At 51.3% G+C, this 51,041-nt stretch overlaps 2 protein-coding genes across 2 annotated transcripts; one reads left to right on the top strand and one right to left on the bottom strand.

Moving 5' to 3' along the window:
- Positions 1–9,456: 9,456 nt before the first annotated feature.
- On the top strand, positions 9,457–37,957 carry SPEN (spen family transcriptional repressor). The gene is made up of 15 exons (XM_053452622.1): positions 9,457–9,700; positions 14,382–14,702; positions 17,404–17,877; positions 23,741–23,901; positions 24,405–24,605; positions 24,915–25,066; positions 25,414–25,539; positions 25,931–26,044; positions 26,696–26,809; positions 27,632–27,732; positions 27,960–35,664; positions 36,011–36,385; positions 36,717–36,911; positions 36,991–37,149; positions 37,335–37,957. The coding sequence occupies exons 1-15, from the start codon at positions 9,618–9,620 to the stop codon at positions 37,464–37,466; spliced, it is 10,413 nt and encodes a 3,470-aa protein (XP_053308597.1). The 5' UTR covers positions 9,457–9,617; the 3' UTR covers positions 37,467–37,957.
- A 1,313-nt stretch (positions 37,958–39,270) lies between these two features.
- Positions 39,271–45,462, bottom strand: ZBTB17 (zinc finger and BTB domain containing 17). The gene is made up of 15 exons (XM_053451765.1): positions 45,369–45,462; positions 44,189–44,395; positions 43,710–43,895; positions 43,463–43,591; positions 43,039–43,131; positions 42,217–42,677; positions 41,982–42,124; positions 41,605–41,905; positions 41,418–41,505; positions 41,176–41,292; positions 40,870–40,990; positions 40,535–40,665; positions 40,225–40,452; positions 40,021–40,104; positions 39,271–39,746 (listed from the first exon to the last, which is right to left on the bottom strand). Exons 1-15 carry the CDS (start codon positions 45,373–45,375, stop codon positions 39,505–39,507), a joined length of 2,538 nt encoding a protein of 845 aa, XP_053307740.1. The 5' UTR covers positions 45,376–45,462; the 3' UTR covers positions 39,271–39,504.
- Positions 45,463–51,041: the final 5,579 nt, after the last annotated feature.

Below are 51,041 nucleotides of genomic sequence, written 5' to 3'. Positions count from 1 at the left end.
CATGTAGAGGGACACGCACCATCGCCAAGTGTTTTACTAACGTTGTCGTAAAACCTGTGGCCCCTCACGCATCCTCACGTCAGGGGAAGCTGCAGATCATGGCAGAGCCCGAGGAACACTAGAGATTCAGCATCAATGAGCTGCCGTGGAGAGTGTATGTATCTCTGTAGTGTTTTGGGTTATGGTATACCCGGCCCTCCAGGGTCTCTCTGCCACAGGATGGGGTAACGGAAGTGGTTATACCCCGAGGCTTTAGGCGAAGCGGATTCCTTTTCCCAAACAGATGCTGAGTTTGCACATAAGCTTTTGTAAGCTCTTCTCTATATGAAGCTCCTGTAAACAGTCTCTAAACTCAGCATCCTTTACAGTGACTCTAAAAGGCTGGGGGGCCATCTCAGCTCCGCAACAAAAGCCCCCCATACATCAGGATGACGTGTTCTGGTGAACGGTCCAGCCAGCAGCCGCATTCACGCTCAATGTTTGTATTCACTATTATTTAACACTGTTGCCATTGTGCAGATAGAGGCATGGCCACTGGGTGGCGCTAATAGCCTAAAGGATGACCTGCGTGCCGGCTGCAGTGATAAAGGGTGGGCCGGCCCGGCCCTTCATTACGTAGCGGCTGCGGCTCTGGATATTCTGGTTTGTCTGGGCACGGCTACTATCATTTAGATCTGCGGCCATTGCATGTTCCTCGTGACTCAGCCATCTTTCTGATCTGTAGGAGAACGGAGTTTATTTGTATATAAAAGGCTGGTGAATAAATGAAAAATAATTGGCAAAAGCCAGGGGGGGGGTCTGGAGCTGTTAATCCCGGACTAGAGATTAACTACCTCCAGGTAAATGACACAGGATTAGAGCTGAAACAACGAATCGATAAAATCGATAATAATCGATAACGGAAATCATCGATAACGATTTCCGTTATCGATTAATCGAGTGATCAATTCGTTGTTGGAGCACTCGGCTCCTTTTACTTACCTCCGCGAGCGTTCCCCGCTTCTGCTACACGTTCTGCAGTCTCCGCCTTCTTTTAGCTACGTGACGGATGTGACGCGTTCCGGAGGTAAGTATTCTTCATGTCTATGTGCACGGATCGCACAGAGCCACTCGCACAGAGCGAATCGCTCTGTGCGAATGGAGCCACTCGCACAGAGCGGTTCGCTCTGTGCGAGTGGCTCCACTCGCACAGAGCGGTTCGCTCTGTGCGAGTGGCTCCATTCGCACAGAGCGGTTCGCTCTGTGCGAGTGGCTCCATTCGCACAGAGCGGTTCGCTCTGTGCGAGTGGCTCCATTCGCACAGAGCGGTTCGCTCTGTGCGAGTGGCTCCATTCGCACAGAGCGGTTCGCTCTGTGCGAGTGGCTCCATTCGCACAGAGCGGTTCGCTCTGTGCGAGTGGCTCCATTCGCACAGAGCGGTTCGCTCTGTGCGAGTGGCTCCATTCGCACAGAGCGGTTCGTGAGTGTGGGTGCAGGGCAGAGTGGGGGTGGGGGTGCAGGGCAGAGTGGGGGTGGGGGTGCAGGGCAGAGTGGGGGTGGGGGGTGCAGGGCAGAGTGGGGGTGGGGGGTGCAGGGCAGGAGACTGGGTGCAGGGCAGAGTGGGGGTGGGGATGCAGGGTGTGAGTGTGGGTGCAGAGCAGAGTGGGAGACTGGGTGCAGGGCAGAGTGGGGGTGGGGATGCAGGGCAGGGTGTGAGTGTGGGTGCAGGGCAGAGTGGGTGCAGGGCAGAGTGTGAGTGTGGGGGCAGGGCAGAATGTGGGGGCAGGGCTGGGTGCAGGGCAGAGTTAGAGACTGGGTGCAGGGGCACAGTGCAAAGTGCTGGGTGCAAAGTGCCAGTGCTGGGTGCAAAGTGCCAGGGCTGGGTGCAAAGTGCTGGGTGCAAAGTGCCAGGGCTGGGTGCAAAGTGCAAAGTGCTGGTGCAAAGTGCTGAATGCTGGGTGCAAAGTGCTGGATGCAAAGTGCCAGGGCTGGGGCAAAGTGCTGGGTGCAAAGTGCTGGGTGCAAAGTGCCAGGGCTGGGTGCAAAGTGCCAGGGCTGGGTGCAAAGTGCTGGGTGCAAAGTGCTGGGTGCAAAGTGCTGGGTGCAAAGTGCTGGGGCAAAGTTTCTTGAACAGTAATAGTCCACCTCTTTTCAGAATGTTTGGGGTTATTTTGTTTCATAAATATTGTGTTTGGGTTCTTGTACTTTGAAAATATTGTTTTTTATTACATCATAACAAAATAAGAATGTTAATGTAAATTTTAAGTTGTTTTTTAACATCCAGTTCATTAAATTCTTTTAAATAAACGAAAAATTTGCATATTGTTTTTTTTTATCCGATTAATCGATTAATCGAAAAAATAATCGGCCGATTAATCGATTATTAAAATAATCGTTAGTTGCAGCCCTACACAGGATAAACCATTACTAGAGCTCAATGAGAAATAGTCACTGGATGCGAACCGATACCCCGTAAAATCAAAGAAACTAAAGAAACGTGACAGTTACACGCGTGTGCGAAACACTCTCGTCTGTTATGACATCCACAATGAGACAGAAAGATCCGTGTTCCTCCCAAAGTCTGCTTTGTGTATTTCATTAGCTGGGGGGCCGCACCATATCCGGCTACAACAATCCCCATGAAGCCATTGAGAGCCGGGGGCTGATATGATGAGACTCTCAGGCCCCAGGGACTCTAACTCCGGACAGCTTCCACCTGCGGCAACCCTTTGTGTGCCAGGGCCGAGTACCCACTCCAGGCGCTGACTCTGGCCTATCGAACGCCTCGACGAAGGCCAGCCTAAGGAGAGGACACGCGGCTTTTCCCCGCACGACGGAGCTGGTTAGACGTTCGCTTCGGGAGGTAATAACAGATGTTTGTGCCTTTCTGCAGTTTGGTTACAGAGGAGTCTTTGCCCCTGTGCCGGGGTAATTACTCTCCGTGGGAACGCGCCTGTCATCAGCGCATAAATTACAATTTGCTGGAAGAGCCGGCAGTGAAAAAGCCAGCGTGAGATGGAAGAGGCAGATCTTCCCACACCGGGCTGTGTAATGGGAGCCGCTAATTCCCCATAATAACCCCTTACAGTGTCACACATGCCCCCCCCCCCGGGGTGAAGGGGCTAAACTCTATAGTGTATCATTTGATTAGCAACACAAATCCCTCACGAATAATTAGGCAGGCAGCATATGGCTCAGACCCTCCTGTCTGCGGCTAATGGGGGCTCAACTTACACCCTCGCCGGGATCCGGCAGATGCGGGAATTAAAGCTGGCTTCAGCACAACGGCTTTGGGAAAATCTGCACATTGCTGCCGGTTTTGTAAAGAAAATGTCCACTATCCTGTTTCCCACCGCCGGCCCAACGGTCCGAGAGTCCAGCCTGGCACCGCCGGGCCAACGGTCCGAGAGTCCAGCCTGGCACCGCCGAGCCAACGGTCCGAGAGTCCAGCCTGGCACCGCCGAGCCAACGGTCCGAGAGTCCAGCCTGGCACCGCCGAGCCAACGGTCCGAGAGTCCAGCCTGGCACCGCCGGGCCAACGGTCCGAGAGTCCAGCCTGGCACCGCCGGGCCAACGGTCCGAGAGTCCAGCCTGGCACCGCCGGGCCAACGGTCCGAGAGTCCAGCCTGGCACCGCCGGGCCAACGGTCCGAGAGTCCAGCCTGGCACCGCCAGGCCAACGGTCCGAGAGTCCAGCCTGGCACCGCCGGGCCAACGGTCCGAGAGTCCGGCCTCCTACAGGCAGAGTTACAGAAAAAGTGAGCATGCAGAAATCATGAAAGGTGACACCATGTATTTGCAGGGAGCCCGGAGCAGTGAAATGGATACACGGCACTCACATGGGGTCACGGCTAAGGTGCAGAAACACTGTGCAGATAGACTACATGGTGAGAATACCCACGATCACTAACCGTCAGGGCTACCTGCTCCACATATGAAGTTACAATGCTTAGTAATTAAACAGATAAACTAGTAACAAATAACACGTGACGACGATGACATAACGTGCAACGCAGCCAAAGAACCGGTGGGCGGATGCCACAGAACTCCAGGGCGGTTAAACCGATCGACCTAAATACACATATCTGAAAAAAAAAAATCGCTTTACATGAATGTGACATTTAACTCATTTGTGTCCATGAGACATTAACGATTTAAAGACAATGTGAGGTGCCAGCTGCACGCAGGGTAACCTCGCAGGTCTCGAAAATGTTACCAAATGCCATTTCCAACCCAAAGGAAAACAAATACAACCTTTCCCAATAACCGAGCCGGTTACCGCCTTACACAACCTTATATCAGTTACAGACGCTGAATGGACACAAAGTCCACAAAGGAACAAAAACTGGTTTAACGAGCCTACCCCTGGGCAGGTCACACTGCCCTCTTACAGCACAAGCACATACAATGGCTCCACGGGCCCCAGGACACGCTTCATTACATAGAAGAAACGCAATGTAACCATTTCAAATGTCCGGGTCACGGGAATCCATTGTATGCAGATGAGCAGATTTACAAACTTCTCCAACGACTCTATAATTATCTTCACAATAAAACATTCAGTGCGAGATTCCGGGATGAATCACGCGAGGCGCTCCAAAACCCTTCAATCATCTTCTCCAATCTGAAATCTGGGGCATTACAGCATAGGCTACAGTAAGACTTGTTGATATTTATCATTAGACTCCAATAATCACAATACATCTAACCCCCCAGGCACATTTAGAGGGCACCGGTAGTGGGTACTGGCTGTGCGGAATACACCGGCCTGACATTTCCATCCGTTTGGAGAACGCCCCTCCGTAATTGCATCGCTTCCAATGAGCGACGTGCACGTTTCACGCCCTTTATCACTAGTGGACTTTGATTTTTTTTATTCCTTTGTTGAAACATCTTCTTTTCTTCTGTGCTGTTGTAAAAGAATCCCAGTAAAGGTCAGAGGTCACAGTGCAGGAGGCAGCTAGGAATGTCCTCAGACATGGGGTACGTTAAAATCACGGGGGGGGGGGGAATAAAAGATATCCAGGGGAGACCAACCTGAATAACAAAAACGGTAGAATCTTTTTTGTTGCTTGCTTTACTTGGCACTCTCCAGAAGGAAATCTGTGACACGCAGCAAACAGACTGTTAATTATCGCTGCTTACTGTGTTACATATAGTCTGGTTGGCAAGGGGGTATAAACCACAGTGCTACGGCCATGATGTGGTTGGCAAGTCGCCACGTAGTGCGCACGCGCCTTTAATCCATCACTTAAAATGGCGGACACGAAGCTTCCAGAAGATCGCAAAATGGCGGAGCTAACGACGGCAATTAACCGAGCTCCCGGGACCTTAAACTCAACGCAGCGTATAGCAGCACTTACACCACGAGAGTCACATTAATAAATCACCGAATCAACGACACGGCAAACCCGGACTGCGCTCCCGCGTCACCTCCCGGCCCCGATGTATTCTGCTATGTGCGCGTCCCCGTGTCCCTGCACACGCTGCTCAGCCCCGGAGAGCTAGGTTCCGGGCATGCGCATCCTGTACACAGGTGGCCAGCCGGGCGCACCACAATGCCCTTCTAAACGCTGCCCCCCCTCCGGCTACAGACACACAGCTGCACGCTTACAAAGCCCAGACCCCAAAGCCTTCTGTGCAGTTGGAGGATATTGGTATTAACGGGTGTTAGCTGGTCACTCCATGGCACCGTGCAAGCCAAAGTCACCGGAGCCTTCCGGGAATCACCAACCTGGAACGTTCCCTGCGCGTTACAGGCAGCGCAAGGCAACGTTCCCTGCACGTAACCGGTCACGGTTGAGGATCATTGCACGTTCCAGCCCTGGCCCCAGTCGCTATATGTGGGGACACGCAGCACGTTCCGGCCCTGGCCCCAGTCGCTATATCTGGGGACACGCAGCACGCTCCGGCCCTGGCCCCAGTCGCTATATGTGGGGACACGCAGCACGTTCCGGCCCTGGCCCCAAACCACGCTCACAATATTATTACTTGCTAAAGGCTCAGCTGCAGCACATTCTGTAACCATGGTTACACAGATCTTCCGGAGCCTGAAGGAACAGCGTGTGACACGATAGTGAATAACACTGCATGTCCCATGTCTGTAGCGACTGAATATGAGTGACCGTCCCCTGCAGATCTCCGGCCGCCCCCCTCCATGATAAATCTAATTCATGCATGAACCCCGCACGGGCAGCTCCTCAGTGTTAATGCAGGATAATAAAGGGACGTTCCACCTGCTCAATGAGATCCGCGGTTACACACCTCACACGGCATCCACCAGCGGATAACCAAAACCGAAGGCTTGGGCCTGGGCGTGACAGATCAATAATGGGCTCTGCGGAATAAATCAATAAATAATAATAAATAATACAGCTGCTGTACTCCGGCCGGCAGTACGCGCTTCCCGACACGGCCCACGCTCCCCGCTCCCCGCTTGGCACTGTATCAGGTCGAGGGCCATGTCGCTTGTCCTAAATCCCACAGTCTCCTCCCTGACACTCAAGATCCTCCATTTGGAGCATAAAGAGAACAAAGCCGGGGCTACAGCGAGCGCCGAATATTTACAGAGATTCGTCGGGGTGCAGCCGTGCTGTGAATAGTAACAAGAAACATCATCAATCACACAGGCGCCCCTTCCTGCCGGCTCCGGCAACATTCAGAGCGCGCGGACGCCCAGCAGACGGCTCGCAATAATTTCATGTTCGGTACCACGCAGGAAATTTGTTTACCAAACGGTGAAACAAAAAACCTGAATATGTATGTGAGCCGCTTCCACCCGAGGGCATTTTGTCACTAGAAACGTCAATGCAAATCTATTCAAAGCAGCACTTGGTACCAGAGAGGCAATAAAGGAGATCTCCCCGGTGAGGGGGATTTAAAGCCCCCGGAATGGATTTTCCAGTGTGTGCCACCTGCGTCTCTGCATCAGACACGGGGGGGGGATAACATGGCGGCCTCTGGACATGGATTGGTCTGTTACATGCGTGACATTTCCTTAAAGAACATCCAGCATAGCAGAAATAATCCACACAAAGCATGGCAAACTCCAGACGTGATCGATCAGACTCCTTCTAGAGCCGGCACAGGTCCTGTCCCTCCTAGTAGCCAACTCTCACTGATCCACCATCAGAGCTCGATCTTCCGGCACGGTCTGCAGAAGTCGTTACACACCGGGGGCCGAGTCGGAAGATCGAGCTCTGATGGTGGATCAGTCAGAGTTGGCTACTAAGAGGGACAGGACTAGGGAGGCCTTTTACTCTACAGGCCGTTCATGTGACATGAAGACGGGTGAAAGCGGAGTGACGAGACCGTAAGGTTGCCAGCTGTATCATGTCCCGGGACTGGAGCAGCATAAACAATGTCATTGAACATGAGCCTGCGGAGATCTCTGCCGGCCTGCAGAACAGCTGCTGGCGGCTAAATTTAGAGAGCAGCAGAGTCACGCACAATGGAGGCAAATACTAAAGTGAGCGCTGATAATTAAGAGGATTAATTTAAGGGCTGGGGAATAGGTGAACACTTCAGCTGGAATCACTAATGATACAGAAAGAAAAGGTTCATTGTGTCTGCGGTTCTTCTCCCTGAGCCAAGCTGCTCATATTTAGGCATTAGACTGTCTGTACGCTGAGAGCGCCATCACGCCCGTATGATGTCACATCCCCTACTATTACCAAATAACTAGAACGAATGGCACATGTCACAGCATTATATTCAAATACATTGTTGTTGCCCATTTTGTTTGTTTGTTTGCCCATTTTGCGCAATGTGTCATTTCAGTTCATGGTTAGGGTGCCCCCGTCAGCAGCATTCAGCGTAATATAGAAGCAATTGTGAATGTTTACCACGTCAGGCACTTACCTTACAGCCGAGTTCAGCGAGCGGGTGACTACGGACTTGTTGTTTCCAAACACATACCACATTTAATCACATTAACAAAGTCTTAAGGATTTGTCCGTGGTTACCTGTACAAAGCCAACGGCTGCCTTGTGTCACGGGATCAGCTTGCGTTCCCCGATGTGTGACGTCCGGTGCCTGGCGCATTAAATCTGCCTGGCTACTAGGCCGTAATCTTCAATGGCACAATTACCGTTACCAATGGCTCGTTGGTTTTTTCCTGCTACAGTACTTTGCCATAGGTTTATCTGGTTCATTATCCGACCTTCCACTGGTCCAACCCCTGAGGAGCAAAGAACAACTTAGATTGAGCTTTATTTTTCTCCAATTCCACAGGCTTTACTCAATTATATAACCCATTAATAACACAGGTACTGTCACCAGCAATATTTCCCTGGGGGGGAAAAAAGCGGGAAATAACACCAAGGAATGACATGAGGGGGTTAGATAACGCCAAGCAATGATGCACAGGGGCAGATAACTAACCAATGATGCACAGGGGCAGATAACACCAAGCAATGATGCATGGGGGCAGATTCCCGTTACTTATAAGGAACTTTAAGCTGCGTGACGGCTTATAGGAATCATTAAAGTGGTTTTCAGTCCTCACAGTTCCACAAGCCTTACTTTTAATGTGTGTGAGATGGCTTTACGTGCAAAGTATTTGCTGCAACGCAAATATAGAGACTGAAATACAGCATGTTCTGCTCTACAGAACACTGAAGATTAAATCCTGCCTACCACCTACTCCAGTGCAGACGGTCTGACTGAAGCCATGCCCCTACAGCTACTGGTCAGTCTGAACTCCCTGCACCTCCTCAGGGAAGACTGTCCAGACAATCCCAATTACCCGACGGGCCTTCCCCTGTGACTCATGGGCAGCCCGGGTTGGGGCAGCTTCACCGGTCGGGTTATTTTGCTCATTGAGCGGGGCCTTCTCACCTTTTGCCTCTCTCCAAACTGTTATGTGATGCATTACTGGTCATGTCCTGTAAACTCATTGTACAGCACCACAGCATATGATGGCGCTATATAAATCAATAAGCAGTAATAATGGGAGAAGAGCCTGTTTCCAAGGGCAGGCCTCTGTACAGGGACTTTCTCACACAGGCCTGAGGAAACACAGACACAATGGGCAGATTTCCCACAATATCTGTATAACAGCCAGAAGCCCGCCTCAGGCAGGGGAGCTGCTGCGAGGGAACCATTTCTCCTCATCTCCGAGTACCCAGAAACCTCCAGGCCAGCCCCGCCTTCACCTTATATAATGACTTGCTCTAGGAGACACCCCTCCCCCCACTGTTTTCCCAGCTCAAGCTGAGGGAAGAGTACGCATGCGTTTCGCTACCCATCCCATCAACCCTGAGCTCACGTCCTCCCTTCCCGTGTAATGCGCATGCCTGCAGCCTCCCCCTCTCGCCTCAGTGCCCGTGCGCAAGCCCAGTGCCCGCCACCTCCCTCCCGCGCACACAGCAGCGCGCGGAGCGGCCCCGCCCTCCCCTACCCCCTCAGTTCATTCGGCGCCTGCGCAGAACGGCCCCGCCCTCCTCGGCTCCCCATTCACCTCAGTGCGGGCCGCGCATGCGCAGAGCCGGTGTCGGCGCCAAGGGTTGGCAGTGCGTGTGTGACCGGGACACGGCGGAGGACTCGGCCCTACAGCCCCGGAGAGCTTCCCGCCAATGCGGAGCCGCCGCCGTCCGTAGCTCTTCCCTCCGTCTGCATGAGCCGGAACGGCGAGCCAGCATGGTCCGGGAAACCAGGCACCTGTGGGTGGGGAACCTGCCCGAAAACGTGCGCGACGACAAGATTATCGAGCATTTTAAACGGTGAGAGCAACGCCGGATACGCCTATGACAGCCAGACCATCTCATTCCGTGTAAACGTGCGGGAGGTACCCCCGGCGCCGAGCACACGGCCCGCCCGGGAGCAGCGACCTGTGCTATATGTGTGTAGTTGTGAATGTGTGCTGAATGCGTTGTGTGTATACTGTGTGCACACCGTGTCATTGCGGGTGACATGTCCCCTCAGGTGTGTGGGTAGTGTTTGTGTTTACGTGTAGTTTGTGTGACGTTGGCTGTGCTCGGTGCCGTACGATAGTACCGAGCTCTCCCGGATCAGCAGCGACAGTCAGGGCGGCGCTCTGTGTGAGTGGGTCGCAGGTACGCGGCTCCAGGTGTGGAATTTCCGCGCAGTGTTGGCTTCCTGGCTGTGGATTCCCGAGCCGGCGTGGAGCCCGCAGCATCCTGTCGCTTCCTTGGATAACTACGCCATCCTCGGCAAGTGTTGGAGATATTTTGATGCCGGGCTGGAGCATTATGAGGAGCAAACAGCGTGGGGCATACGGGGCGGTTGAGATGGGCGCACTGCGTGAAAGGGATATGGGGCAGCTGAGGCGGGCGCGCTGGGGGTATATGGGGGGGATATATGGGGCCATTGAGGTGGGCATGCTGCGTGGTGGGTATATGGGGCGGTGGAGATGGGCGCAGAGGGTATACAGGGCGGGCACGCTGCGCTGTGCGGAGGGTATATGGGGCGGCTGAGGCAGGTGTGCTGGGGGTATATGGGGGGGACATGGGGCGCTCTGCGCTGGGGGGTATACGGGGCGGTTGAGGCAGGTGCTCTGCAGTGGGGGTATACGGGGCGGTGGAGGCGGGCGCTCTGTGGTGGGGGGGTATATGGGGCGGTTGACGCCGCTACGCTGGGGGTATACGGGGCGGTTAAGGTGGGCGCTCTGAGCTTGGGGGGGGAGTATACGGCCACAAGCCGCGGCTATTAAAGCCGTTACTGGGGTATTTGTGTAGATGGTTGTAGATGCCCCTTGCTTCTGTAACGCGGGTGCTTTGAGCCCCTGCTCCCTGATGGAGTCGGCTCCCGGCAGCTGCAGAAAGCGGCCCCTCCGGCTGCCGTATTGTTTGTGACTTTCTTTTCTCTGCGGCCAGCGAATTATTTCATCCCCTCCCCCCCTCTGGGTATCCGCGTGGAGGCAGCGGGGATGTGACCCGGGTACCGGCCATTCATAGTCCCTGCTGGCTAGGGTTTTGGTGGGAAGCTGATGCACAGGTCGGGATTAACTCTTTATGGCCTGATGTAACGTGGGGTTTAGGCTTTTATGTGTACGGAAGAGACTGTCCTCCTGGCTCAGGGGTATTTCTTTCTCTGCCTCTCCTTGTAAGGGTAATACCCCGCACTGTTTACAAGCCCCCCCCCCCCCGAAGCCAGGGATGTGCTGGCTGCAGGCGATTATTCTTTGATATGGTAGCCAGCACCGAGCAGACCCGCGGCCGTCTGGGCATCGGTCTGCGTTCTTTGCCCCATCTCTGCCTCTAGCGGGGGTTATTTTTGGAGCTGTAGGTTAACGTGACATTCTGTACTCTGCATGATCCAGCGAACCGTGTCTCGTGTTGCTAGGTTTTCCGAGCAACGTAAAAAAGGGGTTTAAATATGGTGCTGGGGTTGCTACGGTGATGTTGCTAAGAGATCTATGGGGGTGGGATTTACAGGTAGCCCTCACGATAACGCTTCTCACCCGTTGGCGTACCTGCCGGCGGCTTTCGCCCCAGCGCCTGCATGCGGGATTCTGTATTGTGCAGGAGGGGGCTAAAGACTTGATTTGGGGTGTAAATAGGCCGTGTAAGTGTTAACAGGCCGTGTAAGTGTTAACGTGGCTCTGCGACGGGCTCTTACAATAGCTGACGGCTCGCCACTGACTGTAGAGATGCGTAAAGCCGCAGGTCGTTGCTGGGGTGGAATAACACCTTTCTTTGTGGGGCTTTTCCACGTAGCTGATATTCGGTAAATACTGTGCAGGTTCCCACCCATCCCCCAGCCTGAGAAAATACAAAAGGCTTAGTAAGGCTAATTAAATAGCGAGCTGCCGTTGTGAACGCGAGCTCCATGCTGACTGATCGCTCACAAAATGTCCGCTCCGCGCTTTCTTTTCCTTGTCAATCGTCTCCATGGCGGCATAAACAGTGTTTGGCCCTTTGTTTGCCTGCGTGAAGGGCTTTTATCGTCCGATATCAGCATTAATCCATCCTTTTGTGGTGTGAAAGCCCGGCTCTCGTACGCTCTCCATCTGAATCGCTCTCCGGTTACCCGTAGTTTGTTTACTGTGGCTTTGCATGCTAAATACAGATTGAGGGGCCCTGGGGAAATGCCGCTGTGCCGATGAGCGAATGTTGTGGAATGCGGGGGGCTTTGTTCTCTGGTTGTGGGGGGCTGTGGTGGATGGATTGGAGGGGATAAACGGTGAAACGTCACATCTCCCCCCCCCCGCTTACTACATCTGGACGATTGCGTTACGCTCGCGGCAGTGTCTGAAATGCCCCGTAATGTGGTGCTAGTAGCGGGATGGTCTGCGCTGGACGGCGCTGTCTTGTAGAGGGGCAATATTCTCGCTGTCAGAAATGGCACTGATTTTATGTGCGAAACGCATATTACAGGCGCATCCCGTTGTTACGCGGGGGGTCTTGTGCCGCGACGCCCGAAGTTTCAGTGATTTGGGTTTGATCCTTCCCGGACGCGTTTTCGTTTTGCAGAGAATGTTTTTTTTGCCCCTGTGTCTTTGTTCTCGTGTGTAAGGGACTCGGTGGTCTCGCTTTGACCTCGTCGTTTCATAGAAGGAAAGTTCCCGCTGGTTCTGTGCCGTCGGCCCGGCGGAAGGGATTCCCGTAGAGCCGTGTGAATGTGCCGTTACAGCAGTGCGCGGTTATAGGTAGTCACGGCCGGCATTAATCCGCCGGGTTTATTATATTTCCCGCTTGTTAAAATAATCCGTTTCTAATTAAAATACATCCCGCGTCCTCGTAGAACCGGCCTCTGCTGGAAGCCGCGGGAAGTTTAGACCGTTTGGTGACCCCGGTTTTTAGTTGTGGTTAATGATCGCAGGAAACAAAACGCTTTCGTTCTGCGATGTTCGGCTTCCGTGTTGTCGGGGCGCGCTTCGCTGGGTGACGTTCCGCTTCCGTGTTGCCGGCTCGTCGGGCCGCTCTTCGCTCGGTGACGCTCGGCTTCCGTGTTGTCGGGCCGTGCTTCGCTCGGTGACGTTCGGCTTCCGTGTTGCCGGCTCTTCGCTTGGTGACGTTCGGCTTCCGTGTTGCCGGCTCGTCGGGCCGCTCTTTGCTCGGTGACGCTCGGCTTCCGTGTTGCCGGCTCGTCGGGCCGCTCTTCGCTCGGTGACGCTCGGCTTCCGTGTTGTCGGGCCGTGCTTCGCTCGGTGACGTTCGGCTTCCGTGTTGCCGGCTCTTCGCTCGGTGACGCTCGGCTTCCGTGTTGCCGGCTCGTCGGGCCGCTCTTCGCTCGGTGACGTTCGGCTTCCGTGTTGCCGGCTCGTCGGGCCGCTCTTCGCTCGGTGACGCTCGGCTTCCGTGTTGCCGGCTCGTCGGGCCGCGCTTCGCTCGGTGACGCTCGGCTTCCGTGTTGCCGGCTCGTCGGGCCGCTCTTCGCTCGGTGACGTTCGGCTTCCGTGTTGTCGGGCCACTCTTCGCTCTGTGACGCTCGGCTTCCGTGTTGCGCGTATTTCCAGTATGGCTTCAGTGGTAGCCGGTTTGTGAGGCGTAGCTGTAGGTTATGTTTGGACGGCCGTTGCCGGTGACCCTTTAAATGCTGGAAGATACTATACCGTTTAGTGTTCTGAGACCCTTTCTCGTGCCAGGACTAATGGTCTCTTCCAGGCCCCGGCATTTAAACGGCTTGACCTTCGCCTCTGCTTCTGAAGTCACATTCTTGTGATGCTTTCTCAGCCCGAGCACCGCAGGGGTTACATGTAAATCCAGTATGTAGCCGGGACGGGGCGTTTCGTCACGTGTTCAGCTCTGCGGCGGTCATCCTGAGTGCGCTACAAATGGTACGATTGGCGAAGCGATCCGTGTATTTATAGCGCGTCTGTAATGTATACGCTGTTACAAACTTCGACAAGATGCAGCCTGCTACAGAAGGAAGCTTACAATCCATTTGTGTTTTAACTCCTGTAAGCGGCACGCTCCGCGCAGACGGCCGCATCCGGCGAGGTGATGGGAGTCTTCCTTCCAGGCCCTCGTACCTCCGCTGGTTCCCCGCTTCCAGTCCGGTCTGGCTGCTGGAGAAAGACTCCATAACGTCACATTCTATTTTTTCCCCCTCTTTTAGTGGAACGAGTAGAGTGCGGCCGGAAATAACTTCCAGATGTGTGTGAAGCGGCTCGGCGTGTATCTGTGAGAGCGGCGCTCGCTGACACCCCGGGGATATGCGCCCTCGGCGGCCGGGTCACCAAATTATACTAAAGTATGGGGGGGTCTTTGTAAAACAGTACAAATGTTTCATAAACTACTTGAATGGGTACTTTTTGTAACACTTGTGCTGCTGATAAACATGATGAGTCAGTATTTCTGGTTTATGTGACCTAACTGCTGTTTTAACCCTGTGCGTCCCGCCTGTGTGCGTTTCTCGTCACGTGCCGGACGGATGAGCTGTATGGTCAGTCCAAGCTGATTCTAATGACTTCTGTCTGCCTTCTTTTTGTCCCTGCAGATATGGACGTGTTGAAAGTGTCAAAATCTTGCCGAAAAGGGGATCTGATGGCGGCGTGGCAGCATTCGTGGATTTTGTGGATATCAAAAGTGCACAGAAGGCTCACAATGCAGTTAATAAAATGGGTGACCGAGACCTACGGACGGATTATAATGAACCCGGCACCATCCCGGGTGCAGCTCGCGTTTTGGATGATACAGTTTCCATAACATCTCGTAGTAGAGAGGTTTCTGGGTTCAGAGGAGGTGGCGGAGGGCCGACTTACGGCCCCCCGCAGTCACTTCATGCACGGGAAGGACGTTATGAACGGAGAGTGGATGGGTAAGTTCCAAGGTTTCTCTAGGCAGGTATTTTGTATTTTATATGGTGACAAAAAAACAAAACTGGTGTAGGGCCCCCCGATGGATTTCAGATTTTGGGAAACGAATATGCTTCCTCTTGGGTTTGGAGACAGAAGTGATGCTTCTCCTAATCGGTGGGATCTTGTGGATCCGTAATGGATTGCTCCTGCAGCTGGCTGGATGTGTGTTTGGTGATTAGATTCTTTCGTTGGTTGGCGTGGATTCTGGGATAATTCTTATCGGGTTACCGTTCTGTGGATACTACGTCTCCACCTATGGATTTATTCTTGGAGTTACAATAAGGTGAAGTCCGGCCCTGGAGTGCTAACGTGTACAGGGCTCGCGTTCGGTGGCTGGTAGATTTTAACACGTTTGGAAGTGGGTTGGTGGTGAACGCCGTACGAGAGCCGTGTGGATTCTACGTTCGTTTCCTCGGAAGACCGAAGACTCTGTGCTGGAACTACAGCGATTCTGCTCCCGTGGGGATTACTCTGTGTTAGGGAAGCGCTCCGCCACTAGACGGTTTGGAGTTGTAAGGAATTACGGAACGGGGATTATCGTGTAAAATATAGACTTAGTGACTCAGAACATCGGTGCATTGGATTAAAAAAAGCAACGTGATATCGGATGAATCCTGCGCGGAACCTCCTATTCCCCCCCCACCTTTTTTTTGGTTTTATCTTTGGCCTATGGATATGAAAAGAGTCTGGGCGTGTAGAGCGTTACCATGCGAATGAACGGCTTATTTAGACCTTAATATGGATGTCTGGGATCGTTCTCCACCACAAGACCAATTTACCAGCTGAATGCTGAAGGACGCATTTCTTCCCGAAACCCGCAGCGGACGAGTGGAGAAGTTTTAGGACTGTTTTTTAACCATACGATGGAGCGCTCCTCTGTGGATTGTCTTTTTTTTTTTTTCTCACATTTTAATTTTTTTTTGGTCTTTCCACTAAGATTTTTTTTTTCCTTGTTGGTTCATCAAAAGTGTCACTTGAAACCCTTGCCCTTTTGCCTCATTGAGAAGGTGGATTACCCATAAAAAGGGACCAAATTGGGGAAGTTATGTTCTCAAATCACTCCCTAGATTTAAGTGGGATTGTAGGTGGTGTTTCCTCGCGTGGAAAAGGTTGGTATGTGCTGCCCTGTGTATATTAGCCACTTTCCTAACCACGTCACCCTTTATTTCCACTAACCCCGATAGACGTTAGTACTAATAGATAATGTTATAAAGTCATTAGTTTTCTCAGCTTACCGGTCTGCCTCCTCTTCTGCTTCTTCTCTGCAGCCCTTATATTAAATGTCAGCCGTTGCGCCGGTGTGTTTGCCGTAGCTTAGAGCATTTAAAGGCTTCTCACACTTCCTTCCACTAAACTGACGGGTAAACCCTCCCCGTATCCACTGACGGGGGATTCCTCGGGCTGCCCCCTGAGCCGAGATTAATGTGTTTTAAGCCCAGGACAGACTGGGGGTTAGGGTTAAACCATAAAAGTTCTGGGCCCGGGGCTAACGAAGAGAATGGATGCCATGCCGTAACCAACAAGGTGTAAAAGTAGCCAGGACAATAACCGAAGATCAGTCTTTTACCCCGATTTCCTTCATCATCCAATAAAGAAGCACCCAGAAGACAGACTAAAGTGACTCAAATCACCACAATCCGCCCAATTAACACACAAAGCGAATTAGGTAGTTAACACTAAAATATCCGTCCGCTCTTGCCTCGCTAAGCAACGAGTCCATCGTGTCGCGGGTTTTATTTAACCGTTGGTGGCTCCTCCAAGAAAGTCGCTTCCCAAAGTTCTATGTCAAAGCGTAACTTAATATTTCCTAGATTAACCCCTTATTGATTCATTACCAGACTGTTCCACATCCACAGAGCTGTGCACAGATAGGTTACTCTTTAAGAATTTATACGAGAGAAGTACGTTTTAACATGCGCCCCCCCCAAAAAAAATAAGGACTTCCATAATTCTGAAAGTCAGAGAAAATTCCACATTTTAATACGGCAGATGAGACGCGTACCAACAATACAACATATAAAACCGGTTTCTTCTGCAGTATATATCCCAACCCCCACATCGCAGAGATACTTTTTTGGGGGGCCGATTAGTATTACAAATTGATATTTAAAAATACCCAATAACCAGTCTAAATCTATTTAAAATAATTCTCACCAGCCTTATTGATGTTTCCTACACACAAATATATGTATCTATTACATGCATAGATGGACGCATCGTATACTTTGTACCTTCCGGGGACGTTGTCTATGGATGAAGACTCGTCTCCCCAGTCCAGACCAGTAACACTCGGGCTTTGAAGTGGAGTTTTCATGGCCACTGGAAAAAAACCTTTATTTTTTTAGCCTCTTCACTTCTTTCTCTTTTACATTTTCTGCTCTGTAAACTAAAGGAGTTTATTAAACTGCCCCATAGCCAAAAACTAACACCCCCCCCGATGCCTTACGTTCCGTAGGACCACTGGCCATGAAAGCCCTGCAGCCTGCAGATCGTTGCCTAGACTCCCCGAGGACGCTGGCTTTTTATCCTTTATACGCCTGATAGGTCGTTTTCTGTAAATGCATAGCGTTAAATCTCACTGTCGATGTGTTTGCATGAAATGGTTTTGTTGCATTTCTCTGCTGCGTTTAGCCTAAAATCCCTTTTCCCCCTTCGATGCAGGGCTTCTGAAACACGGGAGCGTTCTTATGAACATAGTGCCTATGGACACCATGAAAGGGGAGCGGGAGGATTTGATCGCACGAGACATTATGATCAGGATTACTATAGAGACCCTCGGGAACGGACACTGCAGCACGGGATATATTATAATTCTCGTCGGAGTCCCACGCGCTTCGATGCCCATGATCCTCGCTATGAGTCTCGGGTGCGGGAACCGTTTACATTACCCAGCGTCGTGCACAGGGACATCTACAGGAATGACATTTCCCGGGAGGTACGAGGAAGACGCCCCGATCGGAATTACCAGCACAGCAGGAGCCGGTCGCCTCATTCGTCCCAGTCCAGGAACCAGTCCCCCCAGCGGCTGGCTAGCCAGGCGTCCAGGCCGGCGAGATCGCCTAGCGGCAGCGGATCCCGAAGCAGATCCTCCAGCAGCGACTCTCTCAGCAGCAGCAGCAGTACCAGCAGCGACAGGTAGGTTCCTGGCAGAGGCGACCCGTTTTATTCTACTCGGAACGGCGGACTTTGTCTCCAGAGAGTAAAAATAATAATAAGCGGTGAAATGCTCTTTCACGCGGTCCGTGCTGCTGTTTGGTCTGGAACGTGTTATTGGAGTCTGAGGATTATTAATCCGGTTCTGTATCCGGGCTGCTTGTGTTCTGAATCGTACGATGCTCCCCGGAGCTCGCAATTACTGTGACGGGAACGCCTCTGCCTCGTGTGTCCAGAAATGCATTAAAGCTGCGGATCGGGGTTTCTGCACCTCGGTGCGGTTCGCTGCGTCCGCCCAAAATTTGGGAAAGTACAGGATTTCGTCGAATTTAGTGTCCGTGTAACATTTCACTTTGTGTTTTCCTTACGGGGGTTTAGCACCAGTCGGGGGTCCGTGGCAAACAAAGGTTTTGGCAGTGAGCTGGTTCATATCGTGTCTCTTCATGCAGTAATTTGAGGCTAATGGCCCCCAGGGCCGGGTTTTGGCCAGCCGCGGAATAGACCCGTTGCTCTGTGGAATGCAGGTCGGAGTAGATTGTGGCTTCTTTTTTGGTGTTCGTTTGTTTTGGTTATTGGATGGTTTTGATGCCGATTCGTCCCGCTCCGTATTTATGTTTATGCCGCTTATTCGTTAGAATAAATTGTTTTTTTTTCCCCCCTTTCCCGTTGGTGAGCAGCACTGATATTCTGCATGTTGGGGATTATCTGGGGCCCCCCTGCTTTAGTCTGTTGGCTCCGAATTGTCGACTGAATTGAACTGGAATTCCCGGCTGAACGGGTCCTTGGTTTGGGGGGGGATTAATTTCTGGTAATTCAGGCCGAGGCACCGGAGTCCGCGGGATGTAAAGTTTGTTTTTATTTTGTTTTCGTTTGATTTTAAATCCCAATCCACAGCCGCAGGCGAGGAGTCCATTTGTCCTGTACGAGGAGCAATGAGTCTGCTCTACACACGTACCTGTACCCAGCAGAATGCACGGATCAAACACGTTACGGGATTACTCCCGCCGCACGCCACGCCATAGTCACGCTTCTCAGACCTTACTCTTGTTTGGGGTCCACTAGTCTGTTGGGGGGCTTCCCGGAGCCGGCGCGCCGTCTTCATCGTTTAAATCGTTGCATTTCTAGGCCTGCTGTTCCTAATTGGTATTAATGGCGAGAGCCGGCGTATTAAATAACCGCAGCGCCGAGTGCTTGGCGTAAATATCCCGTGACTCCCCCACCTATAACATAATAAACGTTTGTGTTGGGGCCCGTTGCGTGGGGTGGTTCTCGGGGGGCGGCCCCTGCTCTGTATTATAAAACACACACACACAGGGTTTCATTGACGGAGCTGGTCGTGTGTTCTGTGGGTCCGGCCCGTTCCGGGGAGCAGTAGCTGCCCTCGGTGTTAGGCTGCTGGACGCTGATCTTAGTGAATACGTGTTAAGTCGCTGGCCGGAGACACTCTCTTTATCCGCGGTTTGTGTGAGGCCCGGTATTTTTAGCCGTCTGGTTTATTTAATGAGCGCATCCATGTTTATTTGGTACTTTGTGCGTGGGAACGAGGTGCGTTTGCCGCCAGTGTGCCCCGGTCTGATCTGTGCGGATGGGGGAGGGGTGCCCAGTCTGCATGTTGCAGAGGCCCGGGCTCCTTGTTTGTATGTCTGCAACCAGTCTGGACTGGAATTATCCAGTTTCACTTGGCCACATGCCACATCCCAGGGCTGTGTGCAGGCAGCGTGCGGTGGGGGAGGGGGCGCTCGCTCGCTTAGTACTGCTGTGTGGCTTCCAATGAACCCGGATATGTAGCTCGGGAACGTGGGGACCCTGCTGAGGATAGTGGGATTCAGACCCCCTCGTTACCCAGGCTCCGCTTTCTTTAAACTTGGTACTTTTTACCCTGATCTCTTCACCTTTCAATGTGCAAACCTCTGCCGTCCACGCGCCGTCTAATACCACACACACACACACACACACGGTCTAATACCCCCAAGGAAAACACACACACACACACCGTCTAATACCCCCAAGGAAAGCACTTCCATGGCAGATTGGGCTTTGTCTGCGTGTGCTTATTACACGGTATAGCAATTTATCTGGTTGGTTTGCGCCGTGGCCGGGATCTGTGTTTTCTGTTGTAAAGGGTGTAAACCTTGGCGCGAGACCCCTCGGCGTTCACTGGTGCGCCCCTCGGCGTTCACTGGTGCGCCCCTCGGCGTTCACTGGTGCGCCCCTCGGCGTTCACTGGTGCGCCCCTCGGCGTTCACTGGTGCGCCCCTCGGCGTTCACTGGTGCGCCCCTCGGCGTTCACTGGTGCGCCCCTCGGCGTTCACTGGTGCGCCCCTCGGCGTTCACTGGTGCGCCCCTCGGCGTTCACTGGTGCGCCCCTCGGCGTTCACTGGTGCGCCCCTCGGCGTTCACTGGTGCGCCCCTCGTGCAGGGGCTCTGGGTGAGGAAAGTGGTGTGCTGGCATGGTTTTGTGAAGCGTGCGCTTGTATGTGAGTATGATGTATAACGAGCCGTGTAGGGTGCACAGCGTGTGCGGGAAGGGCCCCTAATGGTCTTGTGTGATCGCTTGCACTGGAACGTCAGCCCCCCCCCAGTCTGAATGCGGGAGCTGCACGCGGGGTCCTGCATCACGCCGGAGTATTTAGTAGTGATTGATACCCCGGCCTGTTCCTGAGGAATAAAGCTCGTTCTTGGTAAAATCCAGTCCCTCTGCCATAGGCCTGATCCCTCCTATGTGTGTTTCTGATGTGCGCATTCACGTGTAACGTATTTCTGGTGAGTCAGTGCGTTACACCGGGCCGACAGTTGCTTGTGGTTGTCGGGGCCGTTTTCAGGAGTAGTCTGGGATTTTCAGGTGCTGAGTCGATGTTCATATTCCGGTGCCGGTCCATGTTCCGCGGCTTTGTTTACCCGGAGACGGTGGTTCTGTAAATAGCTGCTGCTGAATCATAAAGCTAGATGCATCTTTTACATAAAGATCCGTGTACCGTGTGCAGAGACTTCCGGGGCTCGCTGCTGCCGCCCATCATAATGTCTCGTGTCGGGAGATAAAAACAGAAGCGGTGCCGTAAAGCGTTCAGTGTCGGGAGATAAAAACAGAAGCGGTGCCGTAACGCGTTCAGTGTCGGGAGATGGATCGGAAGCGGTGCCGTAACGCGTTCAGTGTCGGGAGATGGATCGGAAGCGGTGCCGTAACACGTTCTGTGTCAGGAGATGGATCGGAAGCGGTGCCGTGACGCGTCCCGTGTCGGGAGATGGATCGGAAGCGGTGCCGTAACGCGTTCCGTGTCGGGAGATGGATCGGAAGCGGTGCCGTAACGCGTTCAGTGTCGGGAGATGGATCGGAAGCGGTGCCGTAACACGTTCTGTGTCGGGAGATGGATCGGAAGCGGTGCCGTAACGCGTTCTGTGTCAGGAGATGGATCAGAAGCGGTGCCGTGACGCGTCCCGTGTCGGGAGATGGATCGGAAGCGGTGCCGTAACGCGTTCCGTGTCGGGAGATGGATTGGAAGCGGTGCCGTAACGCGTTCTGTGTCGGGAGATGGATCAGAAGCGGAGCCGTAACGCGTTCTGTGTCGGGAGATAGATCGGAAGCGGTGCCGTAACGCGTTCCGTGTCAGGAGATGGATCGGAAGCGGTGCCGTAACGCGTTCCGTGTCAGGAGATGGATCGGAAGCGGTGCCGTAACGCGTTCCGTGTCAGGAGATGGATCGGAAGCGGTGCCGTAACGCGTTCCGTGTCAGGAGATGGATCGGAAGCGGTGCCGTAACGCGTTCCGTGTCAGGAGATGGATCGGAAGCGGTGCCGTAACGCGTTCCGTGTCAGGAGATGGATCGGAAGCGGTGCCGTAACGTGTTCCGTGTCGGGAGATGGATCGGAAGCGCTTTTCTAAGCTTTTGCGCGTTTCCGGCTCCAGCTTGCTGCCGGCTCCGGGTGTTTCTGGGCGCCCGTTCTTATTAAATCCTCTTTATTCTGTGTGATCTTTTAGTGGTAAATGTGCCCCGTCCTTACGTTTACCCAGCTGCGTAATGTGATGATTTAACTATTCCTACCCTCCTACCAGCCACATAGCTGCGTTATTCCTTCCCAGTGGAAAGTGAAACCTAAAAAATGCGAGGAGGGTTCACATGCGCTCTCTTCTAAGAAATGTTGCAGCGAACGGTGGCCCGGTATTCAGGGGGCCGCGGGGAAAAGCAGCGTTATGGCCGCTCTGCTTACAGGGGAATAGACTCGGGTAAATTTGTCTCTTTGTGTTGAGCGGCCGAACCGTTACTAGACTCCAGATCCCTTACCCAGGAACCCCACAGCCGGTACCTGGCAAGCATTTCCCGGACAGCAGATGATTTTCTCAACCCAGAGAGTCATTTATTAAATCCAAACGTCATGAAATGGGTTTACTGACATAGATGCGCACGCTCATGCACGCGCGCACACATTCATATACACGCGCGCACACATTCATATACACGCGCACACACGACAATGCTTCCCGATCATTGTAACGCGAGAGGGTCTGAGGCTGAGAGGAAAAGTAAAGAAATGTTACTTTACTGAGAGGGTGGTAGATAAGTGGAACATCCTCCCAGCAGAAGTGGTAGAGGGCATTAAACATGCATGGGATAGGCATATGGCTCCTGAATCTAAGACGAGTCTTTATAGCAAGAGAAACGGGCGACTCGACGCAGCGACAATTCATGGCAGATTCACCAAAGAAAAAAACCTCGATAAACTTCTTCCTAGAAGGACATTATGTTTTTTTTATTTTATTTTTTTTGCAGAATTTCAAAAATGTCATAATAAAATAAAAGCAGCTGAATATTTGTATTTTTTTTATATCTTTGTCTTGGTACGTTCCAAAGAAGTTATTGTTGGGTGTTTGTTGTATAAATGCCATCCTGAGTTGCACAGCAGAGTCCTGCGCCGGTTGTTTAGGAAGCACTTGCTGTATATGTTTAGAGAAAGAGTGTAGGTGTGAAGATGCAGCGCTGGTCCGCGTGTGCACAAATTTGATGAGGGCCACGGGCACACGGGAGCCGTCAGATCTTTGAGTGTTTGCCGAAACACTGTATTTCTTGTTTTTTTTTTTTTCTTTTATCTTGTGTTTTGCCCAAATATCATACTCTTCACTGCAAGGGTGGTAGGCAAGGAGAACAGCCTCCCAGCAGAAGTGGTAGAGGGTAATACAGTGAGGGTATTAAACATGCATTGGGTAGATATAAGATGAGACCAGCAACTGATTAAACCAGAAAAATGGGCCAAAAGCCCCTTATACTCATTCTGTTTCTGTCTAGAATGAGACTAAGTGCTGTTGGCGGGGCCACCAGTAAAAGCGCTCCTAGGGGCCCAAGCCACAGAGATGGGGGTAGAGGGTCGTGCGTGACAGACGTGCCCCTGATTGATGGGACGGATGTCTGCCGGCAGTCATGGGAATCTGTTGGCATTCAGTATAATGTAAATACAGTAAGAGACAAAAATAGGGTTTAGTTTGTTCACTGATTCAGCAAAACACAATGTTGTGTGGCGTGTTGCGTGTCACTCTCCCGCTGTCATCATGTGACAGCCATATCTGTGTCTCCTCTGTAGCTCCATCATTAGACATAAGTCATGCAGGGTTCTGGGTGTCGCGCCCCGGCTGCAGGCCCTCTGACCTGTTGGCACCTGCCCAGCTGCACAAAGATGAGTTCTAACGCGCTGCCAGCGCCATGCCCGTATCCATGCCCGTATCCGTTTGTTCATCGAATGCCTTTCATGCATCTGATCCTGATTGTACCCTGTATAGAAAGCCAGAGACCGGGGTGCAGATCACAAGTCCTTCCCCTGTTCACGCCGGGGGCTAACGGCATCTTTCTGGTTACAGCAGCGACTCCAGCAGCAGCTCGAGCGATGAGTCTCCGGCGAGGTCTGTGCAATCTGCCGCCGTCCCCGCGCCTCCTTCCCAGCCGCTCCTCTCTCTGGATAAAGACGAGCCTCGCAAGAGCTTTGGGATTAAGGTGCAGAATCTTCCTGTTCGCTCCACAGGTAATCTACAGTTAGCCAGCGTGTGTGTGTGTGTGTGTGTAAGCGCGCGTGTGTAGGTACACATAAGTACGCGTGTGTGTGTAGGTACGCATAAGTACGCATGTGTGTAGGTACGCATAAGTACGCGCGCGTGTACGTACGTACGTACGTACGTACGTACGTACGTGTGTGTGTGGGTACGCGTGTGTGTGTGGGTACGCGTGTGTGTGTAGGTACGCATGTGTGCGATATCTCTCCAGTTTTACAAAAACACTGTAGTACAAAGGTTAGAGAAGCCGTCATCAGGTGGTAACAGTGAAACCTTCCCGGGACTGCACCATGCGATAGACGCCCGTACTGGCCCTCCGGGCCCTTGGAGCCTGCGCAGTATATGAAGCACATTTACCATGAGAATAAAAACATTTGCCTGTGTTTATTGCACTTTTGGAACCTGCTAATGGCTTTATCGCAGTTTTTATGTCCTCTGCCGGCCTTTCCCGTGACGGTGCCTTTTTTATTTTTAGATACCAGCCTTAAAGATGGCCTCTTTCACGAGTTTAAGAAATACGGGAAGGTGACGTCGGTGCAGATTCACGGCGTGTCGGAGGAGCGTTACGGGCTGGTATTTTTCAGACAGCAGGAAGATCAGGAGAAAGCACTTAACGCGTCAAAAGCCAAGCTCTTCTTTGGCATGCAGATCGAAGTCACCGCGTGGGTTGGACCAGGTATGGAAACTCTGCGCATGCAGCACCACGTCAGGGTAGCTAGGCTGGTACCCAAAGGCTGACCCTCCATGGCCCCTACGGAATGATGTCTGAGGATCGCAGTCCGTTACGCAGCTTGAAAGAGCTTTGTGTGAAATAATATAATTGGGGTACCAATTTCTTTTTCTGAGAAGGCGATGCTGGCTCCTGCAGACATATCCGTGTGTTGTGTTTTAATTGCACCTTAAAGACTGCATTCGTTGAGGTCCCGGCCAGTTTGTTGACCGTGATTCGCAGTCTAAAGACCCCCTGTCTCTGATTTTGCTTTAGAAACAGAAAGCGAGAATGAATTCAGACCTTTGGATGAAAGAATAGACGAGTTTCACCCAAAAGCAACAAGGACTCTGTTTATCGGCAACTTGGAGAAGACAACCACTCACCTAGAGCTGCACAACATCTTCCAGCGATTTGGGGAAATAGTGGTATGTAAAGCTTAGCGCGACGCCATCGCATGCAGCGGCTGCTACCAAATTCCTAAACGTGGCGGCCGTGCGATTCAGCAACCCAGTGAGGGGCTGCCGATTTCCTCAACATGGGGAACAGCCATTGGCATCTAACGCAGTACTTTGACCATTCGTGTCAGGGCCTGGCCTGCGTTACATCACTCGATCAGCGCATGCAGACGGGGCTGTCTCCGTCCGGTCGCTCCGCAGTATTTTGCCCTGGTTACAATCAGATTTATTTAGGTGTTTTTGTCTTTTTATCCAGTTTCCTTTTCTTTCTGCCGGGCGGCATTGATTTGACTTTGTTCTTATCCTTCCCTGTCCAGGATATCGATGTGAAGAAAGTGAATGGAGTCCCTCAGTACGCGTTTCTGCAGTACTGCGATATCGCCAGCGTCTGTAAAGCCATTAAGAAGATGGACGGAGAGTATCTGGGGAATAACCGGCTGAAGGTATAGCGTTCAGTGCTACTTGCATATGTATCGTGTTTTTCAGGCCCTATTTTATCGATATTTTAGTAAAACACGTCAGATCAGGTTTTACTATGTAAACAATAAGTACTTCTGCTAGACCAAGATTTATTAACCTGTAACGGCAGTGATTGAATTGGGCTTTTCCAGGGAAAGTTCTCCTCCTGGGGTAGTTTATATAACATTAAGTTATAACTTCTAAAAAAAAAAAAAATATCTTGTAAAGAAAGTTAAGCAACTGAACGGAAAGAGGATGGTAAACGAAGAAAACATGATTACCCGGATAATCAAAGTGTCGTTTTCCAGCAGGGACACTTCAGTTTATGTATTTATTATTTATGTATTAAATATACATATTTTTCTCTTCTTACAGCTGGGATTCGGAAAAAGCATGCCTACCAACTGTGTGTGGATAGATGGGCTTTCTTCCAACGTCACTGAACAGTATTTAACCCGGCATTTTTGTCGTTATGGGCCTGTCGTAAAGGTAGGTGAAATTTCAGGAAGGTTGCGGGTTTTTTTGTTTAATTGAATGGATCCTGCATCTCCTCAACCTCTTTCCTTTGCTTCTAACCGTAATTACGCATATAGTCAGACCAGGCAGGCTGTGCGTAGGAACACTGAACGTTGTGTCGACTCGTCTGACTGTATTTGTAATGAGCATTTAACGCTACATGTGTAGTCCCCGCACCCTCTTCTCAGCCGTGTCATAGGTAGCGCTTGCATGCAATCTGTTTTCAGACCGTTTCTTCTGGTTTGGGTGCATCCCGAGCCGCATTTTCCCCATGCCGCTGCTTAGGAAGGACTGCATCCTTCTTTCCTATCAAGGACCATGTGGTTGTCTTACCAGTAACAATGTAACGCCTAGGATTTTCGTGTGGGGTAGGTTCCCAGATCTTCCGTTTCTTCAGAAGAGCCTGAAAATTAATAATTTGGTAACCCAAAATTAAAATGACGAGCAGACGTTGCCGCAGTGCCTGAAGCTGCTTTCTACAGAATCAGTTGCACTGCGCGGGATTGCGAGGAGGCCGTTGATTGAAAATCGTGATTCAAACCAGAAAAGATGAACAGTGATCTTTTACCAAATCCTTAGTGGGCAAGGCTCTTATATGTCCTTTTTTTTTTTTTTTTTTGACAGGTGGTGTTTGATCGATTTAAAGGCATGGCCCTGATACTCTACAATGAGATTGAATATGCCCAAGCAGCTGTAAAAGAGACCAAGGGGAGGAAGATTGGTGGGAATGACGTTAAGGTGTGCAGAGACCACCTTAATAAGCGTATCAAAATTTATAAACCACAATACTTAAATTCCTCTAGGGATCATGGGAGTACTCTAATAAAACGAGGGGAAACCAGGTCCAAAGGGTTAAAAGCTGTTTAGGCCTCACAGCGTCCCATAGCGTTTGATCGCACGTGGATCATTTTGCGAGCCCCAGGCAGTTTAACGGCGTGCCGTCCTTGTGTCTCTGAGCTTCTTGGTGATGTGTTGTTCCATTAAACTACTGTTGTTACTGGTAAACGGTTAAACCACTACACCAAGGTAACCCCGAACATGCATTTTCGCTTCATGAATGGATTCTCCTGCTTTTACATGGAAAGCAGAAGAACATTGGTGGGGGTGTATGTCCCGTGGGCTGCCGCTAACAAGCCCTGCTGTCCCCCGCAAACCTCTCCTTTAACCCGGTGGCAACTTCATCGTGGAGATGTAGACAGGACTGGCGATAGTTATTCAGGCTTTCTTGCCGCGAATCTTGATGCTTTCATCACGCGCTTTCAGAGTTAACCTGCTATCCCTCCTTAACGTTCCATTTTAACATCTGCATTATTTATACTCAAATACTATTATGTTCATCTTTGTTTTTGAAAAGATGTGAATGACCGTTTCCATTGCTTTTGATCCCCGGCTTCTTGCTCCAATAAATCCATTTTATCACTAAACAGAAAGTGTTGAAACCCATCCGCTACCTGAAGGGTAGATCTGCAGCGCTCGATATCACCTTTCCCGCGTCTGCCCTCTGTAATCAGAAGAATTCAGTTGTTTTGTGTTTTGATAAACTTGTTCTCTTTTCAAAAGGTGGATTTTGCAAACCAAGAGTCCCAGCTGGCGTTTTACGGGTCTATGGAGTCGTCGGGGCAGGATATACGCGACTTCTACGACATCATCTCAGAGAGACGGTAAGTCAATTCATCTTCAGCGTGCTGGGAATCTCGTAGGGATAAACATGTTTGGAATTGGAATGGTTCACTGAATTCATCGCTGTGGGAATGTGTTTATCGATTGCATCCAGCAGTAACACAATATTTCTGTTCAGTACAGCGTGTCCTTATCTTCTTTATGGAATTAAATAAAATATTAGTTGGATGTGGTATAACTATTTTACTATCAATGCTTTCTTTTACAGAGGGGATGAAACAAGGAGAGGGTCTTACCATGAATTTACATCCACCGAGCGCACATACTATGACACGGTCCGCACGCCCGGCACGTACCAGGAGGAAACCAGACGAGAGTATCCTGCACGAAGCAGAGAATTCTATGCGGACTGGGATTCATACCCCGCAGATTACTATGAGCAACGCTACTACGATGATCTGCGAGAGTACAGGGACTACAGAGACCCATACGAGCAGGACATCCGGGAATACAGCTATAGGCAGAGAGAGAGGGAGAGAGAGCGCTTTGAAACAGACAGAGATCATGAACGACGGCAAATCGAACGCAGCCAAAGTCCTACCCATTCCAGACGGCCTCAGAGCCCAGCAGGGTCTCCGTCGCAATCCGAAAGAATTACAAGCGACCCCGAACGCCGGATCTACAGCCGCTCGTCTGACCGCAGTGGCAGCTGTAGTTCTCTTTCTCCGTCTCGATTTGACAAGCTGGACAAAGCTCGGGCGGATCGTTATATCAAAAATGAAAAAACCGAGAAGGAACGCTCCTTTGACTTAGAAAGACCAGATAAAGAGAAAAGGCCACCTAGGAAAGAAAAGACTGATAAAATTGAGAAAGACAAACCTGACCGGACAAAGCGAAAGTCGAAAAATCATTCTCCAAGCTCTCAATCCTCTGAGACTGATCAGGAAAACGAGAGAGAGCCAAGCCTTGAGAAACTGAAGTCTAGTAAACAGCAAGCCAAAGAAAAGCCAGACAAGGATACAATAGCCAAGAACCGCTTGGACCTTATGCCGTGCGTGGTTCTTACTAGAGTCAATGAAAAGGAAGGCAAAGTTTTTGAGCCCCCTGGACTTGAGAAACCAGCCAAGTCTAAATCAGATAGCGAGTCTGTAAAGTCCCCACCGCTGGACCAGAAACTGTCAGCGCCCCGACTCGAACAACCTAAGTTTGAGCAAGCAAAACTTGAAATGGCCAGGAGCAAAGTGCCAAAAGAGAAGATTCTTTCCAGCCACGTCGAAGTGGTAGACAAAGAGGGTAAGCAAAAGGTAAAAAAGCACTTGAAGACGGAACCTGTGGAAGGGGCTACGGCAGCTGACCTGGACAAACTGGAAGCTCGGAAAAGGAGGTTTGCTGATGTCACTTTAAAATGCGATAGGCAGAAAATGGAAGTTAGACGGAGCAACCAAGATGAGGAGGATCAACGCGTCGTATCAAAAAAGCAAATGGAGGCTGTTTCCTCAAGAGAGGTGACTGTGCTTCGGGAAGGAGAGTCTGAAAGGAAAGGCTCCAGGAAAGATCTTCTGAAAAGGGAGTCCAGAAAAGCCAGACCCGACAGACTTTTTACACCAAGCAGTCCTAAAGATGGCCAGGAATCACTTGGGCTTGCTCTTCACCCTAACTCAGATTTGCAGTCCCGTTTAGGAGAACCTGTCGATGACCCGTTTGAAACAGCAGAGGCATCGAGTAAAAAGGTTAGCGTCATGAAAATCCTTCCTCGCCATTTGCAGCTGGCCGAGGACCTGGATAAAGAAGCTGCTAAAGAAGAGAACAGGAAGATGTACTCTCTCTCAAGAGAAATGCTAGGACTGGAAAGATCGGAGACAGAAGAGAAACTTGGGATAGACATCGATTACACCCAGAGTTACAGAAAGCAAATGGAACAGAGCCGCAAGCTCAAGCAGCAGATGGAGCTGGAAATATTGAAATCTGAAAAATTTGGTAGCCCCAACAAGGAAAGTGATGAGTTGGAGAGGAGAAGTCTTGTGCATGAGGTGGGCAAACCACCTCAAGACGTCACAGACGACTCGCCTCCAAGTAAAAAAAAAAAGACTGATCACATAGAGTTTGAAAATGCTACAAAAAGGGAACGGAACTATCGGAGCTCCCGCCAGATTAGCGATGACCCAGAAAGGATCTGTTCTCCGAGCCTGCGACATTTTCCTTTTCACGAAGATGAGGATGCAACAAGTTCCCCACGATTAATACCGGTTAAGGAATGCAGAGAGTCTCCTAAGGTGGATGACAAAATGGCGTTCTCTAACGTAGCTGTTAAGGAGGAGCCTTTTAAGCCGATTCCCAGTGACTCGGTCAAAAAGGAGCCAATTGCAGAAACGGCCAAAGTTAAAATGTCTGTCATGAGTCCTGACGAAGAGTACGGCAAGTGGGACAACCAAATAAAGCCGGAGAGTAACAGGACTGACATAAGCTTCCCCAGCAACATAGTCAAGCGAGAGAGCATTCGAAAACGCTCTCGGGATCTAGAACCTGGTGAGGTTCCTTCTGATTCTGATGATGACAGTGATAATAAATCCCACTCACCCAAAGCCACCTCCTTGTTGGACACCTCAAGGTTTTCTATTTTATTACGAGACGGGGAAGAAAAACTGCGTGACCGGGAAGAAAGATTAACTAGCTCTCTGGAAAGAAACAAATTTTACTCTTTTGCATTAGATAAAACTATCACTCCTGACACTAAAGCTTTGCTGGAGAGAGCCAAGTCTCTCTCTTCTTCCCGAGAAGAAAACTGGTCTTTTTTAGACTGGGACTCTAGATTTGCAAATTTCCGGAGCAACAAAGATAAAGAAAAAGTTGATTCTGCTCCACGACCGATACCATCGTGGTACATGAAAAAGAAGAAAATCAGGACAGATCCCGATGGTAAATTGGATGATAAGAAAGAGGACAATAAAGAAGAAGAGCAGGAGAAACAAGAGTTATTTGCCTCCCGTTTTTTGCATAGCTCCATTTTTGAACAAGACTCCAAACGACTTCAACACCTGGAGAAAAAAGATGACGACACTGACCTCTGTCTTCTTCGACCGTACGGAAGGCAGATATCTTCGGATGGAACGAGCAGCGTGCCTGACCTTGTGCAAGAGCCGGTTGTCCTTTTTCACAGTCGTTTTATTGAGCTGACAAGAATGCAACAGAAAGAGAAAGAAAAGGAGCATCGACCCAAAGAAATAGAGAAACAAGAGGAAAAGGAGTCACAGCCAACTCCTGACAGTGTCCCTGAACCCAAGGAGAAGGACCTTAAGCCATCTACAGTGCCAACCCCTGCCCCTGTTTCTCAACAGGAGCCTGCACCACCTGTTCCGGAGAAATTAGTTCCAGATAAAGCCCCACCTGACACTGAACCACCTAAAGAAGATAGGCCGACTGAACCACCTGAGCCCCCACCACCGGAGCCTACACCTCTTCCGGTTTCTCCTCCAAGAGCTGTCGATCCTCCATCTCCACCAACTCCAGCAGAACCTATACACATTGTAGAGGAACCAAAGGAACCTTTGCCTCCCCCTCCGGTTCCTGAAGGTCCCCCACCAGAGGAGCATCCTTCATACTTGGATACAAAGCCCCCTACTCCAGGAGCTTCTTTCGCAGAGTCCCGCTCTGATGCTGTAGGTGAAATAGAACATGACACAAGCAGTAGTTCTCCTTCCAAGTCCATTACAAAGGCAGAAGACATGAATGAAGCCTCTGAAGATACCGCCTCGCTGACAAATACATGTCAAAGACCTGATATCGTTCCTGAGGTGCAGCCACAAGTTTCTGAAAATGATGTGGAAGCAGAGCCTCCTACCCCGGTGAAAGAGAAGAATCGCCACAAAAATAAGAGGTCAGTTGCTGCAGATAAGCCAGCAACCAGAAAAAGTGTTCGAATTGACCGTGAGAAACGCAACCGATCCACATCTCCACGTGGTGAGGCCCCAAAACAGACTGAAACAAAATGCGAGTCTGAGCGGACTTCACGGGGCACAGCAAAGTCACCCAGCTCGGTTCCCGAGCCTGAGATCTCAGAAACAAGTTTGCTGTTGGGCAGGACGAGGCGAAGAAACGTTAGATCCATTTATGCTACAACCGGGGACAACGATGGGCAGACCTCTACTAAAGAACCTGTTGAGACACCAAGGCCAACTAGGAAGCGAGTAGAAAAAGAACCCAAGGAGGCCCCTGCGGTTGTACCGAACACACCAAAAAGAGGTCGTCCTCCAAAGATGCGACGTAGAACTGGAGAGGAGGTATCTCCCACCAAAGCAGAGGCTATAAAGCTGGAGTCTGAAGATACAGAAAGTAAGGAACCAATCGAGGCCACAAAGCCAACAGAGGGATGGCGTTCTCCACGGTCACAAAAGGGGGCGCTGACGCACTCTCCTGGTTCTAGCAGTCAGGTGGGTAAGAAAGGAAAGACCGACTCTAAATTACCACATGATGCTTCTGAGGAATCACCTGAGGAGGTCATTGAGAACAGAGAACCCGCTCCTGAAGACAGCAGCAAGGCAAAAATGGCCAAAGAAGAAACTATCACAGACATTAAGCATGAATATAAGGAAGGAGACACAGACAAAACTCTGATGGATGACCCCGTTCCCGATGTGCTGGAGAAGAAAAGTCTTGAAAAAACGCCAAAGTCGAAAGTCGGGCGGACAAAGTGTGGAAAGACTGTCGTGCGTTTGAAAAGTGTTGAAATTCGCCTCAACGTGGATGAAGTTAAAGGCGCTATGAGGCCTCTTGAAGATGCTGAGCCTACGGCAGTATCACCCATTACGGTTAAAAGCCCTCAAAAGGATGACGCTGTAACGACCGTTTTTACAAACAAAGACACGACTTTCCCGGAAACACCGGAAAAAGAGGCCAATCGAGATCCCAAGCTTACACCTGAAGCAGCGCAGCTCGCTCGGCAAATAGAACTTGAGCAAGCTGTGGAAAACATCGAAAAAATCACTGAAACGGCCGACCCGGTTTACAAAGATGCGCAGGGCGGTGAGGTGGCAGAAGGTCGCTCAGAAGAAGATGGAGAAAAGCCTGCACATCAGGCCAGTGAAACAGAATTGGCGTTGGCTATCGGGTCCATCATCTACGATATTTCTACGGATGCTGAGAGCTTTCCGGCACCCCCAACGTATCCACCTGAAGGGGAAACCGAGCTACCGGCAGATGCTCCCACTGCCCCTGCTACTTCCCAGCCAGACATGGAGCCCGAGACCGACCAGGCGGTGAATGTTATTTTAGAGACCGATTCCGCCATCGGTACCGAGAGCTCATCCGCTGGTCCTGCGACAGCTGGAACGGAATCTGTGGAAGGGAAAGACGTGAGCTTCAGCGAGTCTTCAAATTCTGCGCAAGAAGCAGAGTCTCTGCAAGACGTTGAGTTCGTTCCCAAACAGAAAGGCCGGCCTAAGCAGACGCGTCCTAGGCGGAAAAAGCTACCAGGCAAAAAACTGGAGCCGACAGACAGCCACGCCGTCGCGGGTGATGATCTCCAAGATGCTTCTCCCAGAAAAGATGAAAAGATATTAGAGGAAGGCCAAGTTGTAAAGTCTGCTGATCTGTCCGTTTCTTCCATCCCTGAAAAACAGACTCTTGACACAAGTCTTAATTCTTCCTCTGAAACCATTTCTCGAGACGCCGAACAAGATGACGACATTGCGGAGCCCGCGAACGTAAGCCGTTCCCCGCAAACACTACTCATAGACGATGTTAGCCAGGGCAGTTTTAAGCTGCGTTCGAGTATGGACAATCCCCCTCTATCGCCACCTAGTGTCGCCGCGCCTTCCGCTCTGTCAGCTGCACCAGGAAAACAAGCAGCACCTTTGCCTGCGGCTCCGTTATCTCATACGGGGTCGGCCATCATATCAGACTGGATGGTAAGGCATGAAGATACCGCTAGCATTCCTACACCGCCACCTGCAATGCCTCCAGATACAAAGGCATCTGACGTGGATACCAACTCCAGCACCTTGAGGAAAATTTTAATGGAGCCCAAATATGTTTCTTCATCTAGCAGTACTCCAACAACTGTCACATCTTCTATTTCCGAGCCTGTCTCTGCGTCCCAAGTAGAGGAGCCCGCTCCTCCACCTCCTGTGGAGGCCATTAAACCAGTTTCTGAGGAAAAGCCTTCTGTCCCCCTCACTAATACAGTGGTTCCACCTGCAGCGGAGGCTCCTGTTATTCAGGAGAAAGGGGCTACGGTGACTCCCAAGGCCACCTCTGTAATTAGCAGAATGCCTCCTGCCTTTGATCTGGAGGAGATGCCGAGAATCGCTTCAGGAAAGCATTCCCCGCAGCTCCAGGCTGCGCCGCCCTGCATCCCCTCGCAGAAGATTAAGCAAAGGCAAGCCCCAAACGACGGTCGTTCCTGCATGAAACCCACCATGTCCATCATAGAGGAGCGACCTGCCGAAACCGGTCCTAGTCCAGGCCTGCGAGTAAACACGTCGCTAGGAATAATGTTCTTAACGTACTCTGGCCAAAAAACCGAGGGCCCTCAAAGAATCAGTGCAAAAATTAGCCAGATCCCTCCCGCGAGTGCTGTTGATATAGAGATCCAGCAGTCTGTTTCAAAGACTCAAGTGAAGCAAGAACCTCTCAACACATCTCAGATACTCCCGAAAGGCTCTCAACCCTCCGCCGGCTATCAGCCTTACAACGCCTCTCCAGTTATATCCACTGTCAAGCAGGAGAAGCCTGAATCCAGTCACATAACCATCCCCAATGCTTCGTCCCAGGCTGGAGCGGTCAAAGTACTTACCCAGAACACCGCCCCGGTGCTAATGCACAGCCAGGTGATGCAGACTCAGATAGGAGCTGCCAGCAAGAAGATTACGGACGCCAAAGTGGAGTCAAAGGTTCTTCAGCCTGCGAGTATGAGCCCCGGGCTCAGTCCCCATCATTCATCGCTGTCTGGCAAAATGCCGTCGGAATCAAATCACGTGGGCTCCGGGTCGAGCACGCCGACAGAGCGGACTCTCACACATCATGGGGTTAAACAGGAGCAGCATACCCCCTGCACTGCCGGTCATTCTCCGTCTCCCTTCACCAGATCGTGTCATCCCAGCGTTACGGCGTCATCTGCCTTAAATACCAGCGCCTCGGTCATGCTGGCTCCTGGAATCCCCGTGCCGCCTTATCTGCCCAGTATGCACCCAGAACAGACGGTCATCATGCCTCCGCACAGCGTGACGCAGCCGGTGCCACTCGGCCATCTGGCTCAAGGGGACGTCAGAATAAATACCCCACCTCTTCCGTCAATGCAGTACGGCATTCGCCCGGAGGCGCTTCACTCTCCCAGAGCAGCTATGCAGTCTCAGATTGATGTCCGACCCCAGAGGTCCAGCACACCCCAACCAGCACCTATCCGAGAGATAGTGCTTCCTACCATGTCTTCCCAACATCCCCCGGAAGAGGAGATGCATTACCACCACCCTGTTTCTAGAGGCTCGGGCCACGTCCAGTCAGACGTATTGGTCATGCAACCTGATTACCGAATGCCTACGTCAGGCATGCGTATAGATCCATACGGTGTCACTCGCGACGTCCGTATGATGATGCACTCTCATATAACGGCTGTAAATGATCACCATCAGGAGGCGAGACAGTCCAGAACGCCAGAGGGTCCGGTCAAAACGCCTCCTACCAGCAAGACACCACAGCCTGTGAAAGACTTGGCCAAACAACCTGATGTAAAAATGCCCCATTCACCGCACAGCGATGCCAGAATGCTTAGTGTCCCACCTAGTGGGCTGAATCTCCCTCAGCCGGTGGTGGTGCCTCATGGTGTGCCTCTTATGCACCCTTCTGGGGGTTCCTTTCACGATTACCGTCCTGTGTACACGGATATACGGAACTACCACACCGCCACCCAGCTCGGTCACCCTCAGTTTTCAGGGGCATCGCCCATCGGTTTGCAGTCTCGGAGTATGACCCCGTCACAGGTGAGAACGGCAGCGTGACATGCGCGCACATCTTTTAGTTTCTTTTAATGTCTGCGAAGGAGTTTACAGGTTTAAATGTGTTTTAGAAACCTACCTTATGGGAGCAGCCATCGTACTCGTGGCGCGATTACTGCTTCCCATCAAGCTGAGTGTCTGAGTAGATGTGATGTGGTTCTTGGCAGCCCTACAGGGGGGACAGTGAGAAGGGAGGAACGTTAGTATTTAGATAATGGTTTAACACAACAAATTGTTAATGCAAAAAAAAAAAGGTGCCAACTAGAAAAGGCTACTTTGATATCGGTCGTTATCCGAATCGTATAACGGAAAGTGGACTTTAATGTTACAGGTCGGCCCGGACGGGGAGCATTCGCATTCAAACCAGCCGGTACGCAGCAAAACGCCGCAAGTGAGCCAAGACTCCAAGGTACCGCAGCCCCTGGTCAGTGAGCAGAGCCACCACTCCTCACTCAACAGGCATACTGGACAAATGGATCCGCACATTCAGCATCTGCAGAGGGGCTCCGTGGACACGTCTCAAACGTCCTACCCATCGCCTGGTGCCATCAACCTGAAGTCTGAAATGTCCTCTTCTCACCAGCCCCAAGCTGTTCAGAAACACTCGGTGTTCATGACTAACATGACTTTGTCCAGGCCGGAATCCCTGTCTGTCCCCAAACAGGACCTGCCCCATCGATCCGTCGACATGGTACAACTTCTGACGGTACGTATTCATCCTTTTTCTTTAGTTTGCTAGTTGTGAATTTTAGGGTTTCTCAAATTTTATGCCTGAAAGCTTTAAACTTTTATGAAACGCCTTGCATGAAATTAAACGTTTCTTCTCGATTGTACGGGGATGGACGGTTTACAGGAAAGTCCGCATGCGATCGGGCGTGGAGAATTCACTAGTCTGGGTTGTTTTTAAGGAGGGCATAAGAGAGCATGGCCAGGAGTATACAGAGCTGCAAGGGGCAGAAGATATTAGCCGATCTGTCAAAATTCAACCAGAAATACTGTGCAGCCACCTCAATGTTTCCGCATTCTTCTCTTCGCAGAAATACCCCATCGTCTGGCAGGGTCTACTGGCGCTGAAGAATGACACCGCCGCGGTGCAGTTACATTTTGTGGCCGGGAATAATGTCCTGGCTCATAGGTCCCTGCCGGCTCCCGAGGGAGGCCCTCCTCTGAGAATCGCTCAACGCATGAGGCTCGAGGCCACACAACTTGATGGAGTTGCCCGAAGAATGACGGTGAGCTCATCTACAGTAACGAGGCGGGGGGACCGCATCTAAATCTCTATTATTTTTAATCATTGTGTTTGTTGGACAGGTGGAAAGCGATTACTGCTTGTTACTCGCGCTTCCTTGTGGCCGTGACCAGGAGGACGTGGTCAATCAGACAGAGTCGCTGAAAGCTGCGTTTATCACCTACCTGCAGGCCAAGCAGGCTGCGGGAATCATCAACGTACCCAACCCGGGGTCGAATCAGGTACTCACTGCTACCCCATACTGTTAATTTGGAGGTTTAGGAATGAAGTGAGAGCCGGGCAGAATGATTAGTAGAGGAGCAGGACAATGTATTGATAAATGTTCGGTCCATAGAACGGGTTACTGTGGATCAATGTCTTATCTGGATATGACCCTTGCCTTACGTGGCCTTTTTTCTTTTTCCAGCCTGCCTACGTTCTGCAGATCTTTCCACCCTGTGAATTTTCCGAAAGCCACCTGTCCCACCTCGCGCCTGACCTACTAGCCAGCATTTCCAGCATCTCTCCTCACCTGATGATTGTTATCGCATCAGTATGAGCTCCAGAGCTGCCATTCCTGACCTGTCGGACACCAGACCAGCGCTAGACGAAACATTTTAGTGGCGAGAGCTGCCACTGGCTCCGAGGTGCTGGGGGGGTGGAGAGCGGAGGAGGATATGCAAGCTTCCCGCGGAGTGAGAGCCGACTTGGATGTTTACATATTGGACAACGATGCACACGGCCAGAAGCTTTGTGGTATTGGCAGGCGCGGGATGCCGCTGCCACACAACTGCAGGATATTCCAGGATTTGTGCGCTTGTCGTGTATTTTTTATTTTTGAGGAGCTGAACCTGCCTTTGCACTAAATTAGTGACTTTGGATCTTTGTACAGCATTTCCCTTGCCCCTTATTTTTGTGTCATATTTTTGATTGACATGCTGTGATGTTGGAATATCTGAACACAGTAGCGATATGCTGGTGGACTCATGCAGGAGCCTGTGAATATTCAGCCAGTGACTGCGAAACGCGCCGGAGAGCGAGCGAGGGTTTAGTGAACGGCTCCCGGACGTCTCTCCCGTCTCTGCTTTCGCTTGGGATGTACAGTTTACATGGGAAACCTTTCAAAGGGAGATCAGTTTCCTCTCCTTGGATGTTATAGAACTCCATGGGTGTGTGTATATAAGTATATATAATATATATTATATATAAATATATATAATACTGACTTTAAAGAAATCCAACCCCCCTCTCGACATACATTTTTTTAATCTGTGCCAAAAATGTGTTTTCAGAGAAAAATCTTATTTTCATACAGACGTATCGTCCCTCATTTGTAAGTGCTTTTCATTAAGACATTAACTGCTCATCACAATCTGTGTGGAAGTGTTACACACATACGGACAAAAGAATTTTAATGCCCTCATGTCCCTCCCTTTTATATTTTTTTTTCGCTGACACCTATTAATTTATGGAATCTTCTTCCCTCCCCATTCTGAAGTTTTTTTGTTTTTGTGTGTCCATTGGATTACAAACTTTATTAAAAAAACAAAAAAAAAAAATACGTGTTAACGTTAAATGCATGAAGTGGGATTCTTCCTCTGTAAATGTGGGGTTAAAGGCGAGGTTCCACTGTCACGACTTTAACCATAATATGCAGGCTGTGGGGGGTGGCGCTGATGGGCATCGGTGCGAGAGCCTGAAGTCTCTAAACGTTGAATGACTGTTGTGAGGGGCTTGTGCAATGCGGGGTCTGGAAATGTAACCGGTTTAACTCAATGCCTTTCCTGTTGGAGGTCACGGCACCGATCGGGGTGCTGCTCGGCCGGTACCGGCTTCAGACCCCACAGTGCCCGCTCAGGACAGCTGTCGCTGAGAAATCCCAAAACGCAGGGAACGGCCCATCCGCTTGCTGGTGAATTGGTATAGATGATGTGGCTCGTCTCTCAGACGTGCATCCAGCACATGGCGGGAACTTGTGACGTTTTGTGACCTTGTTGCCCCAACACGGTGACTTCAAAACAAAAATCAATGTTCACCGGGGCTAGCTTATAATAAAGAACTTTCCTGGTGGCCGAGTCCCACGGAGCAGTGACTGGCACAGAATCATTTCTGGGCAAAACGTGGTCTTATTACCATTGCAAACCTAATCAACCCTACAGTTGCTATAGTGATAACACCAGTTTCTTTGTGATTTACCTGCACAATAGTGGGGCTTCCCCCATGAGTTTTAAGTGGTGTAATTGTTCCATATTTGGTGGGGTTTTTTTTCCACACAACTTAAAATGCTTTAATGGCTGACCACGTAAGTTACACTACCTGCTTACCACGCAGCAAGTCGCCAAAACAAAGAGCGATGCACGAGGTCATCTAAAAACCTCTTTATTTTGTAATCTTATCACCTCCAGGAACGATGCATGGGGTTTATATAATGTCATACAAGAAGTCATCACAGACCCATTAAAAAATATTTAATGCATAAGGGCACTGGTACAGGCCAATATCTTCTCACAAATACATCTTTACAGCTGCTTTGTAGCTTTGCTCAGCACTTCTCCAGCACGTGGTGCGGCTGATTCCCGTCCGGGACGACGCGGCGTCTACTCCACCGGGCCCTGGCACTCCATGGACTGAGGCTGATCGGACAGCAGGTCCCCGGACTGTATGACCTGTTCTGCGTGCCACGTGGTTGGGGCGCTATACTGGTGATAAAAGTCTGTGTCTGCTTGGAACATGACTAGAGCCTGCGCCGTGTGAATCCGCACGTGCTGCGCCAAGCTGTTGGCGTCCAGAAACTTATCCCCGCAGGAATCGCACGCGTACAGAATCTGTGTGTTGGGGTCTGCGAGAGACAAAAAAAAAAAGCACAAGCCTTCATTCCTGGCACCGGAGGAACCTCGAGGAGCATCACAGCCTAGCCTTATATGCAAATAAGCTGCTTTGCATACAAGGATGTGACGTTTTCACTAACGTTCTAGCTCTGCCCCCCTGCTAGTAATTGTGACAATGAAGCCAAGGTGGACATAATACTCGATCGTTTAGAAACTAACCAACTATTGTGCACGTTTAAGGAAAAAAGACATCTATGGGATGAAGGGGTTAATGGTGATTTTTACCTGCTTCCTGAACCTGTTTCACGGCCTTGGTGATCTCTGCCTTGAGTGCCTCCGTCTCATCAGCCGCATCCGTGACCGGAACCACTGGAAAAGCAGATAGAGTTATGGATGGAGACCAGTCCTTGCTGTGATCTATCGCTCTCCCGCCGCCCCGTGCTGCCTAGTCCTAGATTTACACGAATCGCTGGCTACCATTTATCTCACCGGTGAGTTCTGTGACAGCAGTTTGTGCAAGAGCTTCGGTGTCCAGCGTGACCATTTCACCAGAAGTCACTGTCACAACATTAACCTCTTCCTCATCCATGTCACCGTCCCCGTGATGCTTCATTTTCATGCCAGCCTTGCCCTTGTGCACAGTTTTCACGTGAGAGCGCAGGTTGTCCACCCGGTTGAAGCCACGACCACACTTGTCACAGAGGTACGGCTTCTCTCCTAGCCAAGCAAACAACACAATGTCACAAATTTCTAAGAGCTTTACACGCAGAGTGCGTGTGAGAATGTCGCGTCCGCTCACCAGTGTGAATGATCACGTGCTTAGTCAGGTCTCCGACGTTTACAAAGGCTTTGCTGCACACGCTGCACTTGTGCGGCCGGATGTTGTCGTGATGGCGGATGTGATTCGCAAGCTGGCTGGACTGGACAAAACTGGGAGACAAAGCAGATTATTTAACAAAACCTCACTTCCAGTCCAAACCTAAAATTACATTTAATTAGATTACACTGTAATTCATTCACACGCACGCTAATGATGTCAGCTGCCCCACTGCTTCCATACATCCCACGTGCACAGGGTAGTCGTGCGACTCCATGTCTTTATCGAACGCCCTGCCCATGACGCCGAAGCCTCACCTTTTGCCGCAGCGCTCGCAGACATAGGGTTTCTCCCCCGTGTGTTTCCGCACGTGAGCGATCAACGAGCTCGCCTGGGTGAACGCTTTCCCGCAGATCATGCAGAGACACGGCTTCTCCCCTTTCAAGTGAAATAAAAACGAGAACCTGAAAGCTCTGGCATATTAACGGCATATTAAAGGACGACAGCGTATCATCTGCGTGTTCGACCCTCGCCCACATATAGCACTGCTTAGCAAGCCCGTCCCCAATGTAACAATGATAAATAAAAAAAGACTTAAATCCCGTGGCCGTGAATGAAAGTACCTGTGTGCGTGCGGACGTGCCGCTGCAGAGCTCCCGGGTCGGCGAACTGGCGCTTGCAGTGCACGCACACGTATGGCTTCTCTCCGCTGTGAATACGAAGGTGTCGCTTTAAATTCCCTGCGAAAGACAGGATAAAATACAGATTTTGATGCCCCCTCCGCTCCAGGGGCAGACGGAGTAATGAGGCCAGGGGAGGGGGGGTATTTGCCCGACCGGTCTCTTGGCCCCTTTGGCTTATTTACCTGAGGTGGTAAATTGCTTCCCACACTCTCTGCATTTCAGGGGTCCGTCTGCGATGTGAATTTTTAGGTGAGCTTTCAAGTTGCCAAGCTGCGGGAGCAAACACGCGGGTCACATATTACGTACACCAAGATCAAACAATCCCCGTCCGTCCCTACTCCTACCGGTGGGACCCTCACTCATACTCACTTGGTTGAACTTTTTGTCGCAGTGCGGGCACTTGTGTTCCTTGTTGGTGTCGTGTGTCTCCAGGTGCCGCATCTTTGAGGTGGGATCAGAAAAGGGTCTGTTGCAGTACTCGCACTGATAAGGTTTCTCCCCGCTGTGAACCAGGTAATGTCTCTTGAGGTTGCCGGACGTGCTGAACATTTTGCCGCAGTCCTTGCAGTGGTACTGCAGCTCGCCCGTATGCTGCTTTCTATGCAGGTTCAGTAGGCTGACGAGCCGGTAGCTCTTCCCACAATCTTCGCAGCCGTGGGGCTTCAGGGGGCTGTTGGAAAAAACAGAAGGTAACCCGTCTGCCTCGGCATTCGCTGCCCCCCCCCCGCGTGCCAAGCGGTGATTACCTGTGTGTTTTCTCATGGGCTTTGCAGGCAGCCGGGTCAGAGAAGGCTTTGTTGCACTCTTGGCACGTGAACGGCTTCTCCCCCGTGTGGGTGCGCACGTGTCGCGTGTAGTTCCCGGTGTGCGTGAACGTTTTCCCGCAGTACTGGACGACACAAAGACACATCCACGAGTGAGGAATGGCACGACAGCCGCACGAGACACAAGCAGTCCCAACGGGCCGTCTGTCTGACCTACCTCACATTTGTGGGTGATGGGGCCGTACGTCCGGGTCTCGCTGCGATCGCCGTAAGTCAACGTTGCCGACCGCAAGTGGCGATATCCCACCGACGTACCTTCATCAGAATTAGTGGCTGCAGACTGATTATCGTCAACACTCTCCTCATTCTCCATTGAAGGGTCTCTCTCAGCAGCTCTGTCATCGTCGTCGTCGTCCTCCTCCTCCTCTTCCTCCAGAGATCCTTCTCCCGGCAGAGATGGCTTGCCCCCTTCCTCTACCTGGGAGATGGCATTCTCGCCCTCCTGCTCACAGATCAACTCGAGTTCTTGCGGATTGCCGGCGGCTGCTTCTTTTTCCTGCCCTGCCGGTGCTTCTGTAACCTCAGAAACCGGATCCGTCTTCTCTGCAGAACCCGGGTGCCAGGCGGTCTGATTTATCGGATCTCCTGCTTTGATGCTCTCACTCCTACTTTCAACGTCTGCAAGATATTTCCACAAACATTTCCTGAAGCCGATCGCACGAAGCACCCCCTTATAAACCCCTCGCCCCGATAACTGGACCCTTTCCCATTCTCTCTCCATAATGCGTCTTCCTCGTCGCTGTCACTTTTAGACCCAAGTGCAGCTTGAAGTGACACGAGGGGCCACTAAATTAACCCCCATCAGACCTTACTGGGGAACCAATCAGCAGGCGGAAAGCAGGAATGTCGACCTTTCCCAAGAGTTGAGAGCAAGTATAGCAAGGAAGGGGTGAATGGCAGCGGAAGGCACAGAGATAACATATCTAGGGGCCGGTAAATCAGGTTAAAGGGCCATAATATTGTTTGGCAGCAGACCCACCTTCCTCCGGGCTCAGCATCTGCTCCTCGGTATTGCTGGTCTCAGGCATGGCCGGTCGCTCTATGCAGAGATCAGCTTTACTCGCTGCGAGGCCTGGGGATGATACAGACGGTTACAAGACGGTTACAAGACGGTTACAGTCACCCCCGACCCCCCGGGGGCTGTGCGGGCAGAACTGGGTCACATGGAGAGGCCATGACGGTAAACAGATGTACTCCAGAAAACGCTTTCCGGGCAATGCTTCTTACAATAAACGTTTTCATGCGTCAGGGAATGTATGAAATATATATGAATACCGCGTGTTCTCTGCGGAACGCGGTCAGACTGGTTAACACCACATTCAAACGTTTCATTCTTTCGCTAAGGGCCCTGCCGGCCATTCCATCCCTTCACGATGCCGGCTGGGAGCATCTGTACACCTCACCTTCTCCAGGGGCTCCTGCGCCATCCTTGCCAGGCTGGTAAATCACCGGCACAGTGACACTCGCCTCCACCACTAGGGCCGCGTCCTCGGCTGGAGCTGCCAGCTCTCCATCTACGTGAAGCAGTTCTCCTGGAAAAGGTATTCTGTTCGTTAGTACGACGTCCCCTTAGCTTCCGCGGCCGCACTTCTTATAGACCCCAGCTGGGGGTTCCTGCCGCCTTTACGGGGAAGAGCTTTAGAACCGTACCTTGGCCGGGGTCGAGTGTCTCCAGGGCGCTCTCCTCCGCAGGCATGCTCAGTGATTTCAGAGCCGTGCATGCATTGACAATCTCCTGCATCTGCAGAAACCCGGCCACGGCCAACACATCCTCAACGTTCTCCCGCGTCAAGCTGAGACGGGCCGTGTACATGAACTCCAGAACCTGGCCCAGACCTGAGACACACACAACGTTTATAACGAAGTACACAGAAGACACGGTATCCCAACACGCGACCAGCGACGGACAAACCTTCCATTCACTTTACGAAAATGGAAGCTGCTCTTGCAAGAAGGGCTGCGGTGAACCTGTATAATATATACGTAACGTCAGTGGGAAGACTTCCGAGTCATCACACCGATTTAACTACACAATAGTATGTATCCATACATTATAGGGGGCCGGCTCACCGATTCACTCATACATTACGCAGGGCCGGCTCACTGACTCACCAATGTGCAGTCCGTACCTGCTGCGTTGCTAATGTCCAGATGAACTACATCCTTCTGCTCCACGAAGAGCATCCTGAAGTACTGGCTGCAGGCCGCCAACACCGCCTTGTGGGCCTTAAAGTCAATCCCATCCACCACAAACGTGCAGTCGCACAGAAGCCCCAGCTGCCTCTGCTGGTTCAGCTGCTCCAGAACCAGGTGGCTGTGCTGAGGGAAGTCCATCGCTGTAGAGACAAGCAGCCCAGACACTGTAAGAAGGACACCCAAAGAGCTGACACTCTACCATACCCACTGGTGACAGTGAACTGGCGCGGACTATGCGCAGGACGCGAGGGACGAGTATCTGGCCGGCTTGTTCTCATTGATTTACTGCCAATCAAAAAGCATCTATAGTATCCAGAACCCTCTCGTACCGGTACCAGGGTGTTCATTGCTATCATTGCTAACCTGCACCCTGGGGGCAGATGCAGAAACGCCGCGGGGCAGCAGAAGGGGATAGATCTCTATACTCGGCAGCCACGCACCCGACACAAAGTCCCACGCGGACCCTGTTTATCTGATGAGGAGGAGGAAGAGGGTCTCAGGGTTCTTCATTAAGAATTTTCTCTGTTGCTACACCCCGAGTATCATCTCCCATGTGTGGCCCCTAACTGCCCCTGTACCTAGGGTGTCACCCCCCTTACTGCCTTGACATCTGGGGTGTCCAACCACGCTTACTCCACCTGTGACTTCTGCCCACATTTGCTGCCCCTTCACTACTAACGCCACACTTATTGCCCTTCAAATCTGTCATCTGCCCGCTTCCACTTACTGTCCATATGCCCCAGTAGCCGACCCCACTTTTTCCTCCTCTATACGTTGAGCACCCACCTCAGCATACTGCCCCTACACCTCGGGCATCTGTCATGGGGGTATCTGCCTCTGCATATTGCCCCTACACTATTGTCTGTCACCCCAATAGGGCAATGAGGGGCAGGCAGGGGGTAATTGCTCTCACTCCCCCGAATGTCAGTGTGAACGCAGAGATGGGGCGAGTGAGCGCCTCCCCCCGGGTGTCAGTGTTAATACACAGCATGTTTCACTCTCAGCCCCTGTGTGAGGGGGTAATGAAGGTCTGGCTGGGGGTAGGACAGCCCTTCTCCCTCCCCGGGGAGTGCCAGGATTTGCCCCTAGGGGTAGTGCTGGGTGACCCGGTACCTGCCATCCCGGATCCCCGCCGCAGTCACATTATACAGCGAACTGCTACAGCCGGACAAAGGGCGCCGCCATCCTGAGACAGGGCGGAAGCCTGTAGGTTCCGGGCGGTCGCACTTCCGCTTACGTCACGTCTTCTCATCGGAAGTAGTGCGCACGTGCCTGAAGGGTTTCCATGTTAGTGTCTGGTGTCTGCCCGTAGCTCCTGATTGACTGAGAGGAGAACAAGGGCCCCACTGCAGCCGAATTAAAGGGACCTTCTGTCATATTAGCCCCAGACTATTAACCCCTCTAACAAATGGCTCTTTGTGTATAAAATCCATTCTAATGACTCATTACAATAAGAGAGTTACGTGGCCCCTACTGCCCGGGGGTGCGAAGAAATGGCTTAATCAGTGTCTGCGGGTCAGTCACATTGTAGGTGCATGCGGGCGCATGTGCTGCGACTAGACATGCCGGTCAGAGAAACATACACAGGACACGGGAGCGTCTTTCCTGCGGTGGATCCGTGGCTGACACGTCGCTAAACATTAATGCCCCAGAGCTGCTTCTAACAGCCCTGTGTTTACCCATCAAAATGTAACAGAGCAGCTTCCAGACGCTGCCGGGTCCTGGGGGGGAGGGAGCGACGCGGCCGTCACCTCACTGTTTGTGCAACAAACACAATACGGCCGGATCCTCCGATCTGTACCTGCGCAAGGTGAAGAGCCGTGAGACCCTCTACCCCCGAACCGCCTGCAGCCCCGTCCTTCCTCCTGACCCAACCTGTTGGCTTCTCTTCCTTCCCCTTGCTGGGGATGATTGACAGTTTGGCGGATTTACTGATCACGTTCTCACGTTGGGGTTCCTCGCAGGGCTCGATGACATCAGAGCAGCCGTATTCCTTAAACTTTCTCACACGGTTTACGAGCGGCGACTGTACAAATATTACGCTTCAGCCGCGTGACGAGGACCTACATGATGCCGGCCAACGTACAAAAAGAAACCCGATTCATAGAGCGCAAGCGCGTGGTTGGTCGGCATGAACAAAGGGGCTTCTCAGCAGAGGTGGTAGGGGCTAATTCAGGAGGAGAGTTTAGGAATTCCTAGTAGTACACGGTCCGAGCAGCCCGTTAAATCCACCGGTCCTTTCCACCTACAGATCACCCCCGCCAATACGCGGCCCTTGGGTTTATAAAAAGGTGACATTGGGGCCGGATTCCAGTGGGAAGCGACCCTTGGGGGGGGGTCTAATGCTCCTCATTGTTAACGCTCTGATTACGGCTTCAGTTTGCTGCCGTCACCGTTTCAGGTGTGTATGACATCACTATAGCGAGCTGGGGGCCCGGCGGTCTCTCTGGCGGGGGTCATGGCAGCTGATGAGGCTGGGGGGTTGTCTGATCTCGATGTCCTTCACGTGTCGCCGTGTTGTCACCGCAAACACAATTGTTTCTTTTTCAGATACAAAGAGCTCCTCTCCGCCCTCATCTGCCTGACACCAGCTGCTGCCACGACGGCTCATTACTGTCCCCACGCTGAGCTCGCAGCCACTAGGGAGCAGATCCAGGCAGCTGATTGGATACTTACCCCAGGACCGGGTTCATAAAGGCCCGGAGCGAGGACGCCGCAGGATCAGCCTCATCCGAGGGCCACGATGTGTCTCAAATACAGTCTGCAGGAGGCGGCCGGTAAGAGCAGCGAGCGTTCCCGCGGTTATTAATGTTCTGCGTTTATTTGTGGAACGATATTCCGTGGTGGAGGAGCGCTGCGTTCGGACCGCCGGCTCCAAAGGAAGATGGAGAGCAGTTTATGCCACGGAGGAGCAAGCCGCGTTTAACCCTTTCAGTGACTGGCGAGCTGAATGCTGCGTTGCACGGCTCCCCTCTCCGGCACTGAGAGTGTTAAAGGCAGAGAATGTGGACGGGTCGGTTTGTCGGAATATGGATGATTATCACAAACCTGTTCCCAGCCCAGACCACCGTCACTCGGCTTCCAGCAGCATGAGTGGCGCGAGCCTCGATGCTGTCTCATGCTGTGCTGAGAGTGATGAGAGTGCCGGATGCGGAAATGCGAGTTTTCCCAAGCCAGTCACTTTTTCTAGAAATCCGTCGTGATAAATGCACAAAATTGCTGCTGTTTCCAAATATTTGGCCAAAGCGGTAAGTCTTGCATCTGCGCATACGTGTAACATACGTTTGACAGCCATGTGAGCAAAAAAAATCTATCCATCACAGAATGTGTTTATTCCGAACTGTCCACCTGTATTCAGGCAGCGACGTCACCTAGAAGGTACAAGTAAGACAAATCCCGGGGTTTCAGGTACCATGGAGCTGGCGCATGGCGAGTGGCAGGTTTCATGGTTACCGCTGGGATGTTGTTAGTCGCTGACTAAGTGTAAGCCTTGGGGAGCGACAGAGCCTCCATTCACTGGTTGTGCATGTATGTATGCGCGCGGCCTCTGCTCCACCGGCGGGACACATCACATGTTACATGTTACATTGTTACATGTCATTAGGTTACATTGTTGTGTAGCAGCGCATGTTGTATAATTAGCCCAATGAGACTAAGTTAAGAAGGGGTCCGGTTGCAGCAGGGGTCGCACCAAATGACTTTTCTGTTCCCTTCTGCCCCAGAACCAAAGCTTTGTGACTGCGCAGTCAGAAGACGAGAAGCCACCATGTCTTCCCAGCACCATACCTACCTGATAAACTGCCAGACGGGGGCCTGCATCTGTCTGAGCGGAGACCCCAGACCGCCGGCGATCCCTGCCCAGCGCAACCGCTCCACGGCTTCGAGGCACCTGCTCAGACTGTGCTTTCTGCCCCGCGAGACCGACAGCAAGCCGAGCGCAGAACCCGGGCGGGCAACAAATGCACCAGGGCCCGCTCCAGAAATACCCTCCAGAACCCCCCAATCCTCACCCAAAACACCCCAAAGGAAAATGGCTGGAGGCCACACTCTGCTGCTCAGACCCCTTCAGGAATCCTTCAAACGCTGCCTACGGAGCCTGTCGTGCTGCGTCCCCACAGCCAAGGAGTGACGGCGACAGCAGAGAGCCCCCAGGGCCGCCTGCACAGTTACCGCCGATGTGCTGCTTTAGGGCCACGGTCCACATATATCAGGAACATACGGAGAATCAGCTGGCGGATACGCACCGGGGGATGCCATGCGCCACTCTTCTGAAACAGGAGGCATATATCGGGGTTAATAAGACATATATTGGCTCTCGCTGTAAGTTAATGAAACAAACGTTACTTTATGTGACAATCTGCTGTGTTTTAGTTAACCCAATAAATCCATTTGACGGTAAATTTTGGTCTGGAGTCTTTTGCTGCATGTGCTTTATATTTACACCGAGTCCATCCTGTTACTGAAGACTTTTTAATAAACTAAATTAATGAAACTAATACATTTATAGAAACCAAAACCAAATCTGCTAGAGGTTTCCCAACCCCCCATAGGATTCCTGGCGCTACGCTCTGCGTGGACCCCAGACAAATATTTGGGGAGCCATCACGCATTCAGGGGTTCCCTTTAATAGTAGATCTGATCCTCCCTCTAGATTGTAAGCTGTCTGTCCTAGTCTCGTCATTCTCCTTATATAGCATATGTATGGTCAGCGCTGTGTGAATGATAATTTATATAATAGAATTATATATCAGTAAAAGATAATATGTTACTGTCCCTTTAAGAAATGTATCCATTGGGCTGTTACATTACTTCAAGGAGTACCACATGTGGCCACAAGGTGTCGCTGTGACTCAAATTTCTTTTGTTACCCTCCCCTGGAATTTCACCAGCCCCACAGTAATGCCCCCTATCGCCTGAACTGCCCCCCACTCATTTTATTAGCACAGGGGATTATCCTCAGCTTTTGTACAATTTTCTGCGAAGAGAAAACAAAATCAGCAAAGTTTATACCGAAAACGTTGAGGCTGGGCCGAGACCAGTCGTCAAGCGCCATTAACTGCCCCGTGCGGAGTCTCAGTATCCCCCACAATGACCCCAGCAATTAGTTTGCTGCCATAAAGCGAGGGGGTTACCTGGCAGGTGAATTATGACATCACTTGCGGCGAGCAGCTGCCCTGGATTACTGCGGTTTACAGTAAACACAGATCGGCGTTTGCCCTTCACTTCAGCACAAGGGCATCATATGTACAGGAATTACCCCATCCAGCCGCTCACCCCCCCTCCCACCTCCGAGTATGAGCTAAAATACGGAAAATCAGGTAATGAATCCCAAAGCGAGTCTAAGGAATGTGACATCACCGGGAGACGATTGGAGGAAAATTCTACCCCGAATAATAACCGGGCGTTACAGAGGCTCGCTGGGCGCATTAGGAGGCGAATCCGGATGAACGTATTTTGGAACTTGCTTTGGCTGCCCCCAGATAAGATCCAGAAGTGGATTTTGTGTCACCCTTTACCCCCCATCCGATGTGTGAACGGGGCGGCCCATCCAGTCCTTTCCAGAATGCTTATTGTTGTAAATGTGAGAACGAGTCCGGTTCTGTTTAGAGAAATTCAAGTGTGGGAAATAAATTTGGGTTTTAAAATAAATACCAAAAAAAGTAGCGTGTTTATTTACCACAATAATTTAACCCCTCTCCTCCTGGCATATGAGTTATAGGCGTTGAGACCCCGTCGCTGCACTTCCGCGGTGTCTTAATCCCGCCCGATGCAGACAAGGCACCAGAGCTCCCCAAACCCAAAATAAATGTCGTGCTGCCGGCGCCGGCTCTGCCTGATCCGTTTAATTCAGCGAAACCTCCTAATAAGGCTGCGCAGTCCCCGTCATCCTGAAAGGCTGGGTCGTGCCGCCCGCTCGTGACTCGCTGTGAAAGCTGATATGAGTCGGACAGCTGGGTCCATACAAACAGTACAATCACAGGCCGGCCATAGCAACCCGTCTGCCATCCAGCATCCTCCAGTAACACGTTCACCTCCGAGCCGCCCTGCCAGACCTCTACATATCTACCCTACGAGGGGCAAACCCGGGAGAGAACAGAAAGAGGGAGAAAGCGGCGTCTCCGCGTGTTCTGTAAATACCCCTGTTGCCCCGTGTGTTATTCTGCAGGTAATCTGTCATTCAGGCCAAGGTTTCCGTATCAGGACAGACCCCTGTGGGGGTACAATAGGTATTCAAAAATAGGGCATTTTTACCCAGACAATACAAGCCATTCTGGGGCAAAATGCTAAATGTCTGCAGGGGTGGTTGGGGATTTAGCATTTTGCCCAGATGTGGTGTCTACGTGATCGATATTTCCCGGACCAGTTCGATGGGCTGCGTGCCATCCGTACAGCCATCTGTATGCCCCCTAGGCCAGTCCCTGTGCCCCCTGATGGGTAGGATTCACTGCCCCTGATGCCCAGCTGCCATCTTGTCTGGGTTTGAAGGTGACCTTGGTGGGGCGTCTCAGGTTTCGGAGCTGGGATTTGTAACCGGGCTGCAGAAACATTCATTCCTCTTTCCATTGTCACAGCTCTATAAATATCCGGATATTTCTGGAGGGGACCGGGGCCAAGACGGAGGAGGGGGCAGCTTAACCGTGGAATGGGGCGCGCTGCCACCTAGTGGCAGGGACTGGGATCACACCACACGATCCTTTCCACGGATAATAAATGTTGTGGAAATCCGGCCATTAATTATTATTTTTAACAGAAAACTTGACGTCTATTCCTGTAGACTTATCTCTT

Source organism: Spea bombifrons, chromosome 12 (genome assembly GCF_027358695.1).
Source record: "Spea bombifrons isolate aSpeBom1 chromosome 12, aSpeBom1.2.pri, whole genome shotgun sequence".
Lineage (NCBI taxonomy): Eukaryota > Metazoa > Chordata > Amphibia > Anura > Pelobatidae > Spea > Spea bombifrons.
The sequence above is the reverse complement of the archived record's forward strand: the minus strand, read 5'-3'. Positions and strand labels throughout refer to the sequence as shown.

Excerpts from the sequence above, each read along its gene's own strand:
- SPEN (XM_053452622.1), top strand. The coding sequence starts at position 9,618 with ATGGTCCGGGAAACCAGGCACCTGTGGGTGGGGAACCTGCCCGAAAAC. Across the intron at positions 14,703-17,403 it reads TATGAACGGAGAGTGGATGG|GGCTTCTGAAACACGGGAGC; the intron begins GTAAGTTCCAAG and ends CCTTCGATGCAG. Across the intron at positions 26,810-27,631 it reads TTGGTGGGAATGACGTTAAG|GTGGATTTTGCAAACCAAGA; the intron begins GTGTGCAGAGAC and ends TCTTTTCAAAAG.
- ZBTB17 (XM_053451765.1), bottom strand. Across the intron at positions 43,592-43,709 it reads GACACTCGACCCCGGCCAAG|GAGAACTGCTTCACGTAGAT; the intron begins GTACGGTTCTAA and ends TACCTTTTCCAG. Across the intron at positions 40,453-40,534 it reads GCACGTGATCATTCACACTG|GAGAGAAGCCGTACCTCTGT; the intron begins GTGAGCGGACGC and ends TTGCTTGGCTAG.